A 72,089-nucleotide genomic window follows, 5' to 3' on the forward strand; every position below is an offset into this window, starting at 1 on the left:
ATCCAATAGACACAAAAATATATATGTAGTGAGAAGAATGCAACTGTTGGCCTTTAGTAGAGTGCTCGGCAGTTGACGGATGGTGGATATCGTGATTAAAGAGTTTAGTCAGTTATTCACATACTGTTGAAGCTTCAAGCTACAGGTCCACAAGGTCCCCTTGGTAGCTTAATGGATTCAAGTTGAGAATCAGTTTTTGGGTTAGTTTGAAGCATTCAAATTAACAAGAGGAAATTTGATTATATATGATATAATTAAATTGGTTCAATTATATGCGATATAATTGATTTGATGTTTTAGATACATTGATTGGAGAAAGTTGATATAAATATGATTTATATTAAATAAAGGAGAAAAAAAACTATGGTTTAAATATTACATATGATGTGAAAAAAAACTATGGTTTAAATATTACATATGATGTGATATTAAAACTATAATTTATAAATATAATATGATAAGTTAGTTATTATATTTATTTATAATAAAAACAATTATGAGACAATTGTTTGTTGATTATTTAATTTTCTCCATTAACCATGAAAGTGGGAGGTTATTTTCTGTTTTAATAACTGAAGAAAAAAATGAAAAAAGTTTACATTTTATAAACTATCGCTTCATTATTGATTTTCTAATCGATCACTTATAAGAGACTATACGATAGCCCTCACGAGAGACTAAATAGTTGAGCGAAAGACTAAACGATCGAGCGAGAGATTACTAGACGATTGGCTAGATGATTTGCTAAACGATTGCTCACGAGAGCGAGAGATTACTATATGATCAAGTATCCACTATCTATATGATAGACAAAACCTTTCTCCCACTTACTTGATCATGTAGTTTGATCATATACTTCCTCTTTCCCTCTACCAAATTCACATAGAGCCCACACCTCTTAGATTTTCACTCCGAGAATACCAAGGTTGCCGAGTGGTAGTGTCAAGGGTTGTTGTTCGAGTTTCAAACTGTTCATGATTGTGACGGCAACGGGAAGTTGTTAGAAGATTACTCATGAGAGGGAGATATTGTTGGACGATTGCTCACGAGAGCGAGAGATTTCCAGAAGAAGAGTTCTTCAAAGGTATGTCTCTCAATTCCTTTTGTTTTAATAAGAAAGCATGTTGTAATTTTCTCTATAATGCATAACTATTTTTGTATGTTTGTGAATACGTTTATTCTTTCACAATGGGCTTGGAAAGATCTTGCTTCCGGTTACTGGTTCTCTTGAATAAGAGATCCTTCAATATTTCTGTCTAGTCGATATGGCCATAATCAGTAAGTCAACCCTTCACAAGTTATTCTAAAATTGGTTGGGTCAAAAGCTGTTTTACCCCCGAGATTATATCTTGCTCCTTAAGTCCCACTTATCCTCTAATGAACAATTGGTTTGTGATCCAATCACTAAATTGAGTCTCTCTCAGGCCAATGAAAGGGTGGGACCTTTTGTTCAAGAGCCGGATTTAACACTTAAGGGAACAAACTCTCTACTGACCCTAAAAGCGGGTAGGAGTGAATTCCATCTTGCACCTTATGTCTAGCTATCTACCTGGTCTTACCTCTGAAATGGGAGGCTTATTGAGCCAGTGTTGTTGAGCCAACCCTCCGTAAATCTAAGGATAATCCCGAATAAACAGGAGTTCATAGTTAGCTCAAGATTAAGGTCAAATTACCTAGGTTATCGTTTTGAAATAGTTAGTCTTAAACAGTAAACAACATTATAAAGTAAGAGTGACTTATTTCTCAATTCGATCTTATACAAACTTTTTTCACAGGACGCCTCTACTCGTATGTCTCCACATGAACGATTCAGGATCATATCGTTTGTACTGAATACAAAGTGGACCGCATCCGATAGTGTCCCCAGGATAAAGTATCCAGCCTTATCCATATATTATAGACCGTTTAGACTATTTACTTGAACTTGATCCACTTTTATGTCACTATATAAAGTCAAGTATTCATGTAATAGTCATGGATCTTAGTTTATTGGATTTATGTTCTTTCTAAAACGAAATGAGCAATTGATACATTTAACAACAACTTTATTGAATAAGCCTCAATAACATCTTTATTGATAACAAAATAAGTTTATTGTTTACAAACTACGAGTTTTATGACATAAAATACAATAGTAGGATCACACGAGTGCCACGTGGCACCATTCTAGTCATTCAAGGAGACTCATGTGGTAGCTGAAGACTTAGTTCATGAATAAGGTGGAGATAAAAGAGTCAAAAGAGAAAAACGTGGAAGAAGAGGATGATGGCCTAGAGGCCAATTATATAGGTAATGGAGAGCAAAGTAAGCTCCCAAAATGTGAGAGGCTACTAATTAGTGATCATGACTATATAACTACCCTAAAATAAAGGGGAAGTTAATTAGTCATGGTGAGTGGCCCCATAATTAAGATGAATGGGTGGTTTGCACTCCCACTAGGGCCATTCCCCACAATTCTCTCCTACAATTACTCCCTTTCGCACCTATAAAAAGATATAGTTTGTAACTTGTCCGGGCTCTCCTTGACATTTTAATTTGTCGAAGTTTAGAGGTTATTCTTGTAGAGAGCACTAGCTCCTTTAAGTCTTGTAATTAGTGGTTTTTATCGCCTTCTTAATAAAGACAATTTTCACAAATTGTTCTTCTCTTCTCCTTTCAAGCCATGGTGATGGTACGCGTGTAAAATTCCTTTGGGGTTGAAGGGAATTGAATCCCGACAAAAGCGTGTGTTCGCGTTCTTTGATTTCTTGAATGAAATAAAAATACAAATAATCAAAGCAAGGTCAAGCAACATCTTTGTTGATCCACAATTGCAGCAAAATCTCTTCCTCGAATTGGTAGTCTCCTCCTCGTAGTCTTCCTTTTCACGAGGACTTCCTTGCTATGACCCTGATAAGGATCGAACTTGTAGGAACCGCTTCTTGAAAGAATAGAGGGAATAGGGAAGAAGAATTTTATTAGAATTTTTCTATGAAAATTGGAAGAATCTTTATAGGTTGAATTTCAGAGTAATCGCAGAGATCATTCTTATAGAGAGTGTTTTCTACGAGGGCTCCCAAGGGCCTTATTTATAGAATTCTATGGGTTACTCCTAATCCTATTGGGATAACCTTTCTACAGAGATTTTAAATTAAATACTTAATAATATCTAATATTAATAAATTTCTACCCAAATAATATCTCATATTAAATGGCTTAAAATATTTAAATCATATTTAAATATTTATCTCCGTAGAATCTTTAATTTGAACCTCATCCAAATTAAATAATTAATTATTTGAATCCAATTCAAATTAATTAATTAGTTCTTCCTCCAATTATATAATTCAAAACTTATTTAAGTTAAATAACTTAATTATATGTATCTCCTCCAAATAATTAATTAGTTGAATCATATACAAATAAATCAAATCTCCCACCTATTTCATTCAAATCTTATTCGAATTAACTAATTTATTTATTTATATGTATCTCATCCGAATAAATAATTAATTATTTGAATCATTTTCAAATAAATTAATTCTCCATATTATAAAGTTATAAAATGAATCCCATTGAAAATAAATAATAATAAATCATGTAATTAATTGTGTCAAATATAATTAATATTTTTCCTCATAAATTTGAACATTTTAAATTTTCTTTCGACATAGTTGAGCCTTATTGGTCCGTGATGAGCTAGCAAAGGGACCTTATGGACCTACAAATTATAAACTCCAATGATCCAAGACTAATTAATTAAACTCTTTAATTAAAGGGCAAATCACTATAGATCCATAGTTGAACTCTTATGCACGGTAGGAAAAGTTATGTCCATGGATATAATCAATACAAGCAAGTCGATCCTTCACGTGTTGTCCATAATTACAGCTGGGATAAATGTTCGTTTTACCCATGTAATTACCTCTTTTCCTTAAGTACCCTTATTCATCTAATGAACAATTTGTTTATGATCCAACTGAAAGGATACGTGAGTACCCATTGCGGAAATGATCAAGTCCTAATTTTAATTTTACATAATGTGCGAAGGATATATGTGAGGAAAACATAATACACATGATCAATTAAGCATACATATATATATATATATATATATATATATATATATGTATATATAGAAATTAAGAAGAAGAAAATATTCGGAAAATGTACCCTTGAAGACTAGTCTCTTCATGATTTCCTCTAAAAAAAATCTTCAAATATGTACAATAAAAAACACAGTAACAAGTGTTCAAAAACAACAAACACCACCACGTGGAGACCTCGATATTCTCAAGGTAGAGAACAGTAGAGAGTTTGTGGGCTTCTTTGAATAATTTGGAGAGTGAATGATTTATTTTTTTTAGAGAAAAACACTTTTCCAAGAACTTTCAACAACTTCAATATTTTCAACAACTTACAACTCTAATACATTTTGGAGTATTTATAATAGTGCAAGTGGAAGATGAAAGAACCTTTCTTTTCATCTTCCAAATAATAATGCAAATTTATTGAAGAAAATGAAAAGTTTATAAGTTATTTGAAGAAAATGAAAGGTTTATGTAGTTAAAAAAATATATATCATTAAATAAAACTGATTTCATTTAATTAATATGTACTTTAATTAACAAATACTTAATTAAAAAACATACATGTAATTGAACAAAACTAATTTTTATTTAATTTTTATATATATTTGAATTTAATATTATAAAAAACAAATTCTTTCAATTATTTAATATGAACCAATTCAAATTAATCTGAATTAATTTGATTCTCATTTTTATCCCAATTGAGCTAATGAGGGGACCATATGAACCTATAGTAATAGTACTCCACTAAAGACTGACAGCTGCACTTTTCGCACTACAGATATATTTCTGTGTCCATTGGATATAACCAATGAACGGTGCGTCAACCCTTCACAAATTGCTCGTAAGTATAGCTAGGCCAAATTTTTCATTTTGCCGTTGTAGTTACATCTAACTCCTTAAGTACCACTGATCCCTCTAGTGAACAATAAATTATAGTCCAACTATAACTAAACCCCTCTTGGGCCAGGAGAAGGTATGGTGCCACATTGTTCAATCTCCTTCTCTATAGGTCCATATGGTCCCCTCATTAGCTTAAAGAAGCAATTTATCTATAGTCTCTAACTATAGAGAAGGAGTGAATTCTCTCTTGTATAATTGTGTTCCCAGCTCCCTAATCAGACGAATCCCAAAAATGCTAAGCATATTGAGTTGGCAAAACTGGACACTCTCAACCATACAATCAAAGGACCGCCTTCATAGGCAGGAGTTCACAACTCACTCAAGATTCATGTTAAATCATCTATGGTCATCCTGGTGAAATGCAAGTCTTATTTATCAACAGTGTTATATAGAAACACTATACATTTCTTGGTTCGGTCTTATACAAACTATTTGCATAGAATACCCTTACTCATATGTCTACACATGAATGATCAGGATCAAATCATTTTTAGCACTTTACAACAATTGTAACAACTACAAAGCAGGTCATATTCGTAGTGTCACCAGGATAAGGTACCCAACCTTATCCATCTACTACAGACCATTTAGATGATCACTTAAATATGATTTACTTGTATGTCTCTACATACATGTTTAAGTTTTAGAAAATGACCCTAGATCGTAGTTTATTGGTTTTTGTGGATAAATGCAACTAAATGATAAATAAAATACTTCTTTATTTTATTAGATAAATAAATTGTTTGTACAAAACAATTACAACTACAAGACCTACGAGATTTAGAGCATCAACTCTAACAATCTCTCACTTAAAGCTAGTGAAGTGCACAAAAGAAAGTACAAATAAGTATAATGTACACAAAAACAAGAAACTAAGACATACAATACGCACCCAGTAATATCTCCCACTTGCCTTAAATAAAATAAGGCATGTCTCGTAGACCTAGACTCTCCAGGTGACTCTCGAACACCTTAGCCGTAAAGACCTTTGTAAACAGAGCAGCAACGCTATGCGCTTAATCTATCTGTATGATGATCACGTCTCCTCGATGCATAATATCTCGAATCAAGTGATACTTGCGATCAATATGTTTCCCACATTTGTGACTCATGGGCTCTCTGGAATTTGCCACAGCACCACTATTATCATAGTAAATGGTGCTAAGTCTTGACATGTCAGGAACTACTTCCAGTTGAATCAAGAAATTCTTGAACCAAACAACCTCATTGGCAGCTTTATAAGTCACTACTAAGGTTGGCAAAATTTCCCGTGGGGCCCCAACCTGATCGAGGCGGGGAATCCCCAGTTTGACCGGGGATGGGGTCAAATTGGGGACCCCTTTAGGGTCCCGAACCAAGAACGAGGCGCGGATGGGGAGGGTATCCCTACCCTGTCTCCATCCCGACCCCACCTGATTAGGTTTATATATATATATTAGGTATTTAACTTTAGCCTAGTTTTTAATTTAGCCCAATCTAAGCCCAACTAAAGTGTCCAAGCCCAAACCAAATAGAATTTAAGAGAAAAAAATTAAAAGAAAAAGTCCCCATGGGGAAACACAAGAGAAAATGGGGAATTGGTCCCCGCGGTGACCTGTTTGCCCGACGGGGGCGGGGATGAGGGTAAAGTCCCCCAACGGGGACGGGGATGAGGAATCCTCCCCAACCCTGCCCCAGCCCTATTGGCAACCCTAGCCACTATATATTCTGCCTCCATGGTGGAGTCAGTAATGCACTTCTATTTGGTCTTTCACCAGACTACAACTCCTCTATTTAGAGTAAATGTTGATCTTGAAGTAGATTTCCTAGAATTCTTATCAGTTTGAAAATCAAAGTCGGTGTATCCTGTAAGGATCAAATTCTTAGACTCATACAAGCATGTAGTCCCTTGTTCTCCTAAGATACTTGAGGATGGTTTTAACGACAGTCTAGTGATCTAATCCTGGATTAGATTGATATCTACTGACTATCCCCATTGCATAGCAGATGTCAGGTCTAGTACATAACATCACATACATCAAGTTGCCAACAGTTGATGTATAGGGAATCTGTCTCATTTCCTCAACTTCTTGAGATATCTTAGGACATTGTTTTTTAGATAAAACAAGTTTATGCTTGAAAGGTAGTAAGCCTCTCTTGGATTGAATACTTGATAAGTATTTTGCAATATATGATGCTTGAGATAAAGCTAGCAATTTGTTTTTACGATCTCTAAAGATCTGAACGCCTAGAACAAATTGTGCCTCTCCCAAATATTTCATTTGGAGTTGGGTTGTTAGCCACTGTTTTATGTCAATCAATAGTTCTACATCATTCTCAATGAGAAAGATATCATCTACATATAACACTAAGAAAGCTACTGAACTGTTGATCATTTTCTTGTAAACACAAGGTGTATAAACATTTTGATCAAAACTATAAGATTTGATTGCATAATCAAATCTTATGTTCCAAGATCACGAAACTTGTTTCACTCCATAAATGGATTGATTAATCTTACAAACCTTTTGCTCTTGACCTTAGGATATGAATCCCTCTGGCTGCTGCATATATAGTCTCCTTAAGATTAATCAGTCACCATGGAGCTTGACTGACACCATGGAGCTTGTCACCACAGAGCTTGTCACTGACACCACCCGATCACACGGTTGCTTGTCTTTTTGCTTAATGTTCAACGTGGCATGCTTGCCCACTTATGTTGGCGTGTTGGATGATGTACCATCCTCCTCGGTCGCATCATGACACTTCTCTCTGCCTTTTGTCTTTGCCAGATGTGTCGACACTCACATGTCACCACTACATTATCTACACAAGTGGGGTTACAATCTACTATTTCAAAGTATGGAAAGTGCCACTACGTATGAGCTATCCTACCTGATGGAATACGAGACATACGCAGCGGAATTGGGACCTAATTACACTCTAATTGCTTCTAAATTAAAAGATAATAGCATGCAATTGAAGGAAAAACAGTGAATTAAAAGTGTAGAGATGCTACCTTTGAAGCTCCCGAAAGCCGCTTCTCCTCGTTGAATCTCGACCCGAACTCTTTTGGACCACCACTAGAGTTGACCTACCGTCCTCTGGACTCAAAACCGAGTTGTGGGACCCGGTGGATGAAAAGAACCGAGAGAGAGAAAAGAGATGAAAATAAGGAATGGAATTTTGAGTAGGTTTTTGTGTTTCCTTTTTTCTTCACAAAGTTGTAATTTTCCAGCCCAAATATAAAAAAAACTAATTTTCAAAATGGAAAAAAGTATTTTAACTAAATTGAAAAGCCCAATTTATAGAAAAAAAGGCATGCAACAATTGCATGAAAAAACTTCACAAAAAACCCAACACCTAGAATCCACTCACTTAGTGGGCTTAATGTCTCCACTATAAGCCAACACCTAGTCCACTATTTTGTTAGTGGAATTATCCAACAAAAGTTTGGATTTTCCCACTAATTATAGTCAAAGGGCAAAATAATCATTTGGTCAAAGTCAAACTTTGACCAAAAAGTCAACATTTTGACTTTTTATGATTTTTTCCGTGTTGACTAATTTTGACCTCCCGAGCATGAATCCGCATTCATTTTCTCGAAATTCAAATCACATTTGAATATAAGGTCGTCAAAGTTTTGACTTTTTAAAGTCAAAAGTCAACTCTTTGACTTTTTACAACTTTGACCATTTTCATCATTTTCGAGCTTCTGAATATGAACGTATTCATATTCTTGATATTTAAATCATATTTAAATATTAAAATTCTATCTCTAAGCTAAAAAAAAAATCCGACCACTATATCACATATACTTGTCGGTTTCTCTCTCTCTACCTAGTTCGAACAATTCAAATTATTCTATCATACTATTCTAAGTTTATTCCATATGAGCTAGTAAGGGAACCTAATGGACCTATAGATCATGGTCTCCAACGATCCAAGATTAGCTAGCTAAACTCTTTAGAGGGAGCTAATCAACATTCGTTGACTAACGGGTCATTCCACTAAAGTCCCGTAGTTGCATTCCCCTCATTATAGATATATTTGTGTCCATTTGATATAACCATGATGAGTAAGTTAATCCTTCACAGGTTGTTCGTAATCTCGGCTAGGTCATAAAAACCGTTTTACCCCTAAGATTACATCTTGTTCTTTAAGTTCCACTGATCCTCTAATGAATAATTAGTTTAAGATTCAACCTATAAACCGAATCCCTCTCGGGCCAAGGAGAGGGTGGGGCCCCTTGTTCAAGACCTAGATTCAGTACTAAAGGGAACAACCTATCAATTGTCCCTATAATGGGTAAGAGTTAATTCCGTCTTGCACCCTACGTTCCCAACTATCCACCCGATCTTACCCTTGAAATGGGAGGCTTATTGGGCCAGCGATATTGAGCTGCCCTCACCTATGTAGATCTAAGGATAATTATGAGTGAACAGGAGTTCATAGTTAGCTTAGGATTAAGATTAAGTTACCTAGGTCATCAATTAACGAAATAGTCAGTTTTATACATAAAACGGTATTTAGAACGTAAAAAGTGACTATTTCATGGTTCAGTCTTATGTAAACTCTTTACATAGGATACCCTCATTCACATATCTCTATATGAACAATTCAGGATCACATCGTTTGTACTATCTACAAAGTGAGCCGTATCCATAGTGTTCCCAGAATAAGGCGCCCAATCTTATTCATATACTATAGACCATTTTGGCTATATATTTGAACTTGATCCACATTTATGTCACTACATAAAGTTCAAATTACATTAAATAGCCTCGGAACCTTAGTTTATTGGATTCAAGATTACAGTTTCAATAACAACTTTATCGAAAAACAAAACAGAATATATTTATTAATTTACAAACTACGAGTTTTAGGACATAAAATCCAACACCACCCACGGGCCTCCTCGCACCCACTCTAGGACTTGGCCTCCGAGACTCGTAACATATGCATGGAAAAAGCTTCGACATCCTCTCGCCTTCGCTACCAAGGGATATCTTTTCATCTCACATAACTTGTCGTAACCATAACCATAACACATACTCTCTGAGCACACATCATGATGCACCCCTCGGGATGAGGCTCGCAAGCCTACCATGGAACATTACACATCGTGGAATTTACCCACACCTTTGCGAAGTCGGAAAACAAAACACAACCCCCTTTTTCGCCGACACTACACTTCAGCCGACTCACTGGCCACCTCATGTGGTGATGCTGTGAAAATGCTTCTCTTGCTTTTGATGTAACTTCTATTCTCTTTCTCTGAACTGCCAGACTGTTGGTCATCTCCAACGTGCATTGGCCCTAACAATTGTGAAGCCACCCCACTTAGGCATGTGGAATGACTTAAGGGACACATTGGCTCCACAGAAAGGGAGCATTCTCAATCACTTGGCTCTACTAGCTATGATGTTCGCCCATACAGACTCTTAATGCACAACTGCACTTGACCGACGTGTCTCCCTGACCCTCGGTTCTTCTGCATGCAAACATTAGCACTGCCTCTTTGGTAGTAATGGTTCTTTCGAAGGCACCCTACCTAGTACACCTTCTGTTGCACTTCTTACCAACGAAACACCCAAACTCTTGGCAAACGAGCTTGGTTCTTACTCACTGACGGTATGGATTTCCCTCAATGGGGGAAATCCGGCTTCAACTCACACACTAACTCTGATACTGACTCACACATGTCCTGCCAAACTGGCACTCTTGACGCAACTGTGAAGTCTTCAATTCAACCCTTGGGTTTCTTTCTCTCTGTCTTGTCTGACTCCACTAAAAAAGAGGGAGGGCCTCTAATACCAATTATCATGGTCGTACTTCTCCAATGGTGTGACACCATGATTCACCCATGATCATGGTCAGCCTTAAGGGATGCTCAAGTCTCAATTCACTTTTTTTCTCGACTCTTATTCATTGTGACAGAAACACCATATTCAAAAACAAACAACAAGATATGCATCTAAGAATAAATTATGACATGCTTTTCAAACTTAAACAACAAAGGAGCGAAAGACATACTTCCTGAAGAACTCTTCTTCTCTTTAAATCTTGCTCTCGTCACGGAATAATAACTCTCGTTGTCGCTGAGATCATCAAGTTAGTCGTCCACCAAAACTCGTTGTCGCTCACCATCAAACCGTCTTCTACATGAATAGGCAGCAAGGAGGACACTACCACTCAGTAACCTCGGTATTCTCTGAGTGAGAATCCAAGAAATGTAGGCTCTATTGGATTTGGTAGAGGGGAGGAGGAAACTATGATCGTTTACAACGACTAAGAAAGTGGGATAGATTTAGTGTCTATCATGTAGACGGGTGCTTGATCAATTAGTAAAAGGTGTACGACTGTTTAGTAAATCAGGGTTGATCGTTTAGACAATCATTTAGGTAAATCATTTGCATGCGCGATCGTTTAGGAAAGACTATGCGATCATTTAGGAAAGCTGCGTGTGTACACGATCGTTTATGAAAACTTGAGCTATCGTGTATACTCTCGTTTACTAGACGATGGGCAGTGTACTAATCGTGAAGCGATTGTCCGATATCTTTGCAAAATGAAAACTATTTTCATTTTATCCTTCAGTTACAAAAACTGAATGTAACCTCCCACTATCTCGTTCGGTTATGGAGAAAAACCACCAGCAATTATCTCATAATTGTTTAATTAAAATGAATATAATCATATTATATTTATAATTTATAGTTTAATATCACATCATATGCAACATATAAACTATAGTCTTTTTTCTCCTCTACTAGATATAAATCATATTTATATCATTTTCCTCTAATTAATGTATCTCATACATCATGTCAACTATATCATATATAATTAACCATATAATTAAACTCCCTCTTGTCAATTTGAACACTTCAAACTAACCCCAAAAACTGATTCTCAACTCGAATCTATTGAGCTACCAAGGGAACCTTATGGACCTATGGCTTGAAGCTCCAACGGTACACAAATAGCTGACTAAACTCTTTAGCCACGAGATCCACCATCCGTTAACTGCTAGGCATTTCACTAAAGACTGACAGTTGTACTTTTCTCATCACAAATATATTTTTGTGTCCATCAGATATAACCAATCAACAGTACGATAATCCTTCACAGATGCTCATAAATACAATTGAGCCAATTTACCATTTTGCCCCTGTAGTTACATCTAACTTCTTAAGTACCACGGATCCCTCTAATGAACAATACAACATAGTCCTACTATGTGTGGACACCTCTCGAGCCATGAGAAGGTGTGTGGCACCACATCGTTCAAGCCCTGGAATTAATCCTTAAGGGAGCAATCTATATACTTACCCCTACTTTAGGGAAAGAGTGAATTCCATCTTGTGTAGTTGAGTTCCCAACTCCCAAATCAGACGAATCCCCAAAGTGGTAGGTTTGAGTCGACAATCTGGTCACTCGCACCCATGTAAATCAAAGGACCGCCCTCAAAGGCAGGAGTTCCCAACTCACTCAGGATTGAGGTCATGTTACCTATGGTCATTCTAGTGAAGTGAAGTCTCTGTCATGAACGACGTTATATAACGAGACTATAACACTTCATGGTCCGGTCTTATACAAATTTCATTATATAAGACGCCCCCACTCGCATATCTCCACATGAATGATCAGGATCAGACCATCTGTAACAAGTTATAACACTTGTAACTATTCTACAAAGCGGGCCACATCCGTAGCATCACCAGGATAAAGTTTCCCTCTTATATCCATATACTACAGACCATTTTGGTTATCATTTAGGCATGATCCACCTGAATGTCTTCACATACATGCTTAAGTTACAACGACATCCAGGAATCTTAGTTTATTGGTTTTTGGTAAAGTAAATAAAACATTCCATGTTTCATAGACAACAGCGAAAAAAAATATCATATATTATTACATCATAATCATTTGTTCAATACAATGTTTACAAACTACAGTTCCAACGAGAGTTTAGGGCATCGATCCCAACATTTGAAGCTTCTTCAGACCTTAGGCGAGGTTATTCCATCCTCAACCGAACTGAACTCATGTGGAACTGAACTTCATTCGACCATACACGTCGCATATACGTGTATTTTCCCTCATGTGCGACTCTAGCCGAATTGCCTCTAGTCTAGGCTAAGTCATGATGCTCGACTTTGCCCATATACGAGGCTAAGGTCATCATAATGCAATGTTGCATCCCTCTTCGTAATCTTGGTTCCCAATAACACGTCCCTCACACTTCTACATCGCTTTGGAACTTCACTGGGATGATTTCTGACCCTTCGTTGGGCCAAAACAGATTTATAACCCTCTACCGAGGCTTACCGAGTGATTCAAACACTTATTGAGCCTTTTTAAAACATAACAATGCCTATTGGGCTCTACCGGCCTATTTCGGAGCCTATCGGGCTTCTATCGAGCCATTACACTGCTTACCGGGATAACTTAAGCAAGTATCGGGCCAATCGGAAACTATCGAGTCCCACTGATGCTTTAGGATGTCATTAGCTTTCTCTCTCCTAATCAAGCACGCTTATCGAGAATCGTCATCAACCGACCCATGGACAATAATCCAACTTAGGACGTCCCGAACATCCATCCATCTGGACATAATTGAGACTTAGGCTCTTCTGAGCTCTTGTCGAATCAAAACGACATACCGGGTGTTACATCGAACCTCTGGCCCATGGGAAAGGGCGCAATGCCGACACACCCCTGTTGTCCGACACTGTCCATGAGATCTCATTCTCGATGGAAGACGCCTAAGACACTTGTCTTGTAATGCTCGCCCACACCATGACACACCCATGTGCCATGGGGTAGCTCACTGAGGCCACAAGGCCCAAAAATGGTGGAGAGCTAACACCATGTCTCCCCCTATAGTGCATTATGAACATTTTCCTCTTTGCCACCCATGCATATTAAATGTGGTGAACTGTCACTCACCAACGTAGAACACTCGTTTGAACTCCGATTGGCATGAAATTCGATGTACTTGCATATTTTTATCAATATGCATCTAACTCTAGAGCCACTTGTCCAAACTCGCGGCAAAACCCCATCTTCTGAGGTCGCAGCCCGAGGCCCCATTTGGCCACCATGGAGCTTGTCATTGACACCACTGATCACACGATCGCTTGTCTTTCTGCTTAATGTTCAACATGGCATGTTTGCCCACTTATGTTGGTGTGCTGGATGATGCACCGTCCTCCTCGATCGCATCACGATACTTCTTTTGGCCCTCTGTCTTTGCCAGATATATTGACACTCACGTGTCGCCACTGCACTGTTTGCACAAGTGTGGTCACAATCTACTATCTCAAAGTTAGATTGTGACACTACGCGTAAGAGATCCATTGGTTCTACTGTGAACCTCTCACATTAGCTACCAACTTGCTCTGTTGATTTGACTTCCATGCCCACGCATTTGTCGTTTTTTGTTTGTCATGTCTCACTTCATTGTATGGTACTATGCATTGCAAAAGCTAACGCTGAATTGATATGCACTCGACTACAGCTTATCTTGCAATGTTTTTATTCAACCTATGTTTAAAAGTGACAAATTTCATATTTTTCAAGGATTATTTGTTATGTAAACTCATGATCGCAAGATGTAATTATTCGTATGAATTTTTTTTATCAAGCTATCACATTTTCCTTTGATTTTTCCTAATTGTTTTCAATAAAAATGCATAATAACTTGTATTTCTACAAGTTATCACACAACGACATTACACTCTTTAGATTTTAGAAGATGCTAGTCTTCGTGGTATAGAATTTGTTAATATTCCCATGGATCCTACTATCAAATTAAAGAATTCAAATCAAATTTTACTTGTTGATCCATCATCTTACAGAAGATTAATTGAGAGACTCTTATACTTAACTATTTCAAGAACAAACATTATGTTTGCTATTAACAAGTTAAGTCAATGTGTGGCAAAACCGTGTAAGCATAATTTGGCAGCAACTCATTATTTGTTGAAATATTTGATGTCTCCTCCTGACTTAAGGACTATTATTTCACGAGCAAAATCCTTTCAACTACATGCTTTTGCAGACTCCGATTGGGCTTCTTGCCTTGACACAAAGAAGTATTCTTTGGGATTTTGCATATTCATAGGAGATTCACTTGTTTCATGGAATTCTAAGAAGCAAACCATTGCATCATGATCTTAAGCTAAGGTCGAGTACAAAGCTCTTACCTCCACAACATGTGAACTTGTTTGGTTGACTTCTTTACTTCATTATCTAAGTGTTCCTATTGTTCAACCATCACTTATATACTGTAATAACCAAACTGCAATCCATTTTGCTACCAATCCTATATTCAATGAACGTACCAAGCACATCCAGCTTGACTGTCATTTTATTCGGGATAAGGTTGCTGATGATTCTTTCAAGCTATTGCCTATTCATTCTCATCACCAACTTGTCGATGTCTTCACCAAAGCTTTTCATATTTCTGCTTTTACTTCTATATTATCGAAGTTAGGAACTTTGAATTTGTATAGCCCAACTTGAGGGGGGTACGTATTAATTGTAACAAAAATGGTTAATTTTTCTATTTTTCTTATATTTTGATAATCAGTTATTTTCTAATTGGTGATGAATATATATATATTAGAAGGTCAATAGAAAATTAAGTCACTTTTTCCCTTTCATTTCCAATTTAGTAGGATTTTTGATTTTTTTTTTAAGTCATTCTCAATATGCCTTAAATTATACCATTTGTTATTAGTATTTATATTGAGATCAATGGATGAAAATTTGGAAGGGACTGTTTGGGCGCAGAGTTGAGATAGGATGTTTGGAGTTCATATGTATGTGGAGTTTGTATATCTGTGGAGTTCATAAGTCTTTGGGGTGTAAAATTATTTGGTTTGAGTTCATATGTCTGTGTTTGAGGTGCAGGATTATATATTTGGGTATCTAATGCAGTTTTTAAAACTTTTTTAATTCAATATTATGCTTTTATGATTACAACAATTTTTTGTTTTGAAACTTTTTTATTCAATAATTTTACCAATCTTTGTTTGAATAAAATATGGATTGCAATTTTGTTCTTTTAATTTTTAAAAATTTTCTTTCTTTCTTTCTTTCTTTTTTCTTTTTTGGGCAATGGACAACAATTAACCCATTACATTTATGGTAGAAATAAGTTTAAATAAAAATGAGAAACCAAAGTGAAATCAAAACTTTTTATTCTGGCTATTTTTCTCCATGAATTTCATTATCATCTTCTTCTTTTTCTTCTTCTTCTTCTTATTACTCTATATTTTTACTATGTCATGAATTTTTTTAATTAAATTTCTCTCAAACAGCCAATGGATTGTCACTACATTTCTTCAACAATTTCACATTCATTTCTTCTAAATTTGGAGGATCATCAGAGAACAAATCTCTATTTTTTACTAATTTTTGCTGGAAAATGTTCCAGGAAAAAAAAATTAATCTTACGGTTTTTTTTGTTATATGTTACATACTTTTCAACTACATACATACTTTTCGTCTAAATATTCTTAACACTCATTTGATATGTGAATTTAATTAAATAAAAATTATTTTTTCAATGTTTTACGTATAAATATTGCAATTAATGTAGACAGAATAATATTATTTTTTATATAATCAACAACCCTACAACATACTTTAACCGTCATCAGTCTTACAGTAGTTAGAAGTGGTTGTCGAATTTCGGAGTTGGTCGGACGAAAGTGGTCGTCAAAGTTGATCATCGAAGATGATTTTCGCTGGAGATTATAGTCGGAGGTGACTGTTGGAGCCCAAAGTTAGTAGCGTGAAGGTGGTCGTAAGAGTTGATTCACTAGAGGTGGTTGTCGGAGGCTAGAATTAGTTATTAGAGTTGGTCGCGTGAATGTTGTTGGAGCTCAGAGTTAGTCGCTAAAGCTGTCATTGGAGGTGGTTCGGAGTCCGGATTTCGTCGTCGGAATTGTCATTAGAGGTAGTTGTCAGAGCTCGGAGTTGGTCGTTGGAGTTGTCATCGAAGGTGGTTGTTGGAGTTCGGAGTTAGTTCGTCTGACAGTGGTCGATGGTAGAACCATTGAAAACATGGGAAGAAGGGAGAGTTGGGGTGAGTTATAAAATATACCAATTCAACTCCACCAACATTTAAAGTTGGTAGACTTTACAATGAGTTGGTATATTATACCCATTCAAGACAACTTATGTTGGTGAACCAAACGATGTATATAGTGTATTTACATAAAACATTATCAATTGATCTCGATATCAAATCCACCTTGAACACCATGTTCGATTAAATTCAGGTTTGGGCTGGACTCTATCGAACCCAAGACTGGCAATTTATCCCTATCAGCTGAGAGAGACCATATTGCCTTCGCTTCATGTCTGTTGTTGCTAACACTCTCTTCTTCGCTATAGCCAGTGATGACGTTCCTTAATTTCCCATGACCCAACTGTCTGTCCTTCTTCCCTCTTCAACAATGGCTGCTTCTTCGGTCTTCTTTCACTCCTCAACCAATGTTCGTGGTCTATCTTTGGTCGACAGGCACAAATTTCCATTCAAGCATTTCGACAAACAGGTGAAGTCCCGTTTGGCGTTCCTTAATTCTCCCTTTCATCTAAGGCTTACTCCCTTGATAACTCCTCCAAATGGTTTTACTAATTCGCATGTAACGTCCCTGTTCTCAAGAACGACGAGAACCCTGCTCAAATGCTCATCTTCTGATGCAGTTAGCTCAGAATCCCAGAACCCATTTCTTAAACCCTTTGAATTTGTCTCGTTTGATTCATTGCAAGGTACCCTTTCTCGAATAACCCCTTTTGATGTTGTCAAGTGGTCTGGGGTGTTATCGATTACAATTGCAGCCATGAAATGGTCTTTGAATTTGTTTTTCAACCCCTTTTTCTGGATGTACTTCAGCTGGACTTGGTTGTTTTGGCCCTGGGTTGTGGCTATTACGATGGCTGCCTATGGATTATACTGCTTGAGAAAGCACCTACTTGGGGAAGCTAACATATACGAGCAACTTGCTGTTGTTACTTCCCTATTCACTTGGCTCACCCTTGTCCCGCCTGCCCATTTCAATGGATTCCTTGAAGGATGGCCTTTTGTGTTCTTCTTTGTATACCACTACTTCTTTTTCTTCAATGTTAGCATTCGAAAAAGGTTATATGGAGATTACTTTGCTCGTCCTCATGACCCCAAGTGGGATGTGAACATGCCAAACTTGTATCGGTTACTGTTCTTTGTGGGTGTCATGGCTGGACATTGGCTTGCTGCGTTTGAAGGACCAGAACTTCATCAAGTTCCAGGCGGGTGGAGTAATGTTGGCATTTGGATTTTGATACTGGTAACTCTCCTGACTCATTACAATTCGTCATTGTATCTTGCAAAGTACTCGGAGAAGGTAGTGGTGCCTACTGCTGTTGTGCAGTTTGGACCATATCGGTGGGTTCGCCATCCAATATATGCATCCACAATGCTCCTTTTTGCCGCTTACTGCGCTGCCCTTCGTGCGCCTGTAAGCATGCTTTTTACAGTGGCAGTTTGTTCACTATATTATGGCCAGAAAGCAAAATCAGAGGAGGCTCTGATGGTTGAAACTTTTGCAGAGGGGTATGTAGAATATGCAAACAAAGTTAAGTACAAGTTTATTCCGTTTGTTTATTAGTTTACTTGCCATCATGGCTCATAAGCAGTTATGGTTGAATTTCAAATTTTACATCTGAGCTTGATTTACATTTGCAAAGTGAACATTGTATGAATGAAATTCATCATAGTTTACCCTGCTGGGATACAAATTTGAATTAAATCATCTCATGGTTCCTCCCCCTTCCTCCACCTCAATAATTACATCAACAATGCTATAATTCGATTATGCTCTTGCTAAAGGAATATTGGCTTTCATCGTAGGATATGTCATGGTGGGATCACAATGCTATTGCTAACTTCATCATGTAAAATTAGTTAATTTCTTGATGAAAATTTTGAAAATCTTGTATGCAAGGATTATTTCTCTTAATAGCATCTTATTTTTGTGTACCTATCGTCAATATAAGGTATTAGTTATTTCCTTCCCGTGCTTATCTGACAATGGCCTCATTGATATTTTATATCATTCCGGAAAAAACTAATGCTGCATTTGATTTAAGTTTGGCTTGTTATATTTTCATATTTGCTTGAAATTGGTTGAGAAAAGTTCAACATGTTCAGTTCTTATTAACCTAGAAATGACGGTGAAGAAGCTAGCAAATTGACCTGTTTGCAAGAATTTCTTGTTAGCAGTTGTAGGTATCTAAATTAGCGTACTATTTTATCTATGTACTTGTATTCATGTATTTAGATATATTGTATATATGTACTCAGTAATCTTCCCAGTCCTACAAAGCTATACATGTACCTTTGTAGTTCTCCTAATCCTCAGAGTTGAATTTACTAGAGCAATGTATGTTCACAAATAAACAACAAAGAAAACATAGCAAAGAGCAAGAACTAAAATTTATTACTAAAGTTGCATTCTTAAATGCGTACATAAACCAAAGCCTTCAAATAAGCAATATGAAAATTTGAATAACCAAAAACATTGGAACCATTGGACCATTACAAAACTCACTCAGAAAGCATGATGGAGAAGCTTTTCTGTGACTTTAACTGACTGATATTGACCCAGTAGACTCCTTTGACTACGTTATTAGAAACCAAATATTTCCTTAGAAGATATCTCCAACGACCTCTTCCAAACTGATATTACAACATATAGTTTAATGCATCTTGCTGACTCACTAATGCAATAGTTGTCATTCAAATTTGACTTCTGTGACTTGCATGTTTAATTTATTTGAGTCAAGCATGTCCTTTTGGGTTAAGACTTATCATATAGAACACCCAGTTAGTTAGGCTTCATGATTGAGAGCTATTAGTTCTGGACGACTCTTTTTTTTTCTTCGTAGAATTGCTATAGCAATCCATGTTGTACCTCTTCTTTGAAATCTTGCTTTTCTCAGTTGTTCGGATTATCACTTCTTCCTCATGGTTCGGCTTTTCACCAGTGGGTTAGCGATACTCTTTCCTGAAATATTACATTCCCTTGTTTTCTCAAGGATCAAGAGCTGTTGGATTTTAAGATTTTGCTGGGAATTTTAGTACAAAAGTAGTTGGCTGCATTTCTGTTGGTCTCTTGAACATTCAGGTAGTTTTACTGTGCAGTGTGAGATCTCTCTCAAAGTATTTGCCAGCATCCTCTCCTATGAATAAGGAGTTTTATTCTGCCATTTGGAAGTCCAAGTGTCCCAAGCGCATCAATATTCTTATTTGGGTGATGATCAACAACTCTTTCAATTGAGTCCTTCAAAGAAAAAAGCCTTCTCATTGTATTTCCCCATTAATTTGTCCTCTTTGCTTGGCAGACAGTGATGCTTTGCAACATTTATTCTTTAATTGCTCATTCTCAAGGCGATTCTGGTGGAATTTGTTCTCAATTTTTAATGTCCAGTGGGTATTTTTGAATTTCTTCAAGGACAACTCCTCCATTTCCTGGTTTTCTTTGGCATTGAAATCAAAGCTCCTATGGTCAAACATGGTACACACTCTTCTATCAGAAATTTGGTTTCAAAAGGATCAAATAATCTTTCACAATAAAGCTCTTCCTCCGTTAAATTTGTCAGTTCAGCTCGTCTCAGAGCTTCCGCATGGTGTTCTCTTTCTAAATATTGTGCAAATTTCTTTAAGTCCTTGAAACTAAAGTTTTGTGTAACCTTGTTCCCTTTAGATGCCTCGGCCTTTTCCTCTCTTTGGATGAGTAAAATTTTCAAGGTCAAATTCTTTGGTGGAAGTTTTACATGGGCGAATTAAAACTCTATTTTGAATTTAGAGACAGCCTCCTGTTGTGTTGCGCTTGCAATAGTGCATTCTACAGGAGACATGAGAAGGATTTCAGGATATTGACCATTTGTTGTGGGGATGCCTGTTTTCTCATTCCCTATTGTGCAAATGCTTGAGTTCGTCCAGCTTATGGTTGGGTCTTGGTAGGGAGTACAGCATAATGATTGATGAGGTGTTCTTGAATTTCCTATTTCAAAATAAAGGAAGAGGCTAAAAAAAAAAAAAAAATAAAATAAATAAATAAAGGAAGAGGCTTGTCGTAGTGTTGTTTCTTTCATGTGTTTTAGGGGATTTGGCTTGAGAGAGATCGCAAAATTTTTAGGGAGGTAAAGAGACCTTGGGAGGAGGTTTGGGAGGTTGCTAGGTTTAATGTGTCCTTATTGGCGTCTGTTACTTGACCTTTATGCAATTATAAGCTTGGTTTGGTCCCCTTGGATTGAGGTTCATTTCTTTAGTGAGTGTTTGAACTTCTTTTTCCCGTGAGTTTGTTTTTTCGTATGCTTCCCTCTTGACTTGTTCTATTCTAAACTCATACTGATAATACTCTTAATTGAAGTTGAAGGATACTCCTTGGTATTCTTCATTGTACAAGTAAGATAGAGGGAGGTTTTTAGCAAACTAATACTTCTAGCCCAAAACTTCACCGCTTCCTCGAGATAAAAAGTGGAAAATCGTCGTGCCAATAAGTCAGAGGCTTGCTAAATAGCTTTAGCGGTCATGTATACCTACCATTGGATGAGAGTTGAGAAAATTTGCTCTCGATAGGTTGTATCATGTTTCCTTGGGCAAGCTTCAATTTGGACTCATTAAATATTGTGTGTACGGTTGTTGTAGGGGATTATGTTTAGTCTTTCCACTTCTAATTGATAACTTTGGTCGCACCCCTAGGCACAACTTTTCCAAGGTAGGCATCTTATTCAATGTTTTTTAAAGTTCAAGCCACATTAAAGTACAATAATAGTCTTCTGGAGCTTAAGTAGCAAATGTTGGCTTTTTTTTTTTTTTTTTTTTGGTGAAGCGCACTATGTATAAAAGTACTACATTAACAAGAGAAAGCATAGTTGAAGTGGAAATATGAAAAAAAAAAAAAGAACTCTAAACACAAGAAATTTTGCATTTAGGTTCACTAAATTTGATTTTTTTAGTTAATAAAGGAGGAAAATCTTTAATTATTACTATTAAAAATAATAATAAAAAAAAAGTCCCCAGGCCCTAGACTTGGAGCCTTGGGGCTTCACAAAAGGTGCGCGCCTTATTTTGTGAGCAAGCGAGGCACCAAAATTGTGCCTTGAGCCTAAGCGTGCACCCGAGAAGGCTTTCTAAAACATTGGTCTTATTAGAACGATCAAAGGAAGTTGGTTAGGGGCAGTGGGATCAAGGATGAATCAGGTAGAAGAGGTGGGGCCCACTGTATATAATCAATGTGATTTTTTTTTTTTTTGGGGGGGGGGGGTGGGGGTGGGGGTGGGTGGGTAGTGTATATTATTGGCTAATTGGTAGAAGAGCTACCATTTTTATGGAAAGAGATTCAGCTGGGACAAACAAGAACCTCTACAATGCTTCCCATGGCTATACCCCGTTCATAAATAATATTTGAGTTCATAACTCTTAAAATGAGAATAGACCATAATAACAAGGGAAATTGTATTTCCTATGTTTGAACTCCATATTCCTTGGATTTTGTATGCCTTACTTTTCACTATTTGTTTGGTTTGTATAAATTTGAGCTTGATCAAGGATGGCATCCCTATCTTGGAATGTAGGGGGTGTGAGATGAAAACCCTAGTGAATTGGAATTAGAAACCCTTTTGGTATGAGGACCCCTAGTTCTCAATCTCTAAAACCCCTAAATCAATATGATTTCAACCCTAAGGTTGGGTCCTTGTTGAGGTTTCATGTTTTTCTATGGGCTTCAGTTTTGAAGACTTTTGTAATTATTCCCTAGGAAATATTTCTTTTAGTTGGAGGGTTTCTTCAAGGGCTTTGCTAGCGTGGTTTTTTGTATGCCTTTGTATTCTTTCGTTTTTTTCCTCAATGAAAGCAGTTATTTATATCAAAAAAATGATTTCAACCCTAAGGATTGGGTTAGATACGGATTGCCTTAAGATCAAATATCTTGAGACAAAGAATAAGTTCTTTAGCCCGAGATTCAAACACTCCACAAGATAGAATGATCAATTCCACTTGAATGTTCTTGCTATGCAACTCAACACACGAATTGCAAATTTCAAGAAAGCTCTCCTGGCTAACTTTGAAAGAAAAGGCTAAATTCAATTCATCGTAAGACTTCTCAAAACAACCTAAAGACAATGCTTTAAGGGGCTGTTTGGGAGACTAGAATGTAATCAGGATTACTGGGAATCAGAGGAATGTTCGTGTTGAAAATAGGTTATTAACCTAAGGGCATTTATGTAATTGTGTAAGACCCCTAGGGTTTCCTACTATCTATTTATATAGTGTGTCCCTGTGTACAGTGTATTAGATTTAAAACAGAATAAGAAAAGTCTTTATATCGTGGTTTTTCTCCCTGTACTAGGGTTTCCATGTAACCTTGTTCTTCTCTTCTCTATTCTTTATTTTTTAACATGGTATCAGAGAGTGGTGACGAAACCCTAACCGTTATGGAAGATAATCAACCCCAATCTTCTTCTGCTGATGGATCTTCGAGTTTTGACATGAAAACGGCGATCCGAGCAGCTGTAAAAGAATGTTTTCAGGATGCCCTACTGGAGTTAATTTCTGCTGTCCAGTTGCAATCATCGGAAAGTCGGCATCAGTGGGAACCATCACATCAGATTGTGCCGATCAGGTCTCTCCACGCAGAAATGAGCCGAGGCCGCGAAGAACAGATGACTTTCGATCGAAGCCATCACGATCAGGGCAGAATTGGGAGCATCGGACGCGAGGAGCAGGTTTATCGGTCCGATCTGAACAGGGTTGGTACTGGTCTGAAGCAAATCGGGTCGTTCCGGGTTGAATCAGGGCCGGTGATGGAGCAACTCGCGTTTTTTATTTCCGCTCCGACCCGAGGGTCTTTGCTCGACCCGATAGTTCTTCTGCAGCCCGAGTTTTTGCGCCGTTGTCTCACAATCCTGCTTCCTTCACAGCCCGACCCGAGTTCTTCCTTCACAGCCCGACCCGATGGTCCTTTCATGGTCAACAGCCGAGGTCTTGACCATCTCGAGCGACCAGCACCTGTTCCAACCACTTGTAGTTCAACTCGTTATCCAGACGATGTGAGACAACGGTTGGCTTACCTACAACAGCAGATTTCTGATTTGGATACGATGTTCGGTGCAAATCCTCAACCAGTTTATTCAGAAAATCCGGTAAACTCATTACCTATTGTGTCTAATATTTCCTACTTATCTGGTTCGATGGGTAATTCTGCAGGATTTATCGTAGGGAAAAAATTAAATGGCAAAAACTATTTTTCCTAGTCTTAATCAATCCAGATGGCCTTGGAAGGGCGTCACAAGTTTGGATATTTGACGGGGGAAATTCCAAAGCCGGCCCCAGGTGATCCACAAGAACGAATTTGGAAAGGGGAAGATTCGTTGTTACGGTCTGTTTTGGTGAATAGTATGGAACCCTAGATAGGAAGACCACTACTATATGCTGCAATAGCTAAGGATATCTGGGAGGCAGCGCAAGATCTATATTCTAAAAGACAGAATGCCTCTCGGCTATATACACTCCACAAACAGGTCCATGAATGCAAACAAGGGTCCATGGATGTTACTTCTTATTTTAACAAACTGTTAATGCTGTGGCAGGAAATGGACTTGTGTAGAGAGATTGTCTGGAATTGTCTATAGGATAGGGCCTAATATTTGAAGATTGAGGAAGCAGATCGTGTTTATGTGTTTTTGGCTAGACTAAACCCAAAGTTTGATGGTGTCCGTAGCCGGATATTAGGCCAGCGCCTGACTCCTTCACTTAGAGAAGTCTGTTCTGAAATACGGCTGGAAGAGGATCGGTCGTGTGCCATGAATAATACCATTCCTACTATTGATGCAATCGCCTTCGTCGCCAAGCCGTCCGGTACTGATGGTGATAAAAAACCTCCACCTATTTGTGAACATTGTAAGAAGCTGTGGCATACAAAGGACCAATGTTGGAAATTACACGGGAAGCCCCCCAATAGCAGGCGACGACAGTCTCATGACAAATCTAATACTAGTCGTGCCCTGATAAGTGACTCAGTTGATGAACCAACTCAGAAGCAATCTTCTAGTGACAGTAAACATAGCTCGAGTACAGTTGGGGTGAGTGCAATTGCACAACCAGGTAATTTCCCTTCTTTTGGCCTGATTAGTATAAATGGTAAAAAAACCATGGATTGTGGATTCAGGAGCTATTGATCACCTTACAAGTTCCTCAGACTTATTTATGTCATATAATCGAAGTGTTGGTAATGAGCGTATTCGAATAGCAGACGGGTCTTTTGCCCCTGTTGCAGGAAAGGGCAGTATCTCTCCGTTTAATGGTTTAGTCCTACGTGATACCTTACATGTGCCTAAAATATCGTATAATTTGTTATCTGTCAGTAAAATAACAAGAGATTTGAAGTGTAAGGCGATTTTCTCACCAGATTCCGTTTTGTTTCAGGATCTGAAATCGGGGATGACGATTGGCACTGCTCGGCACGATAGGGGACTATACTTCCTTTCTGACGAAACTTCCTCTAGGAATGATCACCAATCTGGGTTTATGTCTTTAAACTTCTCTGTTTTTGAACATGATGTTATGTTATGGCATTTTCGCTTAGGACATCTGAATTTTCAATATATGAAGTATTTATTTCCTCATTTATTTCGTAATGCTAGTACTTCTTCTTTTAATTGTGATGTGTGTATTCGTGCCAAGCAACATCGGGTTTCTTTTCGTTCTCAGCCTTACAAACCCTCGAGTCCGTTTTCTCTTGTTCATAGTGATGTATGAGGTCCCTCACCGGTTACTACTTCCACTGGTAAACGGTGGTTTGTCACATTTTTAGATGATCACACCTGTCTCACCTGGATTTTCCTTCTTACTGATAAATCTGAAGTGTCCCCTGTTTTCCAACAGTTTTACACAACTGTCGAAACTCAATTTCAAACAAAGATTGGGATTTTAAGAAGTGATAATGGGCGAGAATTTTTTAATGCCTCCTTCAGAGAGTTTCTTGTTTCTAAAGGTATTGTTCACCAGAGTTCGTGTGCTTACACTCTGCAACAAAATGGAGTAGCTGAGCATAAAAATTGGCATCTGGTTGAAGTAGCCCGGTCTCTTATGTTATCCGCCACTCTTCCGTCGTACCTCTGGGGAGATGCAGTTCTCACTGCTGCTCATCTCATTAATCGGATGCCATCTCGTATTCTTAATCTTCATACCCTTTTAGAATTGTTTAAAGAGTCCTTTGCTACTACTTGATTGATTTTTGATGTTTCTCTTCGGGTTTTTGGTTGTGTTGCTTTTGTTCACTCCCATGGTCCAAACCGCACGAAATTTACTCCTCGTGCTCAGAAGTGTGTATTTGTTGGATATCCACTCCATCAACGTGGATATAAATGCTATCACCCGTCATCTCGAAAATACTATGTCTCCATGGATGTCACCTTTCTCGAGGATCAATCGTTTTTTCCTGTTAGTCATCTTCAGGGGGAGAACATAAATGAAGAGACTAACTGGTCATCTTATGCTATTCCTTTAGAGTCAGCATCCATTCAAACCTTGTTTAACCCTAGTCCTGAGCATGATAGTCTGGTCCATTCTACCAATCAAGTTCCTTGGAAAACTTACTCATGAAGGAATCTCAGGAAGGAAGCAGTGTCGCCTGTTGAACCAGAACTACTGGCTCCAGTGCAGGAGTCAGACCCGCCATCAGGTCCAGGTACGTATATTCCTAATGGTGTTGATATATGTATGGAGACTGATGAAGGCATGCAAGACAAAGGGGAAGGAAGTAGTAATACTAAAAGAGTGATAGAAGGGGAAACTGCAGAGGATGAAATGATTGAAGCTGCAGAGGATGAAATGGTCCTTGCTAGTGATGATGTGGAAGATACTACTGAAGTTTCTGATACACAGATGGTCAATCGTGGTGAGGAGCCTGGAAAGGTGAAAGAACGTAATGCATCACTTGATCTTCCTATAGCCTTGAGGAAAGGTACTCGTTCATGTACTAAATACCCTATGCATAGTTACATGACGTATAGTAATCTAGCATCCGAGTTCAAGGCATTTACTACTAGCTTGGACACTGAGGTGGTTCCAGATAACATAAATGTTGCAATGAAAAAACCAGAATGGCGGTTTGTTGTTATGGAAGAAATAAGAGCTCTGGAAAAGAATAGAACCTAGGAACCGGTGACTTTGCTTGAAGGGCACAAGACAGTTGGATGTAACTGGGTGTTTACTATAAAGTACAAGTCAGATGGGACAATTGATCGGTACAAGACTAGACTCGTTGCAAGAGGCTTCACTCAAACCTATGGACTAGATTATTCTGAGACTTTTTCACCTGTGGCTAAACTTAACACGATCCGAGTACTTTTGTCAGTTGTGAATAAAGATTGGCCTCTACACCAACTTGATGTTAAAAATGCGTTTTTAAATAGAGAACTTGAGGAGGAAGTCTATATGAGGCCTCCTCCCGGGTTCGAGAGTCAATTAAAAAGTAAGGTGTGTAGATTGCAGAAGTCACTATACGGATTGAAACAGTCTCCAAGGGCCTGGTTTGATAGGTTCACAACGTTTGTGAAAGCACAGGGGTATGTTCAAGGGCATTCCGATCACATTATTTTTATAAAAAGATCAACATCAGGGAAGATAATTGTTCTTATTGTCTACGTTGATGACATTGTTTTATTTGGGGATGATGATGTAGAGGTCACGAGACTAAAAACAGAGACGGCTAGAGAGTTTGAAATTAAAGACCTCGGGAAGCTAAGATGCTTTCTGGGAATGGAAGTGGCTCGCTCAAAAGAGGGTATATCAATTTCTCAACGAAAATATACTCTAGACTTGCTAAAAGAAACAGGTATGACTGGGTGTAAACCTGTTGACACACCAGTAGAATACAATGCGAAACTCGGTGATAAGAATGATAGAATTCCTATTAATAAAGAAAGGTATCAGCGGTTAGTTGGAAAGTTGTTATACTTGTCTCACACAAGACCAGATATTTCTTATGCAGTAAGTGTTGTGAGTCAGTTTATGCAAGCTCCTTGTGAAGATCATATGATAGCAGTTGAACGTATTCTTCGGTATCTGAAAGGAACTCTTGGTAAAGGCCTAATGTTCAGGAAAACCGATAAACGATCTATTGAAGCTTACACTGATTCTAATTGGGCAGGGTCTGTTGTTGATAGAAAATCTATGTCTGGGTATTGTACGTTTATCTGGGGAAATCTAGTCACCTGGAGAAGTAAAAAAACAAGGAGTTGTTGCTAGAAGTAGTGCTGAAGCTGAGTATCGGACCATGAGTCTAGGGATTTGTGAAGAAATCTGGTTGAAGAAAGTATTATCAGATCTCCAGCAAGATAATGAGCTTCCAATGAAATTATTTTGTGATAATAAAACTGCCATCGGTATTGCAAACAACCCAGTTCAACATGACAGAACTAAAAACGTAGAGATAGACAGACACTACATTAAGGAGGGGTTGGACAGTGGAAACATATGCATCCCTTATATTCCTTCAAACCAACAAGTTGCTGATGTTCTTACAAAAGGGTTACTGAGACAAAATTTTAATTATTGTGTAAGCAAGTTGGGCCTTGTCGATATTTATGCTCCAACTTGAGGGGGAGTGTTGAAAATAGGGTTATTAACCTAGGGGCATTTATGTAATTGTGTAAGACCCCTAGGGTTTCCTACTGTCTATTTATACAGTGTGTCCCTGTGTATTCAGTGTATCAGATTTAAAACAGAATAAGAAAAGTCTTTATATCGTGGTTTTTCTCCCTGTACTAGGGTTTCCATGTAACCTTGTTGTTCTTCTCTTCTCTATTCTTTATTTTTTAATAGTTCGAATACGTGATTTATCGAGGGCGGAACGAGAATGAGATCGTGAAGCGTGAAAACAGTGGGAATGAGTTTGGTATTACAAATTGGACCCAAAACACTCAATCCAAACATGGGGTTTGTGATTACATTCCATTCCAAACCCATCCCATTCCAACAAAACAAATAGGCCTTAATAGCCTCCCAAAGCAAACTCTAATGCCACATCATAGTTTATAATAATAATAAAATAACAAAATACCCCTACTTAAAGTTAAAATATCATAAAAAGAATAAAATTGGAAAATACTAAAATTACATCAAAATTTATAAGTAAAATATAAATAATATTTCGATGCCTTGGATGATTCATATCATCCTTTCCTCCTTTTGTAGGATTCGTCCTCGAATCCCGATCAAAGCCTTGCAAAGGAGTTTTAAAATCATGAGAAGAAAATGATGTCAATTTCCTAGCAATTCTTGTGGATGGTCTCCCTTGTAAAGCGACCTTGTAGTCATTAGATGTCAATGGTTGACACTGTCTTGGATTTCGTCTATTTTGAAAAGAATATTGGTCCTTCCAATCTTCATTCAACTTGTGACCAATCTTTGAGCTTTGCTTCATAATCAATGCTTTAACCTCTTGCAAAAACTCAAAAGAAAAACTAGGCAAACTTGGTTGAAGCTCACCTGTTAGAAAACTAACTCTTTTGTTTAAAAAGTTTTAGAATGTTCTATTTTGAAAACTTTGAAAACAAGAACCTGTTAGAAAACTAACTCTTTTGTTTAAAAAGTTTTAGAATGTTCTATTTTGAAAACTTTGAAAACAAGAATGATTTAACCTCACAAATTTCCTTTTTCTCTTATTTTTGGCGATAGACCGAGTATTACTCACATGCTTTTTGCTCTCGTTGTTTGGACACAAGAAAGAGGGGTTTTATACCATTACTTTGATGTAACTTTGATGGAGAAAAAGAGGTATTATACCATTAGACCCAAGACACTCATTTTGCCCATTTCCTCAATTAATTTAATGCAAAACAACATAGATGTCGTGAGTTTCTATATACTTATTAACTACCTCAAACGTAAGTTGTTATACCTCTTTTATGTCCTTTTTGTTTGATTTAGGAAACCCTCCTTAACATCATCGTCAAGTTGTACAATGCTAACCCTTTTGTGAAACAATTTGTTCCATGGAAACTTGGCTATTGGTAATGCATGCAAGACCTAGACAGGGGCATGGCCAAGTACATTTGGCATTGACAAACATTGCATCTAGCCTTAGATCTTGTCCTATTTTCTCCATTCCCTTCCAATACGAGTCTGCAACCATTCTCTTATAGGTTTTAAGTTCCTGTGCATGACCGGACCACCAATTAGACTACATTGATATTTTTGGAATAGAGAGAAATATTACCTGGAATCTTTTGGGCATGACTAGATGATCCGTGTACCTATAACTATTTATTTTCAACTGTAAACTGGGGATATACATTCTGGCCTTCTATAACAGCCTTCTTGATTCTTGGAGGATTCTCTTCAACTTGCTGTCTGATGACAGTTGGATAGTACTCTTGAACCACAATTATGGATGAATGGGTTTCATTGGATGGAAGGTGTAGAAATGCATCAGTGACCTTGTTTTCTTATCCTGGCAACTGACAAGTATCATATTTTAAAATCGAAGTATGAGAATATGGTTGACCATCTTTGTTTAACCACTTGCACTGTTAGGAGAAACACTTCAAGCTTGTTTGGCCTGCGTGTGTTTAGGAAATTTCTTCCTAACATAGCTTAGTCTTCCCATTTGTACAGGATGGACAATTTCCGTGAGTTCAGTCATAAATGAACTTCTGATGTGCTTGAGTGGATGAGTCTTAATCTAAATTGACCACTTGATAATCTTGCATTGAAGTTGCCCCTAACTCATCCCTGACACATAAGTTTTTACTACATATTTCTTGTGAAAATTCAGTAAAGCTAAAATTAGAACCACAGCCATAGACTCATCGTGGTCCAATGCATTTGAAGGGCTGTTATTGGTACATTTGCAAGATGCATCTTTATCTGGCAATATCCCAATTTCAAGTCAAACTTAGAGAGAATAATTGCACTAGTTCATCTATTCCAAGAATAAGAAACTCATATGGCGCTAACTTGTTCAAAACTTCGTAATTCAAACTAGTTGATCATCACAATCTCACAATTTTCATAGCAAGAATGGATTGGAGAAAGAACTATGGCTTGGTTATATGATGCCTGGAGGTAACGTTTGATCCAAAAAATTGCTCTAATGTGGGTACATGTATGGTCGTGTATTGAGTCTATTGACCAAAGAGCATTCTTAGTCATCAGGGCATTTGAGGGGAAATCTAGATTACATGAAAAATCCCATGGATGTCTTCAAGTAACCTCACTGACTAAGAAGCATGAACATAGACACAAAAGACAGGGATACAATAATAACACGACAACATGTCAATTTCTAAAAAAGTAAGATATAGACATATCATTTTTTTTCAATATGTAGTGATATACTTAATTCTTAAAAATATATAGGTTAAAATGTCATTTTGGTCTCTATACTTTGAGACTTGTTCTCTTTTAGTTCTTATACTCTTAAAGGTTTAAACTTAGTCATTGTAGTTTCAATACATTTTAAAATTAGTTCCAATCGTGAGTTTATGGTTAACTTTTCCAAAATAATAATAATAATAAAAAAAGTCTCTTATTAGCCTTCTCTCTGTTAATTTTGAAAATATATTCACATTATATATATATATATATATTTGAAACGGAAACAAGACTTTTTCATTGATATAATGAAAAGAGTCAAAAGCTCAAAGTACAAAGAAACAAATACAAAAGGAAGACAAAAAAAGAAATCGGAATAACAAAAACGAAAGAGAAAAGCAGCACCAATCGGGTTCTCCAAGCTAAAATTTTCTGGGACTTAATGATACCTCACGAACTCAACACAAACTCAACTTTAACCAGAGAATAAAAACATGATGCGGCAACCAAAAATCAAAACAAAGCCCTTCAAACAAACTACAAAACTTTAGAAATGCCACCAAACCTTATGTGAGCAACATTAGGAACTTAAATGGCGAAAGAGCAAAATAACTTTCTCCAAAAAGCACAATCAACAATATCTCACCCAAGAACAATACCACAAGCATCAAATATCGAATGCAAATGCTGTGGAGTGTTACTCTTGTCAAGAGGAGTAAATAAAGATCTTTCAGCCTTACAATCGAATGAGCTTCCTCTGAATGAAATAACTGACAAATGTCAATACCAAACCCATCAACTGCCTCTTCTTTAGTGCATAATTCCTCTGCTTCATACTTTTGAAGCTCTTCACTACTAACACTTGCTACTGAATCTCCATTTGAATCCCCATTTGAGTCTTGTTTTTTATGGCAAAAGTTGCTTGAAATATTAGCCGGTAGGCCTTTCACAAACTTAACTTTTGAGTCAGGAATATTAAAATTCAAATGAGAAAAGGATGGTTCGAAGAAGAAGTATCAGACCTTTCAGGTATTAGACCAGGGAGTTGAACCTTGACACAACGTTCCTCAAGCAAATTCGGGTTCACAATCGTAGTCCAAGAGTTTAGGAATGAAGTCTTCTTCCTTGCAAAATGCTGGAAATGGCTTGTGCAAGTGTGAACGCTTCTTCGGTTTCAATGAATGAAAGTCGCGTACTGGGGAAGAAGAAACAAATTTCCTTTTGCAGTCAATCATTGGAGAAGGAACAACTGATTGAAGAGGGTTGCTGTCGCTTGAATTTCCAGGAGAGAGAATATCTATTACTTCTTTTTCAGTGGGGAGGGAACCGGCAGCTTCATCCTTTAAGAGTGAGACTTCATTGGGTCGGAAAACGAACGGACTTGAAACAACAACTGGCGTGGGGCCTTCCAACATCTGAGTCAGCCAGAAGCTAATTGAATTTCTTTCAAAGAGATTTAAAGGGACTTTTTTTGGCAAACTTTTCCCCCAACGTCTTTCTCACTTTTCAATAAATAATTCTCTACGATCACTTCAGACTTTGAAGAATTCCCCATTGTCTTCTCTAACGGCAATGGAATGGGGTCTGATTCGTAAGAAACCAAAGGACCAACTTCTAATGGATTTTGCATAGAGAACTTTCTCCCCTTTAAGCTGGAAGCTAATGAATTTCTTGAATAATTTGAGGTTAGTCGAGATGGTAACAAAAACTCCAACTCAGCATCTAAAGAATCAATTTCTAATCCTTCATCATGTAAAACTTGATTCAATCAGACTAAATCAATTCGGCTAGTAAAATCCTTAACAAACAAGTCACCTTTCACCCTAGAGGGGTGAAGTAAAATCCTTAACAAACAAGTTGCCTTTCACCCCGATGCTTTTCTTAAAGATGGGGTGAAGTAATCTTATCTTCTAAATTGAAAAAGATCTCTACAACTTCCAGCCACTCTTCCATTCTCACATATTCTTGCTCCAACTGTCTCCTCTTTTTCAATTAATTAACTGTTGCACCAAATATCATCAACTCCTATTCTTAAATTCTCTTTGGCTTTAGTATAACGAATACAACTGCTCAATTTTATTTAGATAGTCAAATTAGAATCCAAGAATGTTAGGTATCCAAACGCAAGAAACACAAGTAAAACTATATTGAAATATCAAAAGAAAGTACAGTATCTAAGCCTTTTGAAAAGGTTGTCTCTCCTACAATCCACCCACTATAGATTGACTTACCAAAATATGATTCTAGTGCCTTTATTATTATTATTATTATTATTATTTATTTATTTTGGTATTACTTGTGATTAACTCTCACTTAGAGGCCTTGTTTGGCTTATTTTGCGTTCAAGTAATGTAAAATAGTAGTGATGACATATAGGAGTTGAGGCTGAAAATATTTTTGACATGAGAGCTCCGCTGAGTATTCCAGTTGGCGGGATGACTCTCGGCCGAAATTTTGACGTGCTTGGATAGATCATGCAAATGGTAACCGCCTATGTTGAGCATCCATGAACTACTATCTTTTCCTAAAATGAGGGCTCAATCCGTAGGTCAATTAATTGCAAATGAATTTTACTTTAATATACATATTTAATTAAAAGTTGGTCCCTAAACTTTTAGGATTGCTTAGTCTTATGCTTGAACTAATAAGATTGTGTCTACTTAATACTGATACTTTTAAAAGATTTTCATAAGCCATTGAACTTTCAATTTTGTGTCTAATAGGTCAACTACATTAGTTTAACTTTTACACCATCAAATGTCTAAAGTTGCTGGATTTCAACTCACACTTTATAATCCTTAAATTATAGTACCAACATGCTATTACTTTATATATATATATACATTTTTTTTTCTTCTTCATTTTAGTTTTGTTTCGTTATTAATTTTTTAAGAAGCATTGTAAATTTTTACATTGAATAATAGTGTTGACATGCTATTTAACATGCTACTATAGAAGTAACTTTGGAAATTTAGTGGGCTATTATAGACCTATGTTACAGGATTTGATCAACACAATGTTTAGTGGCCTGCTAAAAAACTTTTAAAATTCAAGGTCTAAATAAGCACAATCTCGAGAGTTTAAGTTATCAAACTTACAATTCAACCTAATGTACTTCAATCCATTGACAAAGGCATCGAAGATTATTATACCGGTACTGTATGTATATATATATGTATGTATGTATGTATATGTATATTTTACTTCAAGAATGAAGAGTTCAAAGCGATTATGGATTTTAAAATGTAACTATGAAAGAGTTTTCAAACCCACACGCAACAGAATGCCAGAGGAACATTTAAGGATGGCTATCAAATAAACCCCCTTTCATCCAGTTAACCACAACTGTATCAGGACTGCACACTTTTTGATATTTGGAAACATTTAAAATTTTGCGTGTTCTATATTGATTTTCTCCATGGAAATGTGTCGTACAGAGTGTATGTTAGATTTTGAATCATCATGTTTCGTACAATGAATTTTCAATTCTAGATTTATCATTGTATGCTGTATGATGACTTGCATAGACATATATACGTGCGTCTCTGAGCTTTATTAGCAACAAGGGAGGAGGGGGGCTGAGGAATCTCTTATGTCACATTTTGATGTGGAAAAAATTAAAATCATTACTCCTATTGACTTTACTTTTGTTGCCTCTGCTAAAGAATCTAGTATATGTTCTGCGCATAATATTTTTACTTGTGATTGTGTTCCTTGTGATATCATGTTTAGACGCAGGCATGTGTATGTTTGAACTTAACTAGAATACTGGACTGTCTGGAACGACTTTTTAATCACTTTGAAAATGCATCTTTACTATCTCTCCTTGGTATAAATCTCATTCTTTATCCTGCAATTTTGTCATTGTATCTTACTAGGAGAATGGAAAGAACCAACTAGTTTTCAATTTTCGATCTTGTCTAAATGGTTCGAAGTCCTTTTGTCTACTGTTTAATCAAATAGGCCTTGAGATCCCTCAATAAGTCTAATTAAGGAGAATAGAAAGAGCCAATTAGTTATGAACTTCCAATCCTTGCCTAAATAGTTGCTCATCCTTTTGCATGTTGTCTAATCAATAGTCCTTGGAATCCTTTAACGAGTCTAATTCAATTCTATTTTGCCGCCTAGTTATCCTAAGCTCTAGCTGCTTGTGCCGGCAAAGACTAGTGGATAATGCTTGCAAACGACCCCCATGACAAGCAGAAAATATTCTCTGTGATTTACTGCTTTGAGCAGGTTGATTTTTTCATGAATGACTTTCTACTCTTTCCCACAAGACAATGTCCTACCATTTCAGAAAATGCTTTGAAATCTATCACAGGTAAAACTTCCTTCAAAAAGGCCTCATGACCTTTGCTTTATTAAAGCACATATAGCATGTGTGATTTTCATGTTCTGCACTCTGGAGCAGTAGGGCCTAACACTATAATGGCAGAGAAAAGATAGGCTATTCGAATGCTGACTTTTTATCCACCTCACCTTTGCTTTTGAAGGCCAATCCTTTTGGGAGTAAAGGAAAATATCAGTTCATCTTTGATTTGCTCCACATATTTGCAATGTCGAAGTCATTGTGAGCTTTTCATACTATTCAGGACTCGACTTGGTGTTTAAATTACAACCTAGCAAAATCGCCATTGTTTGTATTTCAATCCTGGCTCAAATTCATAGCATATCGACATTGATGATTGGTTATACTTTTTTCTGGCTATTGTTCATTGTTAGGTGATATCCTCATTATCTCATTATCGCCCTCTTACCCTGCCGTTTGGTTTCTAGCATTAAATCAAATCAAAGATTTTGTTTCTGTGCTTCCTATTCTTGTCATTTAGGAAAATTATGCCCAAACAAAGGGTCTTTAGATGCTTTCTAAAGTAAATGTCAATCTGGGGTTTCAATCTTTTGGGTATTGAAATGATTTCGAATCTTCAGCGTCGTAAAAGGTTAAAACTTTGTACAATGAAAATTCATGCTTCTGCTAGATTCACTATTGTCAAGCATCAGATGTTCAATCATTTCAGGATGGCTGTGGGCTGTCTATGGTAAATCCAAAAGTTTGTTGCTGCCGCCTGCCATTGCCTTCTACCTTTTCAATGAATGAATGATGCACTAAGTCACATGGAATTTTCAAAATTTCCTTCAGGTTATAATTTCTTTGTAGGGGCCATTGCAACTCAGCCTTCATTTCTTGACCCCTACATTAGATTATTGTACTCGTCTAACATATCAGCAAATTATACATTCTGTAATCTACTCGACATAGATCAATCACCCGATTCAGAGTTCGAACCAACAGCGTAATACCTTTCATATGATTTAAGCTAATGTATGTCATTTGTCTTTGAACTTCATAACCCTTTTTTTGGCCATATTTTACCATTACATCATTATTCGTTTAATAATAATAGACTTATTTTGCAGGATTGATATTACTAGAGGTTTACCTATAAAACCAATTAAAGTTCCTCATCATTTGCCATCTTTGACATGTACCGAGTTTTCTATGTTTTGAGACAATTGATCCAACTTCTCAACTCTTTTAACAAGTCAATATCGAAAAGGAAAAATAATAATAAAAATATTGGAAAGGAAAAAACTATCGATTTTTTTAATTATTTAAATTGTGCAGTAAATTGAAAATGAAGTTTGGAAGTACAATGATTTAACTATGAAAAAAATATAGTAAATACCAAAAAGAAAAAAGAAATCTGAAATAGAGGCATATGCACTCATTTAACAAGTGTGTATAATGATTTAACTGGATATGAATGGACTAAACTAAACAACAAATGAAGAAAAAAAATGCAAACAATTCAAAAATATGATGAAAATTTTTAGTTTGGACCGAGTTGAAATAAAATTAAAAAGTATAAATAAGATTTAATGAAAAATTGGTAACATTTGGTAGACATTAATTGAATAAATTTTTTTTTTGGTTTAAGTACTACTTTGATCCATGTGATTTTAGTTCATTTTGATTCATGTACTTTTAAAATATTCATATTAATCCTTATGTTTTCAATTTTGGTTTATTTTGGTCCTTGAACTTTAAAATAGTTACTACCTTCAAAATGAAATAAAAATGAAGGTTAAGGAACCAAAATCGTCACTTTTTAAGAGTGTAAGACCCACATGAATCAAGTTGAAAGTATAAAGACCAAAATAAATATTTTGAAAGTAAAGAGACCAAAATGAATCAAAGTTGAAAGTATAAAGACCAAAATAAATTTTTGGAAAATATAGAGATCAAAATGAACCAAAACAAAAAATACACAAACTAATATAATATTTAAATTATATTCTTTCATCCAGCCAGGCAATTGTTTTAACAATAATTTGAAATTTCCTACCTGGAAATTAGATAAATAACTTTCCTGCATTTGCCAAATCAAATAATAATAATAATTAAACCTACAAAAAATAAATAATAAATAATAAAAAGGCCGAAACTTCTAAATTTATAACGAAAGACGAATGCTAATTTTACTTTTAAAAACCAATGATTAATTGTGATAAAAATGTTTCGATAAATTCAGATTATAAAATTCCAACCATAAAAAGCCAACCATAAAAAGATTCACTAATAGACCATATAAGCATTATGGTCTATGTGGTCTATTTACTGATAGATTTCAAAACAAAATCTAGATTTTGATATATCTGTGAATTCTTTTACATTACGTTATATCTACCATGCTCTAAAGTTGAGTCCATTTGACTTTGAAGCTTTAATTCAGTATATAGAATTGGATTAAATATCTAAAAAAGAACAATGGTACAAAATGAATGGTGGTAAAAGAAACAGAACCTTATCAGAAGAGAAGAAACTTGGGAGGGCCGAAATTAAACATGTTAAAACAAAGTTGATAGACAAATGTTGTCTCCTTTCAAATACAATTGACATAATGATTGAACTTCCAAAAATCCCTCCACCAGTGCCCCTTAAGCTGAATGGTAATTAGCATATCAGGCCTACAATCTTGGTGCCCTGACACAGCACAACGTGGAATCCTAGGGAGCACACCGTACTGTGATGTTATATGTCTCGAAACAAAGACACCATTTTGCGTATTAATTATCAATATTATTATTACCTCCTCGTGGGTCTGCCTTACAGCAAGGCCAAGCTTTGTCCTTTGCCCTTTCACACTTCAAAGAGGGAGCGGAAGGGCCTGTCTTTGGGGGGCTCAGTCAAGACATCCATTAACCAAAATGAAAGCAACCTTATCCATGATTCTGACCACTCACATTTCATTCTCAAAGCCCTCGAAACTTTCTTTCACATTATACACAAGATTAGAAGAGGGGTTTGTTTCTCTCTTTCTTCATTGAATATAAACAAATTGAAGTTTGAAGCTCAATGAACATAGACTGCTTTGACAATTATGGCAAACCCGACAAAAAAGACTTAGTACAATAAGTAATATAGAAGGATATTACTATTGGGAAATTGGAAAATGGTGTTAAAGATGGAAAAAACAGGAGTTGTGGTTTTCAGCTTTCAGCTTTGTCCAATGAGAACTCTTAATATTCTTCATCAATTGTAAGAAGTTATCTTCCTCTTCCTTGGAAATACTTTTATGGGTAAGCCATCTTTAGGTACAGGAAATGGACCGTATTGTATTCCAGATTCCTCTCCCACTACTTTCCATCTGATTACCCAAACAAAAACAAAGCCAAGATTAGCCCACATAACTAATTCTCTCCTTATAGACTCACTCAGACATTTTCACAAACACCTGACGAGCACCACTCGGAGACATCACAATTCAATGAGACATTTTCACAAACACTTCGTATGCAGATTAGGCAAACAACTAATTAACCCACCATCGTAATTCAGTCAAATATTTCCAAGCCCACATCTTAAATTCAATAGTGACATTTTCACAAACACTTCATAGGCATTACTCAAAACCCCCATAATTCAATTTCGACGTTTTCACAATCACTTCATAGGCAGCTTAGGCTAACAACTAATTAACCCACTATCATAAATCATAATTCAATCAGATATTTCGAAGCCCACATAATAAATTAAACAGTGACATTTTCACAAACATTTCACAGGCATTACCCAAAAGCCACATAATTCAATTGCGACATTTCCACAAACAGTCATGTGTACAAAGAAACATCATAATCTGATTAACGTAAAACCCAGATGAAAGAATCAAAATTCCTACCACTCTTGACGGCTGGATCAGCAAAAGAAAAACATAAGGTGTAAAACGTTCAAACGTGGAGATGGAAGAAATAGGTTCGGTGAGTGGTGATAGAGAGAATTATGATTGTTCCTTACAGCTGGCTATAGCGGCTTGTTTTGTCGCCATGGGCATAATCCTTGACAGGCCAATTCTTCGCCATTTGTGTGTTATTTTGACAGAGAAAAGTATGAGAGAGAGAGGAAGAAATAGATTAGGGTTGGGATATTTTGAGACCAAATGATTGGGATTTTGCGAAATGGACTCTTAGGGATGTAAACCATCCTTTTTATACGTGAGGATTCGACTTAGCTTATACCAAAGTAGAAGTTTTTTTTTTTTTTTTTAATATACAACAACTAGATAGTAATCAAATCTTTGACCTCTACGAAAAAAGTCATGTCAACTACTGTTGAATCAACTATCATTGAACTAAATTCAGTTTGACAATAAAAATTACTCCTTACATTCATAATTCTCACATTATTTTTAAATATTTATTGTCATAGTAAACCATCAATAGAAATTTATTCAATCTTACTATAAATGACTTCCAAAAAGCTCACCCTAAATTGAGTGTTCGCCCTGAACTTTCAATTTATTCTCTAGAGCCCCAATACTTTTTTCATATTTAATTTTATGCCCCAACTAGGTATCTTACAATTTCTCTATATTGCATACTAAAAGGGGGGAGAGAGAGAGAGAGAGAGATCAAGTCTATCCCATTATTTTTAATCCAACACACCCCTAAAATATACTTCTAAAAACAAGTAATAATTTAAACAAAAATCTGATTTATTAAGTTTCTTTTTTTAAAGAAATATCACATAATGAAATGATTTTGAGTCACACATAAAGGACATATATTTATTAAATTTAATGATATGACCTAGAAAAATAGAAATAACAAATCAAAAAAGCTCATAATGGTTAGTCAGGTATATATGAGGCATGTCACTTCAATTTAATAAATTATTTCTAGATAAGCTTAGGTATAAATCAATCAACAAAATAGAACACTATTTAAAAGAATTGTAAGAATGACCTTTTTATCATATTAGGAGATATATCAAACATATTAATCCTAATTGACTCATATTTAACCACAAAATTAATTCAAAAAGATATATATGATGAAGAAAACATTAATTATTCATAATATTGAAACATGCTTAACTACCAAAATTTAAAATTATATACTATAATTCATTATTACTCATGAAAGTCAATGTGAATAGGAGGTGACAAGCAACAAAGGAGTTATTGGGAATGTAATGTTATGTGTGTTATTTTTTTCACTATATACTAAGATTTGATGCATGCATGCCACGTGTACTAATGCATGCAACAAAAAATCCTACCTTGTTTCCTTCCAAAAATTTAAAATAGAAAAATAAATAATTTCGATTAAATCCTAAATTTCATCTGTCTAGTTTGGGAAGTTAAAATTTTAGAGAGTATTATTTGTGACTTCATCAAATGATAAAGACTGTTTATGAAGTTTCACCAAATATAAGAACAAAATTGTATTTTTTATTTTTTAGAAAAAAACTTAAATCCAAACGTTCTCAAAACTATAAACGCCACGTTCATAATCTAACCAATAATTTTTTTTTATTAGATTCATGGCTCAAATGAGTTACCAAATATTTAAAGTCTCGTTTGACAATCCTTTTGATTTCAATTTTTTTTTAATTAAGCCTATCAACACTATTCCCACCTCCAAATTTCTTCTTTTATTATCTATTTTTTATCAATAGTTTAAAAAACCATGCCGAATTTTGAAAACTAAAAAAAAATAGTTTTTAAAAAGTAGTTTTTATTTTTAGAATTTAGCTAAGAATTCAACTATTGTAGCTGAGAAAGATGCAAATTATTATAAAAAATATGGATGAAATAAGTTTAATTAAAAAAAACGAAAACAAAAAACCAAATGGTTATCAAACAGGACATAAGGAGTTACTAATTTTTAAAATAATTAAAAATTTATTCAAAACATGTCATACATCGGAAACTTTCTTTTTTTTTTTTTTTTTTTTTTTTTTTTTTTATCAAAGCGACTATAAATTCTACTAACATATGAATGTATTAGCAACTTTAAGATACGTAATTTGAATCTCCTCACCCCTATTTGTTCTTAAAGATAGCCTTTTTAACTTTTTTAAGGTTTCAAAATAATTTGTAAACTTCGAGGAAGAAAAATAAAACATAGTAAACCCATATGAGATGGTAAAGGGGTCCTTTAATATTAAGGGTAATTAAAAAGGTGGCATCTTGCAGAGAGAAAGGAGGACCCTTTTGATAATATTTTAATGGTCTTCGCCGACTTTGCGGGTGTTTGTGGAAGACAGAAGGACAAAAAAAACCCTCGTAAATTCATGTAATGGTAAATAAGAGACATGATGTTAATAAATGACTAAGAGGTTATGAATTCAATTCATAGTGGTCACCTACTTAAGATTTAATATCTTATAGATTTTTTTGACACCAAATATTATAGGATTAGACGGACTATATCGAAAGATTAGTTGAATTGCGTGCAAAGTTTTGAGAGAAAAGAGAGGGACAAAGAAGCCTTTTAGTTCCAAGGGTTGGGGTATTTCCCTTTATGCATATTCAGATAAGAGAAAGGAGAAGGAGTGGAGAGCCTTATATTTTAAGGGTAAGGTGCCCTTAGATGAGAAAGGAAAAAAGGACCACAGTTCCACAGCTTAAGGAACGATACTAAAGGAGAGGACCACAGCCAATGGAAAGATTAGTTGACCTTGTAGTCAATAAAACACCCAAACCAGAAAAAAAAATGGGAAAAAAAAAAAAGAAAAATCTTTCTTAAACCTGTTTTTAAAAATTACATATATTTTTTTATTAATTTCGAAAATTTGGCTTGATTTTGAAAAAGAAAAAAAAATGATTTTCAAACGGAAGACAAAATTCTAATTAACAGCCATATATATATGATCAAATTTCAAGAGTTTCATAGCCATGCATTAAACTTCTATATACCTAAAGAAAAAGACTAACAAAACAATCCAAAATTAGGGTTTTACACCTATCAAGATAATCATTTGAAAGAGATGGCCAAGTATAATTCAATGAATAAATAAAATATGAAATTTCTCTCTCGTACTAAAAAACAGAAAGAAATGATATTTACACGGATAAAAATAGAATTTTCAGAGAGAAATAGATATTAAAAGTATTTCAAATCTACAATAAAATTTAAATTACATGTAATAGATTAAAGATGTGTTTGAAATACATTTTCAAGTGTTTAATTAAAAAATAAGTTATTTTGAAAAAATTGAAATATTTTGACAACCATTCGAAATAATTTTTTAAGTATATTTTAAACGATTTTTATCTAATTTTTTTTTAAAAAATAATTTTTTTTCAAAAATACTTTTTTATCAAATGAATGACGCCTCATTCAATAAATTTTGTTTTAATCACAGAAAAAGTTGTGGGAAAGGGGAGAGAGAAAAACCTGTAAGTGGTGGTGAGGTGGTGAAGAAGAACAAGCATTTCAAGCTTAGCCATCTCACTGCCTGGACACGAGTGCACTCCATTTCCAAATGGCATGTACGTGTTTGGTCTAGGTGGCACCTTTAACCCCCAAAATAAAGAAATTATATCTTAATCAATTTATCTCGAAACATCGGATTTCAGATACAAAGTCTAAGAAATTTGGATTCAAAAGATCAGATTATCATGTCAAATAAATTTTGATTGATAAACTATTATTTAAATCTCATTTCATAATAATTTTATTTTTAATTTTTTTAAAAAGGATTACTACAAATATCATCAATTAAATCCAACCCAAGCACAATACAAAAGAATATGAAAATATATAACAAAATTTATATTTTACATTCAAACTCTATCAGTTGACAATCGTATCGTTAGTAAGATCTATCAATGGTAGACTATATCACTTATAAGAGTCTGTCAACGATTTAGTTTATCATTGATAGATTTTATTATATTTATAATTTTTTTAAATATTACTATATATTTAATTATTATCCCTAAGTTTGTTATCCTATATAATTACCCTTTTAAAAATAAAAATTCATGTTGGTTTCTTCTCTGTTTTCTTATTATAGTTTTTTAAAGTAATATTTGTACTTTTAATCTCAATCTAAAAATAAAAATAAAAATTTTTAATTTTTTTTTTATTTTTCAAAACTTATTTCTCTTTTTTATAGAGTAAGAACTTGTTGACCAACATAAGAGTCAAAATAGTGTGTATCAACTTAATTTTCAAAAAAAAAAAAAATAATAATAAATAAGACCTTAAGTTATGTCAATCCTATAATGTGATCGATTTGCCTTATAATAATCATTGATTGTGGATTAAATCTATACATGTTTTTAAGAGTTTAAATATATAAATTCGAGATACTTTTATAATTTTCCTTGTATTGTTCCATCAAATCATATAAAATTACTGACCGCCTCCTCGAATAATTAATTTTCAGATATACCCTACAAAAGTAAGTACCTCACGTGATCTGACACTTAGAAAGATTTGAAGTAAGAGAGATATATAAAGAAAAAAAGAAAAGAAAAAGAAAAAAGAACAGAAAATTGATATAAATATATATTTGCTTATACACATCGAAAACGACATAGGGATGTGTTTAGATAATAGCGGCATTGATGACCTTATATTTGGATGACCCACTTTACAATTTCTCTTTATTTTAATTACTTGTTAATATTATTATTACTATTATAGAATAAAAATGATTTAAAATATAATTAAAAAAATTACTTCTAAGAATCTTTTAAATAATTTAGGTTTAAATATTATTTAAAACTCATAATTCTCTCTAATACTTTTTTGATATATTTAAATGAAGTTGGGATAGGATGAGGGTGCTAATTCAATATTTTATCTTTTTTTAAAAATAATAATAATAAATTATTTTGATTTAAATATTTTTTGCTTTAATTCATTTTAGTCTCTATACTTTCAATAAATTCATTTTTATTTTTAAGGGACTAAAACAGTTTTTCAAAATAAACAAAAATTTAGAGTATATGGACTAAAATGAATATTTAAAAAATTAAGGACCAAAATACATAACTAAATCTAAAAGTACAAAGACAAAATAGTGTTTAAATTTAAAAAACTTAGGAATGACGAAACAAACGCCGAGACTAAAGAGATCAATTTTGAAAATATATTGGAGGACTAAATATATATATTTCTCAAAATTCGAGGACTAAAAAGAAAAGGGAAAAAAGAAGAGGGGGTAATTAATAAATAAAAACATATAGGTACCTCGAATCTTGAAGGATCAAAGTTGTCGGGGTGTGGGAAGAAATCAGGAGAGTGATGAATGGTTCTGAAGAGTGGAAGAACTTTCCATCCTCTTGGGATTAAATAACCTTCAAATTCAACTTCTTCTACTGCTTCTCTGAATGTGAATGACACTACACTTGCTCTTCTTAGGGTTTCTAGGATCACCTATCCAAAATATAATACCAACTTTATTTTTTATTTAAATCAACTTAGTATATTGGTTGAGACATAAATTTAAATCTTAATTTCCACATGTTCTAAACAAAAGGAGTTGGTTTGAATTTTTAACTTCTTAGGTTTGAAAAGCAAACATCTTGTCTAACTCACAAATATAGAAATCAAACTCTAACAGATATAATATAATAAAAAAAATACAAATTTAGATAGCCTATTATTAATAGATCATACTGTTGGTAAGAATCTATCAGTGATAGACTATATCAAAGGTAACAGTCTATCAACGATAAAGTTGCGATTTTTAAAAAAATGATGTTATACACTTGGTTATTATCTAAAAAAAAATACTATCAATTGCAATTATTCTAGTTTGGATTTTGATCTTTAATTTTTTTAAAATGAAAACCTTAAAGAAAAAAATAATTGCAAAGAAAATAATGAAAAATAAAAATAAATTTATTTAGTTCATGACCGAAATAATTATTAAATAAAATGGTTATTTTTAAATAAAGAAAAATATGTCAACTTATTTATAGATATAGCAAAATGTCACTATCTATGAGTGATAAACCACGATAGACTGTGATAATCACGGTTTATTAGTTAGTGATAGAAGTCTATTGCAATTTATCATCCATAGAGAATGACATTTTGTTATATTAAAAAATACTTGAAACAATTAAAATAATTATAAAAAAAAAAAAAGAAAAGCTTGAAGTGAGCATAAAAATGAAAAGTATACCCGGCTAGTGAAGGGCATGCACCTAGTATCATCCCACGAAAGGCCACGGTTCCCTTCGCACACTTTACTTTGTAAAATTGCCTCTTGCTCCTTCTGAATAATTATTAATTAATTTTCTCAAAATTTCAATTTTATTTACCCCAAAAATAAAAAATAAAAATAAAAAAGGTAAATTTGGTTTTACATTAACAGCTTCTAGAAGATGGTGATTGTCGTGTAAGTACTTGAGAATCCATGTTAAAACACTAGCTGTCGTGTCTTGAGCCGCAAATATTACTCCTATTATATTATCTGCTATTTGTGAATCACTCAGCTTCTTTTTCTCCTCTTCCTCCACGCCCCCGCCGCCGCCGCCTCCGCCGCCCAGTAGCACCGCCAGCAACCCACCTCCATACTCTTTCCTCCGCCGTCTCTTCTCTATCAATTTCACCAATGTCTCACTCAACACCTTCCTTGCCTAATTATATTAAACCCATTTCAATATTAATGTCGCCAAAACGAACATAGTTTCAATGACACTCGTCCTTGGTTTAGATGACTGATATTATATTAAAAAAAATACCTTCATTGCTTTGCGAAAAGGGGTTCCGGGAAGATCAAGAGGCATAGAATTGTAGCCTTTTTCAAGGCATTGGTACAAATGTTTGATTCTCTCAATTTCCAAGTCTTGTTGGTCCCCAAAAGCTGAGATCATTGCCACATCAAAAGCAAACTACAACACACAAAAACCAAACCCAAAAAGAATATAAAATAAAACACACACAAATATCCAATTAAAAAACAACACCACTTCATTCATGTAAATTAAACGTAGCAAAAATCTTTCCTATCATGCAAAACCATTATTCCTCTCTTTCTCTACCTTTTTTTTCTTGTTTAGATATTCAAGATTTATTTTAATTTTTTCAAGAAATAAATATAGTGGTAGGTAGTAGAAGATTCCTAGGAATAGTACAATTTTCAAAATAGAAAACATTAGAAAAAAAGAAATTACCCTTTTCATTTGTTGCAAGGTGTTGATTTGGGAGTTATTCCAAGAGGGGAGAAGGTGGAGAACAATGTTCTCAATTTGAGAGATGGAGCCTTTAATAGCTGAAGGCAAAAAGGAAGCTTGAATGAGCTTCTTAAGATGAGAATGGTAAGGACCTTGATGAAAGAACAAAGCTTGAGGACCAATCATTCTCTCTTTGCTTGGTGGATAAGTTGGCTTGAACAAATGAGCTTTACTCACAAGCACAACTCTTGCAGCCTTTGGACTTGAAATCATCACACAAGGACAACCCAATATATGCGTCTTAAAAACATCCCCATATCTATATAACAAACAAAAACAATCAAAAACCAGGAACAGACCGAAGACACGGATTCAGTATGTCGTAATTCAAAAAGTATATATATATAAAAAACAATCTCGTAGTTTTAAGATCGGAGAAATATATATTAAAAGTTATTGGAAAAAATTTGTTGGGAATCAGGGTTTTGTAATTTGTACCTTTTCTGCCTAATGGAAAAGAAGGAGTTTGGGTTTTGGGTGTAGAGTTTGAAGGTCTCGCCGATGTAAGGCCAACCCATGGAACCGGGGGGAAGAAGTTTGTGTTTGGGGTGGCGCCATTGGAGGCATAAGAGGAAGACACAGAGACCAAAGAAACAAAGAAGAAGAAGCATTCTTATTATTTGTATGAAAATGGACAAACAAATAAAGGAAAGTTTTAATTCATGGAGAGCAAAAGGAGTGTGCAAAATTGGGGTTTTTATAGAGTTTGGAAGATGAGGAAGGGAGTGGGGGAGAGTCTTTGGTTTGAAGACAAGTGTCACTAATATTACACAATAACACTTTATTATTATTTATTTGTCAGGCCCTTTTTGAGGAAAAAATATTTAGCAGAAATTATTCATAAAGCTGCAATAATGTGATTTACAGTACCAATTGCTTCAAATTTTATTTAGTAGTATAAAAAAGAAAAACAGGTAGATTTTTTAATCTACGTCTAATAATTATTATAAAGTCAGTCACGTTGTAATGATTTTATTGAATAATTTGACCACATCAATCTGAAGAAGAAAATTTCAATTCAATTTTGTGCTTATGTTTTTTTTTATTCTAAAATTGTTGTTGTGACAAAAAGAAAAAAAAGCTAGAAGTTAATTCGTCTTGGTTTATTATATAGGTTTTGATTTTTTTTTAGATTTATGGTGTTTATATTAATGGATTGAGTTTGTTTAGGTTTGTTTGAGAACAATTTGATTTTGATATTTTATTGTAAATTTCGGCCTATGTATGTTACTTGCAGCTTTTGGTTTGATTTATTTGGTTGTTTTCAAAATCTAAGTCGAGATTTGAAAATTAAAGAAAAAAAAATTAATTTTTTTTTTTTTTTTTTTGAATTTGACTTAAAATTTAATTATTTATTTAGAAAAGATGAAAATATAATATTAAAAAATTAAATAGTTTTCAAACCCACCTTAATTTTTATTGTTTAAAATTGTAATTTTTGTTTGTAACTGAGACTTCTTTGATTTGTTTCTTTACTCTTACCAGAGTAAAAAAAAAAAAATCTTGAAGTTTAACTATTTGAATACAATTAATATACCGGTTAGGTGTTAATCTAAAAAATTAGAAATATCAACTTGTCCGAAAAGTAAAATTTTATAATCCTAATAAATGAAGTAATTTAGAATATGGAGGCTAATGGGTATATATATATTTCTCAACTTTATATAAAGATAGAAAAATATGTCAAACTATTTACAGAAATAACAAAAGAAAATACTGATAAACACGGATAGATTTCTATCAACATCTATTAATGATAGATTTCTATCAATTTTTATAACTGATAAACACTGATAGACTTCTATCATCATCTATCAACTAATATCAAAGAAGATAAAATTTTGATATTTTATGTAAATAATTTTCTTTATTTTTCTATTTTTGAAAATCTCCTTAAAAATTATACCATCTCTAGATTTAATATTTAACAATTTATTTAGGTAAATTATTTCAAATGGTAAAACTGTTGAAAATATTTACAAGATATATCAAAATTTTAGAATTATCAATGATAGACGTTGATAGATACTGAAGTTTATCATTAATAATTCTAAAATTTTGCTATATCTTATAAATATTTTAATTTATTTTTTTATATATAAAAACAGCTCATTTATTTATATATGTGGCCTAAAATATATACATCCACGTGATGCTATGTAAGATCTTCTGAATGAAAAATATGAGGAAAAAATAGGAAAAATTTATAAAAGTATTTTTTTTTTCTAAAAAAGAGCAAATTCAAACATTAATGTCTTTTCCCAATTGGATTGGATAAGTTTAAATAATTCCATCTTTATATTTGTAATATAATTTGCAAAAAAGAAAAGTCAAAACAGTCAAAACAGAATGAATTTATGAGTGCAAAATAGAATTGACCTCTTTCACAAAGAAAATAGCACCACACATTTTGACATTTTGTAATTTTCTTTTAACTATATATCCTTAAATATTCTATAAATAAAAAAAATCCTTAAATGTACTAAAACATTAATCATATTATTGCAATCTTATCACATAATTTAATTGGTTATTAGAATATCATTATCTACTCTTTTTTTTTTTTCTATTTTCCTTTTTATTCTTTATCCTAAGATGAAATCTCCTACTCTCTCGTTGTGACACTCAAGAAAAAAAAAAAATTAATTATCTAGAAAATATTTAGGTGTAGCTAGTTGCACCCAATAAAAAATGTGTCACGTGTCATATGATATATATATATTTTTTATTTTTTAAAATATCTTTTTATTTTTATTTTTCTATGTATATAAAATAGATGAGAACATGAATTAGGTACCGTCTAGGTTGCATCTAATCACTCTCCTAATTATCTAACTTTAAATGTATATTCACGTGCTCTTTTATTCTTATACATTGAATTTTACTATTTTAGGGTATGTTTGGTATGTAGTATTGATTATGCAGTATGATAAAATTATGTGATTCAAATAGTGAAAATATTAAAATTAATATCTTTTATATTTTTCGTATAACCAAATTTTGAATTTGAAATTTTAGAATGTAAAATTATATTAAACAAAATTCTTGGTAAATATATATTTTATATTATGAACTCATTTTATTCTTGTTAAATTAAAATAAGTATAATATAATATGTTATAAACTATATGATATTGTAAAATAATAAAAATATAGAATTTATAATATAAACCAACTTTTTCAAAAACTAATTAATAATAGTTAAGATTCAACTTGATATTTATCTGATAACTAGACCTATTTTTTTTAGATTATCAATATAATATCAAACACACATTTAAAAACACTGAAAACATGGAATATATACTGTATTTATTGGATCCATTATTTTCAATTATATGTTTAGATCAATACTCAAATGGACGTTTATAACCTCTATTGATTGTTCAAGATTATATGTTTGGTAATTATTTTATTTTTAAAAAAAAATTAATTATATTTACGGTTAAGTTTGCATATTTCTCAAATAAAAGAATTCAAATTCTTAGTTAAATTTTAAAAAGAAAAAAAAGAATGTAACCGTTTAAATTATAAAATAAAATGAATTATCAAATTAAAAAAAATATTCATTAAAAGATTGGCATACATATTCATGAAATAAATCGGTTTTCTATTTGACCAAAAAAAGAAAAAAAAAAAAAATAATAATAATAATCTTTGCTTAACAATTATATATATGTTTATTCATAGGCAATGCAAGGTACATCTTATACTGAATAGTTTACTGTTTTACCATGAAATTTGAAAAGATTAAAAAATATTTTTTATTATAAGATTTATATCTATCCGTTAAGAAACACCCACGTATGTAAGTGAGATCTTGTAGTCTTTATTGAAAAACAAATTAAACAGTGCTTTTTTTAGTCTGATAATTTTTTTTATTGTAATTACCATATTTTAAGAGTTAGAAAATGTAATAAATAATTTTTTTTTTCACATTTAACATATTTTATTATAAGTAACTACTTGAAGAGGATGACAAAAGAGAATTTTATGCAAAAAAAGAATTAAATAATAAGACAAATACTATGCTCTAGAGCCCCGTAAAATTTTGTAGTTTTAATTTAAAAGTAACTAAAAAAGGTTTAGTTTTTGTTTAAAGGTCATTTTATCATAACTAAATAGTATTTGAAGTTGTTTTTAATCTCCATAAAATTTATGAAAAATTTTGATGCAGTATAAATTAAAAAATCAAGATTATATTTTAATTCTAAAAGACCAATACAATACATGTAAAATTTTAATTTGAAAATTAATAATTTCTTTTGGAATTGAGCAATCTCAGTTTTCTTAACTACCTCGGAATCTTTATTCTAATTTTTAAGTAAAAATTTAAAATTCTAAACTAATTTATGCATGTGCGTATATTTAAATCTCTCATCTTTTATATATAAATTTACTTTATTTACTTTCCTACTTGTCTTTTTAAAAGATCTTGTATTTTTTTTTTTTTTTAAATTTTAGCTATATGAAATATATTTTTAAAATTTTTTATTTTATATATGCATTCCACACCTACATGAAAAGAAGCATATGTTTGATGGACCGCCACCCTCTCAATAGTCACATTCTATTTGCATCATTTGCATCAATTGGTGCTCATCAAACACACATACTCTCAAAGATTTGCATCCCGCTAACACCAATTGCACCCATTCTACATAAAACTTTAATTTTGAAATATATAAACATATTTTGTGAATTAAAAATTAGAAATGTCACATCTATTTTCTTCTGAATGGACACCTATACTCAAAGAGACTCATTTTGTCGATAAAAGGTAACATGAGAATTTACTAAAAATAAAAGTGCAAAATAGATATATAAAAATTATCCCATTGTAGCCCCTTTTATAAATAGAATATCTGAAAGAAAAAAAAAGCAAATATGAATCTTAACAAATCAATGCAAATAACTTATCGCTTGTAATGTGCTAAAAAATCCTATCAAATATATTGATTATTCATCTTTCTACCAAGAATCAATTGAAAATGAAAACCATTTCTCAAAAAATATAATCAAATGAAAAATGCTAAACAAAAAATACAAAAATGTGCATCTAAAAGAAAGACATAACGACCAATTTGTTACTCCAACACTATTTAAAAAATTCACAATGTTGTAGATTGTTTCCTCTCAACACCTACACAACATAAGTCATGAAAATTCGTCCAATTGATCAAAGTAAAAATTTCACGACCGTTAATTTTCTCAAGAAATTAAGTAATTCAAATAAAAATAAAATAGAGGAAAAAAGAACCTGGAATTATTGTTTTGAAATTCAACCTTAATTTTTCATTTTGAAATTGCTATTCGGTTGTATCAATGCTTAGATTTTAGAGTCATGTGCGCACATGTCCCATTTCGATCTCTAGTAAAATAGTTACTAGGGTGGTTATTGTAAAAGGAATGAAGTCTTTTCGTATTAGGATACTTCAATAAAAGAGTTTGATCGATGAGGTATCCATCAAGAAGGTTTTAAACGAAGAGATATAATAAAAACATACTAGAAATTATAAAAGAATTGTAAGGATAAAAAGGGAAGCGAAAAATTCTCCCTCTAATGCCCTTTTTAATATAGTATTGATGGATTATTACAATAAATATTTGAAAGAAAAAAGAGAAATAATTATAATGATATATTTATGTAAATAATAAATAAAACCTCAAGTTTATTGAAAATTCAAATTTTATGTAATCACCACTATTATTATTTGTCAACAATATATTGAGAATTAAAAACCTCAAGTTTAATAATTTTTTTTTCTTTTACTCTTTAGAAAGAATCCTAAAGTTAATATTTCATGCTTAGTTGAACCATGATTAAAATATCGATATCGAAATCGACATTTCAAATTCATGGATATATAGATATATCAACAATATATCGATATTCATGAATTTTTATAAATCACGAATTTTATAAATTTGTTTAGATTAAAAATTATGTTGTTTTTACTCTCAAACTAAGTTGTGAAAATTGTTATTAGTATCGAACTAAATAGATGACATTTTTTATGTTTTACAAACATTGACAAAAGATGTTAGAGATATTCATAGATATTTAATATTGATATAAACCTTTTGATTTACGGATATACCAACATACCAACGTATATTTTCATTATAGCATCTTTAATTATTAAGCAATGGAGTCTTGAAAATAATAAATTTATAAGGGCAATGTAGAGTATAAAGGTACCAAATACGTCACAGCTGGCATGAGAACCAAACACTTGTACGCCACACGTGCGCACGTGTTCCGAATACTGTCTGCTCCCAGTTTTTTGCTTTTCAAGAGGGTTTGGATCCGGTGCGGGCGGTTACAACTTAGAAGAATACGTCATTAATTTAATTATCACTTACGTAATTTAACGGACACCGTGGACAGTTGAGATTCTTCCACGATAACTTTTACCAATGGATCGGTGCTAGTTAGTGTATACGTGGAGGCAAATGATTGGGTTTAAATTAATTTTACGAAACAAATAACTGCATTTGACGGTGGTGATTGTGGTGAAATTGATGAAGTGGCCGTCTTTCACAACATCATCATACGTTAGGATCTCAGATATTATTATAATAATTTGATCTTTATTTTTCTTTTTGGGTTAAAAACACTTTTAATAATTTAGTTCCTAAATTTTGGCTCGTAAAAATTTAATCACTAATATTTTCAATTTTGTAACAATTTAGTTCCTACATTTTAGTAAGTAACAATTTAGTTATTGTACTTTCGACATTACTATAATTTAGTTCCTAACATAAAAAAAAATTATCAAAATTAGATGTCAACTTTTAATACTTTATGATGTAAACTTTGTATTTTGTGAAAATATTAAGTCTCTAGTTAATTTAACGGTTTATTTATGCATGAAGTCTCATTAACATTGATTTCTACAATGGGGACTAAATCTTTATAAATTTTTAAGTTCAAGAACTAGATTGTTTCATAGTAAAGTTCAAAATTAAATTGCTACAAAACCGAAAGTATAGGGACTAAATCGTTACAAATCAAACCTTAATGACTAAATTGTTACTTATATGAAAGTTTGTATACTAAAAATGATTTTTAACCTTATTTTTTAATTAAAAAAATTGAATATATATAAAAAAAAACAATCAACTTTTAAAGGGGTGCTTGGCCCATCAATTTCATAAGTCAATGTTAAATAATTCAACTTCAATAGTGTTTATATTGAAGTTTGCATATCAATCGAAAAACTTCATTTTCTTATCTTACAAATCTGCACCTTAAACTCACACTTCCTAATTCTAACAAATTAGCTTCATATTTTATAACTCAATTCAGCGCCCTAACACTTCCTAAAAGCTATATTAATCAAAACCATAAGCTAACACCAGCATTAATTTAAACTATAAACTTTCATAAGTGTATTAATTTGGTTTCTGAACATTTGTTTATGTTTGATTTTTGAACTTTTAATAAGTTTAGTACATGAACTTTTGAATTTTTAAGATGTATGGATCTACCAAACATGCGAATAAGAGTTTAGAGTTTTTTCATTAAACATAAAATTTCAAATTTATATTTGATAAATCATTTTTTTTAAAAATTACCATGGATAAATGAGACACAAAAGTGAAACTTAAAAAACTTATTAGATACAAAATTAAAAATTTAAGAGTAGAGATGTTAATTTTTTTTGCAGGTTGGATCCCAAAGAATTTTTGTTTAGGCAGGGAATGAGGGAGGGAGGGAGTAAGGAAAGAAAATTTTCCCTATCCCCTTTCTTGTTCTCCACCTTTTTTTATTTTCATTATTATATATACATAGACACACATATATATGTCCTAAAAAAAAGATACACATATATATACATAAAAAGATAGGTATATATGTTCAAATCATTTTAAATTTCTATACCATGAATAAATAATATTGTATGAATAATTTGATATGTTTGAACCATTTGTGTGGATAACAAATTTAATGTAAGTTAAGAAGCATAAGAATTTTTCATTAGGAGTTAACCATTTAAGGGACAACTTAAAAGGAATTAATAATTTAAATGGGATTCGTATTGACTTTTAAAAAATTAAATGGGAAATAATTTTGGGGGATCGAACCCTAGCAAATTCCCTCAGGGAATCCCCAAATTAAACAAAAAATTTTGCGATGATGAGATTGAAATGGAGTGTGAGCTATCCCGTCCTGGTCCACATCGTGGATATCTCTATTTAGGAGGATATTAGGCCCTTTTAGTAATTCAAACCAACACAAATCTCAATTTTATGAACTATATTTGCTTTTAGCTTTTTTGTGGGGAATTCAACCCTTGCAAATTTTCCGTAGGGATTCTCCACAAAATCAAACAAAAAATTTTGCAATGATGAGATTGAATGGAATGAGTCATCTCGTCCTAGTCCCGCACCGTGGACATCTCTATTTAGGAGAATATTAGACACTTTTAATAATTCAGGGATCAAATAAATACAAATCTCAATTTTACGGACTATATTTGCATTTATTTTTTTCTCCACTAATGATTCCTTAGTTTTTAAAAGAGACCAAACAATGAAAAATCCAAAACTCCATGTCAAGAGCACAAATTCATACAAGGTTAGAAGTAATTTTAACTTGAAAACTTCTAGATTTTTGCGTATATAAGATATACGAACTTTTAAAATGTCCAATATGTTTATAAAGTTTTAACGTTATCTTATAGATCTCTAGCATTTGGGATAAATAGTGGAGTTATGAACTCAATAGAGTTATGAAGTCTTGAGAGTCGTGAATTCATGGGATTCACAGTATAAAGAGTTAATAAGGTATAAAATTGATGTTCTTTAGGAGACCTATAAACTCGGCGTTGGCCAAACAAAGAGTGAAATTTACAACTTCTTACTTTCAGACTCTCTAGTTTTCAACTCATTGGCCTAAACATTTTCTAATTTCAATTTTTAAAGTCGAGTTGCATGTATTCAAATATCGTCTCTGAGACGTATCCATATTTCTCAAAAGGAGTTAATAAAGTAATAAATAATTAATAGTTAGAAAAGCCTTTTTACGTATAGGCTTCATTAATCATAATTTCTCTTTTACTTTACTTTCCATCTCTTTGAGCGATCATGTTACTTATTATTGTTGTCGTGGTAGATTAAAAAACATATCTTTTGAAAAGATAAAAGATTTAGAGCTAAAAGAAGTAAGGTTGATAATGATATTTAAATGCAAAGACAATGATATTTGTTTTTGATATACAAGAAAAGAAAGGAGGGCTTCAAGTGTTGACACATCTCAAAGTACTTTATAAAAGGAACATTATGTACATGCAATCACCAAATTTATATGTCCTCCTTTTCACTAGTGGAAAGTAACAATAAAAAAGAAAAGAAAAATCTACCCAACGTTTAAAAACATTTATTTTAATCTCTAAACTTATATAAAAGATATAATTTTTTTTGTTCGATATCTACATCTCACGTATTGTCAAATAATAATAATAATAATAATACATACCTTTGGACTAATATTTATTATACACACTGGTGTGGTATCAATTGATTCGGCCGCTCTTCATTGGCATTTCTTATAAATCTATTTCATGTCTATCTTGAATCCATTTGGGACGAGACAACTTTCTATGATTTATCCTATTTATTAACTTCCTCTCTTAGGTTTTCTTACAATACATACATACATGTCAATGAATAGAAGTAATCATACTAGAAGAATTATTCATGTTATTATTATTTTTTCGATAATATGTGGAGTAAGGAGATTGAACTTCTGACTTCGAGGTTGATAATACATACTTGATCCCAGTTGAACTATATTCTCTTTCGTTATTATACATGTTATTTGAACATTTAAAGATGAAATATGGGTATCTTCACTATTTGACACACATTACTCTAACATTTGATTGCTTTTGGATGATGTTCTAATGAACGTTTTAACACTAACAAAATTTTAGGTCCCATTTTTCTAATGTTTTTTTCTCGTAGTTTGTCTTTTTTCTATAAAAATTAGGCTAGTTAATTAAATAATAATCTGTTTTTAGTTTAGCCCGTCTAATGACCTAGTTTTACGTGTTTAGATCTTAAAAATCATGGTTCCATTTTATAATTATTTTGTTTTTTATTGTGTAGTTTTTAAAAATTGTGATTGTTTTCTTACAATTTTTATACCATGAGGTTCTTATTTATTTATTTATTTTCAAATTAACCATTTGAATTCTTAGACAAATTTAAAAAGAAAAAAACGATTTTTTTTTTAAAAAATTGACCTGGTTTTTAAAAAACACTCCTAAAAAGTAGATAACAAAGAAAAATTATGGGTAGAGATAGTGGGTATTCATAAGCTAAATTCTTAAAAAAAAATAAAAAATTTAATTAAAGCCAAATGGTTAATCAAACAAGACGTAACAGATACTACTTTTTAACTTATTGTTCTCTTTGATTCATTGCTTAAGAATTCAAATGTGCACTTGAAGATGAAAACACAATTAAGAAATTGTAATAAAATAAGTACAATTTTCAAAAAAAAAAAAAAAAAAAAAAAAGATCAATCCTATTTAGTAATCATTTTGTTTTTGTTTTTGTTTTTGAAAATTAAGTTTATGGACACTACTTCCACCTCCAAATTTCTTCCCTTCTTATCTATTTTTCCCCAATGGTTTAAAAAACAAGCTAAATTTTGAGAACTAGAAAAAAAAAATTTTCAAAAAGTTTTTTTTTTTTTTTTGTTTTTTTTTTTTTTGTTTTGTTGACTAAAAATTCAACCATTGTACTCGAGAAAGTTGCAAATCATTGTAAGGAATGTAGATAAAATAGACTTAATTTTCAAAAACAAAAACAAAAAATGAAATTGGTTACCAAATGGGACCAAAATGATTATCAAGTGAGACTAATTTTTCAATTACTAAAAATTAACTTTTAAAAACTACTCTTGTTTCTTGGACCCTATTTGGTTTTAGTTTTCAAAACTCGACATAGTTTTTGAAAATATTGGTAAAAATTAAATAACAAAGTAAAAAATTTAAAGGTAGAAGGAATTTTTATAGCCTTAATTTTAAAAATTAAGAAAATAATAATCAAATGGTTAGCAAATGAGACCTTAATTTTTATAATTTAGGATTTACAAATGAACTATACAAATTATTTCAATTATAACAAATATATGTTTTAAGCTAAAATAAGCAGAGCTCAATTAACATAAGATTTGTAATATCGATTTTTAGGTCAGAGGTTCGATTCTCCATCCCTGATATTGTCGAGGAAAAAAAAAAAGAAAAAAAAGGAGAGAGAGATCAAACTAAAAATTAGGTTACAAGTAAAGATATTTATGTGGATCATAGTGCAAGTACATATCCTCTCATTATCTTATAGTGGTTGCTTTGAGTATCCAAATTGATCTTGACATATATAAGTTATACAAATGGAAATGTGTTTCTTGTGGAGCATGTTATGATGATAATGCAAATAGGGAGAGAATAAGTAGGCCTATATCATATATGATAATAAAATCTTAAGATTTTAATGGGTTAAAGCTCATAGACAAAGGACAAGTGTAAAGATAAATAATTAAATAACAAAAGATATATATAATAAAAAGTGTAGCTAGTGTGTGACAAAGTCATTGATGTGTGTGGAAGAATAATCGTAGAATTAATGTATTGCTCAATTGATTTTTTTTTCGTCCACCTAAATCGATTGAGATAGATATTATCGAATAAGAAAGATTTGAATCTCTACCCTTACATAAGTTAGTTTGAGAGTGAGAAAATATAATTTTTCAAACCCAACAAAACTCGGATTAAGATTTAAATTTTAGATTCGATATCTAAAAGTCTTGTATTTGTTGGATATCTTGATAGAATAACCCGGGTCTTTTTTTGATCCTCTATTGTCTTGGTCTATTTAGTTGGAAAGAAACAATCACACTTTCAACAACTTCTACTTGACTGACTGCTGGTCTCATCAATCAAAGCTTTTCAAAGATTACAGCCCCACTACCACCATCTCCCTCAATCTTTCAGTTTTTATGTAATCTTCGTTTTTTATTTTGCTGTCAGATTTCTCTCTAGCCCTCTTTCTCAGCTTTGTTTTGACTTGAGTTTTGCCCTTTGTACTTAATATATATTAATACGATTGGGAGTGATATATGATAAAAAGTGTTAAGAATTTATCAACCTAATTGAGATATTTTAGTATACCAATTAATCCACGTAGGTATATTTTTTTAAAAAAATCAAGAGTCTTTTTAACATGCTTTCTGATCTTAAATTTTAATTCCTTCACTTTTTTTTTTTAAAGAAAAACTTTAGAAAGTAACAATATATATTTGTTTCAAAACAAACACACATTTACTATTGAAATTTTTTAATATTTGAGCCAATTTGATCCAATTTTTATTAATAAATCTTATGCATAAATCAGGTTTAAATTTCCTTTTGTGTTTTCAAAAATTATATTTGGGTTGTTTTGGTCCTAAAATTTTAAATATAGCCTCCTAACCCTCTTGATTATTTATTATTATTATTATTTTTAAATATCATAGCTTTGTATGAATAAAAATATTTTGATTTTGTTGCTAATTCTTAAAATGAAGTGATAAAGATAAAGATTAGATGAAGTTTGAATTTGATTCAAAACTCGACACTTAAATGTGCTTAAAAGATTAGGAGATGTGCATTATTGATATAATAAGTTAAAAAAAGGGTAATTAATGGTGAGTACTAAAATAGTTGATTAAAACTTTTGGTCTGTTGAGGAACACAACGGGAACACCAATGTCAGTAAAATATAATATTAAAATAAATAAATATAATGTAATAATAAAATAAATAAATATTAAAATAAATTAAACATAATATATAAATGAACAAAATAAAATAAATTAGCAAAATATAAAATAAGAAATTTCTCTAAATTTTCCACTTTCTCCAATTTTCATGAAATTTGCCTAATATGTGTATTCCAAAACCCACTAAGTGCCACTATTTATAGGCAATTAGGTGGATTATATGGACACTAATAATGTGTAATTTTGAGATACATGGACAACACTTTTGGAAATAAAGGCATGACACGTGGTCAATGGACACAAAACACGAGCTTCTAATGGACATCTATTATCATAGTATATATAATACTCCCACTTAGATGCCCATTATCACTACTAGAAAAACTCATTATCATAATATTTATAATACTCCCCCTTAGATGCCAGTTAATATATATATATATATATATGAAATATGCCTCATTAAAACCTTACAAGAAAAACCCGATGCGAAAAAAATCTCGGTGAAGGAAAAATGGTACATATTTCATATAATATATACTCCTAAAAGAATACAATAATTTACTCACCCTCGTGAAAACATCACTTAAGATCTCTGAGTCGCCGTATTCTATTATTGTGCATTGAATTGTTAAAGTTTATGCTTATGGTTGGTAATGATTTTGTAAAGAAGTCTACTAGGTTATCTTTCGAATAAATTTGTTGTACAGTGATATCGCTATTTTCTTCAAGATCATGAGTGTAGAAAGATGGAGTTAACGATTAACGAGCAGAAGCAATAAATGATCTAAAGCACTCTAATTATATTAATTCCATGAAATAAACATGCAATTTAACATAAATTAAAGGGATAAGAGTATACAATCTTTGTAGCCCAAATTCTTCTCCGGTTATAAACAATCCTTCTCATGAATAGTTCTGTAACACCCCGCATTTTCTTTATTAATGTAATTTCAGTAATTTTTATTATTTGAGGGTATTTTTGGAATTTTGGACTTCAAGTGTAATTGCGGGAATTTAATTATTGACGTTGAAACTATTCAATTTGGAAATTAATGGCAGGAATTAATTTCATTTTTGGGAAAGAAAGGAAGTTAATAAAATAAAGTGGGTTAAGGAAAAGAATAAAATAAAGTTATTTTATTTCTTTTTTAGTTTTATTATTCTTATTATTTTTTTATAAAAACAAATATCCCTTATCTTTCTTCATTGTCGCGCGCCTCCTCCCTCAAATTTCTCCTCCCACCGTCAAGCCTTAAGCAACCCAGTCGTTCGTCCGTCGCGCCCTGCAAGACTAGCGAGCCGACCATTCACTGTTCGTGGGTTTTAGGCCGACTAGATCCTGCCGCCAGCCAAACCGCGTTCACTCATGACTGAGTGCCGCTGTCTCTCCTCGCATCTCAGCTGCGCCGCCCAGTGTTCCCTCACCGTCCGCCTCCATCTCCCTCGTGAAACCAGTCGAAGCTCATCCGCCGCCACAGATCTCCTCCATCGCACACCCCTCTGCCCGGGACCTCAGCAGATCCGTCGTCATCTTCCACGCCCTCTGTTCGTCGTTCGTCGCCACCGTCGTCGTTGGGTTTCGTCAGATCTGGTAGTTTTGGGTAAGATCGGTTGAGTTTTGAAGGTTCTTGTTTGCCTATTAAATTTTGGATTCCTTTTTGGTTGATGTCGGTTATATTTGGAATTTAGATCCAAGATTGGGGTACTTTGGAGTGCGCAACGTGCTGCCCAGCGGATTCGAGTTTGTTCGGCAAGTAGTATGGTAAGCATTGTGATCCTTGTTATTGGTTGTTGGGCACCTATCTATTATTGAACTCAATGATGGTTTAATTTTAAGTATTTTGAAGGTTCCAAGTCGACGTCCATTGAGTTTTAAAATCTTCTAAGAGGATATTTTGGAGTCGAAATCTTGCGAGTGTTTGTTGATCAAGTTTCATTTGGGTAAGTTAATTGGTGATCGTTGGATTAAATTTTATGTTTGGGTCTTGATTCCAAAGACTGAAATTTAGTATTATGTCTGTATTAGGGGACTTAATTCAGGATTTATTTTATTGGAGATCATTAGCTTGGAATTTGACTTTGAGGTAAGTAATCTTACTACTGGAACTGCTACAGGCCAGACACTAGATATATGCTAGCATAATAGATAAATATCAGGACAAAACGATAACATGATAAATGGATAGTATAGTAGGACCGATATATGTTCTTATATGAGAATCTGAAAGATTTATTTGTGCACGTAGATACTTGCATGCTAGTAAGGGATGATACTTGATTCATTGAGGTTGTATTTAATATGAGGATATTGAGGTGTATATGCATGTTATATAGTCATGATATTGAGGTATATATGTATGTTATAAAACCATATTGTGATAATTGTGATGTTGAGACTGTGATAGTGCCTTTACTGATTAGTTAGATGCCCACTAGGTATTGTGTTTTATATGGGATTCACCAGATTGTGTTCCTTCGGAATTCACCAGATTGTGTTTCCTTCGAGATTCACTAGATATTATGTTTCCTTTAGGATTCACCAGATATTGTGTTTCCTTCGGGATTCACCAGGGGTTGTGTTTCCTTCGAGATTCACCAGAGGTCGTGGACATACTTAACTACAGTAGGATAGAAACTAGTTTGTCATGTATGTATATGTCCCATGAGAACTAGAGCAGTTTTTTATGTTATGCCAGAGGTAGGCATCTAGAGGACATAGATGCCTAGCCCGATCCCAGTAGTGGGGTTGCTTACTGAGTATTTCATACTCATTCTTTCTCATGTTGTTGTTTCAGGTAAAGGTAGAGATGCACCGTCGATTGACAACAGAATCCGTGATCAAGCCACTGGGACCAGTTTTATGCTTCCGCTCATGAAATTTAGATTTCTTTTTCATATTTTTCTTAGCTTTCAGTTTTGATGTTTGAAACTTACTATTAAGAATTATTTTCAGACTTATTTATTATCATTTATGATTTATGGGTACCATATTGCTGTTTTTAATATTTGAATTTAATGAAGAGCTTTTGAACTTACCTTATTTATTTAGCATTTATTTCACCATAAAAGGGCGTCGTTTTAAGTTCCATGCATGTACGTATTTAGTAACGGCCTAACTTGAGTCCTAAGGGGTCGGGTCGTTACAGTTGGTATCAGATCCCATGTTTTAAGTTCTATAGACTTACTTACTATGTAAGTCTAGGTAGTCCCTGTGACCCAATAACGAATTCTTCGTTATCGCCAGGTATGTCGTACTAATGAAAGTTTTTAGTGCATATATGAGATTAGTGATGTAATATTTTAATAGCATGATTTTTGAGAAAGACCTAGCGGTAGATAGCTAATTTATGAGCTCATGACAGGACATGACACCTAAACCTAGAACAAGAAAGACTGTTAGAGGAGGGGTGCAGGAAAAGGGATCTGAAAGTAGCCAGATTGTCTCGATAGCTCCAAATCCACCTATGGCCCAAGTCGATGAGAAGGTAATGGAAGCCAGAATTAGTGAAGCTGTTGCATCCTCCATAATGGAAAAACTGCAAGAGTTGATCCGTAACACGATGGCAGGATAGACTGCCCAGAACCAGGCTCAAGAGGAACCGGTGCCACCCGAATAGTTACAGCAGACTCGACTGTAGGATAGAGACATGCAGGGCCTGTCTCTTGAGGCTAAAAATACGAGGGATTTCAGAAAGTTTTACCCTCGCTCCTTTGATTGATCGTTGAGGGACCCACCAAAGCATAAATGTGGTTGTCATCTATCGAGACGATTTTCCATTTTATGAGGTGCCCAGAAGAGCACAAGCTCCAATGTACAGTTTTCATGTTGACTGGCAACACAGAAATCTGGTGGCGTTTAGTAGAGAAAATGATTGATACTGGTGGAAAACTTACAACTTGGGAGCAATTCAATAAGCATTTCTTTGAGAAGTATTTTTTGCCAACACCCGGTACAACAAGCAGGTAGAATTCTTGAACTTGAAACAGGGAGTTATGTCGATGGAGGAGTATGAGCAGGAATTTGATAAGCTGTCCCACTTTGCTCTTAAACTAGTAGCCACCGAGGCAGTGAGGACAGAGAGGTTCATTCAAGGTCTGAGAAGCAGACTGCGAGGTTTGGTACATGCCTTGGACCTCAAGATGTATGTTGTGGCACTATGGGCCGCTGTGAAGATTGATGTCAACTCCTAGGCGGGAGAAGAGTACAGGAGATTGCTCGGAGTTGGGACCTCTACAGGTCAGAAGGAAGATTGAGCCCAGGGCTCCTAAGCATCAACAGAGGAACTAGAACATAGGGAATGCTCCACGTCCGTGGGGACAACAGGGCTCCCAATTTGTGATTGTCAAGGAGGATAGACCGATATGTACTACTTGTGGTAGGTGACACTAGGGACGTTGCCTAGTCGGCTCTGGGGTCTGTTTTCGATGTGGCCAGAAGGGGCATATGTCAGAGAAATGCCCAAGGAGGAATGCGCTTGAACTTAGGGGCCAGCTCGTAAGCTCGTTTCAGGGAGGCTCGAGTCGTTAGCAGTAGCAGAGTAGGGTGTTTTCTACCATTCGACGTGAGGCCGAGAAGTCAGGCACGGTAGTGACAGGTACGCTTCCCATTTTGGGACACCATGCTTTAGTTTTGTTTGACTCTGGCTCTTCGCACTCGTTTATATCTTCTGTATTTGTAAGGCATGCCATGTTAGAGTCAGAACCTTTGTCTTTTTCACTGTCTATTTCCACTCCATCAGGAAAGATCATGTTAGCTACAAAAAAGATAAAAGCATGTCAGGTAGAGATAACAAATCACGCATTAGATGTGACCTTGATAATTTTAGATATGCGTGATTTTGATGTGATATTGGGCATGGATTGGTTAGTTGCTAATCATGCCAACATAGATTGCTCCCGTAAGGAGGTCATCTTTAACCCCCCCTACAGGAGCCAGTTTTAAGTTTAAAGTTGGGTATGTCCTAGAACTCGCAGTTTGTGTTAAACATTCTATTTTATCAATAATAATGACTTGTTGATTTTGCATCTTATTATGAAAATCCAATAAATACATCCTTGGCTATAGTTTGAATGTTGTAACTTTATATAATGACATAAACAGGATCAAGTTGACAGTATATACCCTAAATAGTCTAATAAGTATATGGATGAAATTGGATATCTCATCCTGGTAACACTATTGGATGCAACCCACTTTTTAGTTGTTACAAGATGTTGTAAGGTACTACAAACGATGTGATCCACAAATCGTTCATGTTAAGACATGAGAGTGGTGGCATCCTATGCAATGAGTTTGCATATAGATTGGACCACGAAAATAGTCATTTTTTTTTTATAACGGCCGTTTACTGTTAAAACTGATTATTTCATTTATTATATAACCTAGGTTAACTCGTTCTTAATCCCGAGCTAGCTATGAACTCTTATTTTTTTGGGATTATCCTTTGATCTGCAAACGGTGAGAGTAGTCCAACAACACTACTCAATAAGCTTACCATTTTGGGGATAAGACTAGATGAATAGCTGGGGACATAGCTTTACAAGATTGAATTCACTCCTGCCCTGTTAGATGATAGGTTGTTCTCTTAAGTATTGACTCCCGGTCTTGAACAATCGGGGCCCTCCTTCTCATGATAGAGAAAGGATTTTATTCATAGAGATTATGAATCAGAATTGTTCATTAGAGGATCAGTAGAAACTTAAGGAACACGATGTAGTCACAGGGGTAAAATGGTATTTTTGACCTGGCTGTGATTACGAACAACCTGTGAAGGATCGACTTACTGATTATGGTTATTAAATGGACATAATATATCTACAGTGAGGGGAGTTCAACTATGGGCTATAGTGGAGTATCCCATTAGTTAATGAACGGGGATTAGATTGGACTAATGAGTTTAGTCGATTAATCTCGAATTGTTGGAGCCCATGATCTGTAGGTCCACGAGGTCCCTCTATTAGCTTGTAAATGGATAAGCTTTAGGGTAGGTTGAGAAATTAATTTGAAACGTTCAAATTAAACAGAATAAGAGAATATATATTTAAATATGATTTAAATATATGAAGATGATTATTATGCAAAAATTAATTTAATATTTGATATTAAATTAATTTAAGACAATCATTTTTGTATTAAAATGGTTTTAAAACCATTTTTTGTTTTAAAAAAAAATGGAAAAATAGTTTTGCATGGTTGCACAAAATGAGGATTCAATTTTCTCCATTACCTTCATCTTCATGCTCACACAAAGGCCATTATCCTTTCTACATTGATTCTCCAAGCATGAGCTGCAAGCCATGCACTCCATTTCTTTGCATGTTCATCTACTATATATAAAGAAGAATGTAATCCCTATCTTCTTCTACTCTTTCTTGGGATATTAGGAAGCACATAGTTGAGATTGAACTCGAGGACTTGAGATAAAGTTTGATGTGGATCTCTTGTTAAGATTTATAATTAAAAATAAAAATATTTGGATTGACGTTTGTTTCATTTAGGAAGAGGAAATAAGGATTGGAGGAATAATTTAAGGTAACAAACCTAGTTAAGCATGTAAAGTAAATTCGATGATGAATTTGACATGCCCGTGATAGGTCAAAGTCCATTGTAAAAGTCAAATGTCAAATGGTCAAAGTCAAAGTAAAAAAAAAGTCAACATCTTGAAATGTGGGGAAATTTTGGTAATTTATGAATTTTAAAAGTAAATTTGGCTTGTTTAAGACTTATTGGGAAAAGCTAGTTGAAAATCAAAGGAAATTTAAGGGAAAGTCGAGCTAAGACTGAATTTCGGATAGTCTGAGTAGGGTTCAGTGTTTTGAAATTTTCGAGCTATAGAAATCGAATTTGAAAATGAAATTTTGAGGTTAGTAAGCTAAGAGGTTTATTAACATTTTTCTTTAAGGACGTTACAACTAATTTTGGCTGGAATTTTGTGAATTAATAGGAATACCGAGAGGAAGAGGAAAAAAAGAGAATTTGAGATATTTTGGAAGAATTAAGGTGCTTTCTATTGAAATTGCTTATTGGATGGCTTTGAGGTTAAGTATTAATCATCTGGGTACATGTTAAACTAGAAATTGAAGCTGGAAAACGAAGAGAAAAAGGGAATTTTGAATTTTTTTGAGTTTGGCCGACCGAAGAAGAGGAAAAAGTTGTTTTCGAATTAGGGCCGTTCTTGTGAAGGAAAATTGGGAAAAATGAAAAAAAAATTAAAGAGTAAGTAAATCAGAAGCTCGTAGGATACTTGATTTGAAGAAATTTGGCTAGAGAAGTAAGGAAAACGAAGAAAAACAGTAGCGCTAGAGTTATCTCGAAAACAGAGGATGCTCGGATTTTTAGCAAATTCATGGAGTTAAAGACTAATTCGAACTCCAAATTTAAAGGTAAGTTAAATATAAGGTCCTTCTAGAGTTATATGGTCTTTTATTTTATATTTATTGGCTGGAATTTCTGATTTTAAGTTCTGAAAATTATGCTTTTCCTCGCTTGAAAAACAGGGGTACTGTGGAGAGTTTGGTCGATTCTGGGAGTTCTAGGGAAATTCGGACGTCCAAACTTTGCGGTAAGTTAACTAAGAGGATGGGTAAAAGGTTTGTATAGGCTAATTAATCTTTAAATGGCCGAAAAATGATGAATTTAAGTCTGAAACGCCTAGCGCAAAAACAGAGGTCAAATCTGGAAATTTCTGGGTTGGAGGTTGAAAAAAGAGTTGACTTTCCTTTTGACTTCTGTCTGTCATCTATTATCCGTCATTAAAAGCTGGAAAATCGATTTTAAGGTTAATTAAGGTGTTCTCAAGCATAATTATTGATCCAATTGGTATTGTTATGATACCTTAAACCTGAAATTAGAATAAATTGGGATCCTAAGTCAACTTTGAAGTTGATTAAAGGGTTAATTTAAAGTAATTAGGTTAATGAGAAAAATTAAGGAAAATTGGAATAGAATTAGTTTTTATTGAAGATTAATTTTAAGGTCTTGAGTTAATTTTAGAGCAATTGAGTGAACAAATTACAAAGCAAACTCTACCTTAGATCAAATTAGGGATTTGGCAAAAGTTTAAGTGAAATTGGTTATACTTGAAGATTAATTTTCAAATAATTGGATTATGGTCATATGAAGGATAACTAGAGGATTATCAATATAATTTTAGGATAAACAGGAGATGGAGAAACCGAAATTATGAGGAGGAGCCGATTAACAGTGAGTGGTTTACTTTCGAATGTTTTGATATAGAAACTAATTATATATTATAGTATGTTATGATTTATGAAATGTGATGATATGATCTGTTTTACTTGATTGATATTTCAAAAATGTTTAAATCATGATTTCTAAACTCTCGATGATTTTATACGATCTTGATTTATCAAAATGTAGTTTGGAACCAGAGTTTACACAATTGTGACTTGTATTGTTTTATATGAAAACCTCTTGATGTTGAATTTAAAAATGCTGAATGTTTGTGAAAGTGGTTTCAAACTACTAATTCTTACCCGAGAGATGGTTATTTTCCTGTGCTACTTGAATGTGTTTTAGTAGCATCGCTCAGGCGATCAGGGGGCTACCGGGGTTAGATGTGGCCAGAGATACTGGGAAGTCCAGAGGAACCTGCGCCTGTAGCGCCACCCAGGCTATCAAGGGGCTACCACCGGGGTCAGATGTGGCCAGAGTATACCGGGGAGTCCAGAGTAACCTTGGCCAGTGGTGTGTATTTATGCTTAGCCTTGAGGCAGCTCTGCGTGCACGTATGACTTTGTGATTTGGTTTATACCGCGGGGGGGGGGGGGGGGGGCATTCTTTGTCCAGAATAACCCGCTGTTGTAAACGAGTATTTAGGTACAGAGTTGGTATGGTTTTCTGATAACAACTGAATGCTTTATAATGTGTTTATGAGAGTTGATCATGCCACTTTTTTTTTACCAGCAAGTGTTTGAGATGCTGTTGAATCTTTTATACTTTGTTCAATGGTATACTGAATGATTTGATAGACTTTATTGATGATTTAGAAAGTGATAGCTTATGTTTATATTAAACTACCACTCACTGGGCTTTAGCTTATGTTTTCCATGTTTTATGTTTTTCCCCACCCTAGGTAGCGACAAGTTCCTGGTGCTTGCTGAGCCGTCAAACGCCACTAGTGTTGTTAAACTTCTATTGTATTGTTTGTGCATGTATTTGAGAGTATTTCAGAACCGCTAGAATTTGTGAGTTACATGTCATGGGAGGTTTTGTTCAAAATAACCCTTACTGTTGGTCTGTAAATCCATTTAAACAGTATGTGATTTAAATTGAATCAAATTCCTAAACTCTGTCAAGGAACATAGATATTTTTTTAAAATGGGTTTGGAAGTTTGGGTTTGATCAAGTACAGGATATTTTAAGAGTTGGGACGTTAGATGTCATAGAGAGAAGTGATGTTTAACGTCTTCATGCTTCGTTCTAGGTTAGAAGGGAAATCTGGAACGGGGTGTGACATTGGAGTTGTTGGAAATTAATTAATGCAGAATTTTGAGAGAAAATTTTATGTGAAGAAGAAACTGTCTTCTACAATCGGTTGCTATAGGATCTTCTTGCTTCTTCACATTTTCAAGCTGTTCTTGAGTCCCACAACTCTGCCTAAAGCTCCAAGAGCATAGTAGGGAAGGCTTTGAGGTGGTCACGGTGATATCAAGTGAAGACAGCCGCTGTACACATGTTTTCTTGGAGAATTCATCAAAGGTATGTTCTGAAAACCCACTTTTTAGAAGAGCATGCTTTAGTTTTTGCCAAAATTAGTGAATTAGAATGCTTATAGATCCTTGATACTTCCGCTGCATGTTATTTAACTCTTTCATAAAGGGATTGGGATTGTGGTCCTTCCCGAAGTGATTTCAGCATTAAAGGCCAGTAGACTTTTTGTCCAAGGAGCCTGGGGCTTTATGGCCAGTGTGGTTAACACTAAAGAGGCTGAAGTCACCTTGACTTCAGAGCTAGTAGTGAGATATTTTCTAGACGTTTTTCCAGAGGATCTTCCCGAACTGCCCCCACAGCGGGAGATAGATTTTGCTACTGAGTTGGAGCCAGGCACAACCCCTATTTTGAAGGATCCATACAGGATGGCACCAGTAGAGTTGAGGGAACTAAAGGTCCAATTGCAGGAGTTATTGGACAAGGGTTTCATACGCCTTAGTGTGTCACCATAGGGTGCACCTGTTTTGTTTGTGAAAAAGAGGGATGGATCGTTACATCTGTGCATTGATTACAGAGAGCTGAACAAGGTGACCGTAAAAAATAAGTATCCCCTCCCCAGGATTGATGACTTGTTCGACCAGTTGTAAGGAGCTACGATATTCTCAAAGATTGATCTTCGGTCAGGATACCATCAACTGAGAATAAAGGACAGTGACATACCCAAGTCAACTTTTCGTTCGAGGTATAGGCATTATGAGTTCATAGTGATGTCGTTCGGCCTAACGAATGCCTCAGCAATGCTCATGGATTTGATGAATAGGGTGTTCAAGGAATTCCTCGACACCTTTGTGATTGTTTTTATTGATGACATCTTGGTTTATTCCAAGACAGAGGTCAAACATGGAGAGCATTTGCAGAAAGTTTTGGCGATGTTGAGGGCCAATAAATTGTATGCTAAGTTTTCTAAATTCGAGTTTTGGTTGAAGGGTGTCTTTTCTAGGGCATGTAGTATCGAAAGAAGGTGTCTCTATGGATCCTGCAAAGATTGAGGCAGTTACGAGTTGGGCTCGTCCAACCACAGTCAGTGAAGTGCGCAGTTTCCTGGGATTAGCAGGCTACTATAAAAAATTTGTAAAGGACTTCTCTCGCATAGCTGCCCCATTGATTCAATTGACTCGAAAGGGAGCAACTTTTGTTTGGAATGAGGCTTGTGAGAAAAGTTTGCAAGATCTCAAGCATAGGTTGGTTTTAGCCTCAGTTCTTATAGTACCAGATGGATCAGGTGGTTTTGTCTTTACAGTGACGCGTCCAAGAAGGGGTTGGGATGCATACTAATGTAGCAGGGCAGAGTAGTTGCTTACGCTTCACGCCAGCTAAAGAAGCATGAACAGAATTATCCCACACATAACTTGGAATTAGCAGCAGTTCGTTCTCAAGATCTAGAGACGCCATTTATATGGAGAGAAGATACAGATCTTCACCGACCACAATAGTTTAAAGTACTTTTTCACTTAGAAGGAATTGAACATGAGGCAAAGGAGATGGCTAGAGCCAGTGAAGGATTATGACTGCGAAAGTTTGTACCACCCAGGGATGGTGAATGTAATGGCAGATGGCCTAAGTAGAAAGGTGACTCATTCAGCAGCCCTCATTATTAGACAGAGTCATTTGTGCAAGGAGCTAGAGCGGGCAGAAATTGCAGTGGCAGTGGGGAAGGTCATGGCATAGTTAGCACAGTTGTCAGTGCGACCGAGTCTAAGGTAGAGAATTTTTGATGCGCAATGTTTTGACCCTTATCTGGAAGAGAGAGTTCGTAGGGTGGAGTCAGGACAGGATGGTGAATTCTCGATATCAGCTGGAGGTGGTCTCCTTTATCAGGGACCTTTGTGTGTTCCAACAGATAATGATATTAAGAACGAGTTATTGTCAGAGGCTCACAGTTCCTTATTTTCGATTCACTCCGGTAGCACCAAGATGTATCAGGACTTGAAATGTTATTACTGGTGGAATGATATGAAAAGAGAATTTACAGTGTTCGTCAGTAAATGCTTAGTATGCCAGCAGGTGAAAGCCCCGAGGTAGAAGCCAGCAGGCTTGTTACAGCCATTGAATGTGCCAGAATGAAAGTGGGAGCATGTGTCTATGGACTTCATCGTGGGGTTTCCATGGAAAGTCAAAGGTTTCACGGTAATTTGGATTGTTGTAGACAAACTTACAAAATTAGCACATTTCTGAAGGAAATTGGACTCAAGATTTCGTTGAGCAGCAGAAAAACGATTATTCCAAATCACAATCATGAATGAACATTACATTTTTAGTCGATTTCAGAAACAAGCGGTTATACAATTAGTATAGAAATTACAGCATGAAAACTCAAATGAACAAAGAGAATACTCTACGAACATTTGAAGATGCGTCTCCATGCTCATTTGCGTATAAACGCTCGAACAATAGCAACCTCGAATGCTCGATCTACACGACCGCAACACAGCACAAACACTTAGCACTCGTTCTCAACGATTGCCTCGGTCACGAACTCCTCAGCAACACGAACGACCTCGTTAGCACCTTGACGGTGTCAAGTTGAGTATGACAGCACCAACAAGGCTACCTTGGTATTCTCGGTGTGAGAATTCAGCGGGGGGGCTCTGTTCGAACTTGGAATGAGGCAGACAAAGGAGGAAACACCAATCGTGTACACGACTAGACAAGTGGGAGATGGCAGAGACCTATCGTATAGGTCGATGCCCAATCGTTTAGCTAAAGCTAAGCGATCATCTAGCAAAAGCTGTGCGATCATTTAGCTCATCGCTTAGCT

General features: G+C 34.0%; 3 protein-coding genes across 6 annotated transcripts; 2 read left to right on the forward strand and 1 right to left on the reverse strand.

Annotated features, from left to right (window-relative positions):
- The first annotated feature begins 17,211 nt into the window (after positions 1-17,211).
- Positions 17,212-36,088, forward strand: LOC120083036 (protein C-terminal S-isoprenylcysteine carboxyl O-methyltransferase). Of its 3 annotated transcripts, none has more exons than XR_016531276.1 (3): positions 17,255-18,567; positions 35,467-35,659; positions 35,750-36,088. XR_016531276.1 is itself a non-coding variant. In XM_039038534.2 (2 exons), exons 1-2 carry the CDS (start codon positions 17,396-17,398, stop codon positions 25,448-25,450), a joined length of 1,179 nt encoding a protein of 392 aa, XP_038894462.1. In that variant the 5' UTR covers positions 17,212-17,395; the 3' UTR covers positions 25,451-25,643. The 3 variants fall into 3 exon arrangements, 1 of the variants encoding a protein (XP_038894462.1); XR_016531277.1 differs by having other exon boundaries at positions 35,832-36,088; XM_039038534.2 differs by lacking the exons at positions 35,467-35,659; positions 35,750-36,088 and adding an exon at positions 25,444-25,643 and having other exon boundaries at positions 17,212-18,567.
- A 2,075-nt stretch (positions 36,089-38,163) lies between these two features.
- On the reverse strand, positions 38,164-47,511 carry CYP707A2 (cytochrome P450, family 707, subfamily A, polypeptide 2). 2 transcript variants are annotated; one of them, XR_005483379.2, is made up of 9 exons: positions 47,262-47,511; positions 46,764-47,082; positions 46,332-46,481; positions 45,954-46,226; positions 45,770-45,862; positions 44,830-45,015; positions 43,024-43,142; positions 38,430-38,987; positions 38,164-38,346 (listed from the first exon to the last, which is right to left on the reverse strand). XR_005483379.2 is itself a non-coding variant. In XM_039038780.2 (8 exons), the coding sequence occupies exons 1-8, from the start codon at positions 47,432-47,434 to the stop codon at positions 38,873-38,875; spliced, it is 1,428 nt and encodes a 475-aa protein (XP_038894708.1). In that variant the 5' UTR covers positions 47,435-47,511; the 3' UTR covers positions 38,164-38,872. The 2 variants fall into 2 exon arrangements, 1 of the variants encoding a protein (XP_038894708.1); XM_039038780.2 differs by having other exon boundaries at positions 38,164-38,987.
- Positions 47,512-70,798: 23,287 nt separating this feature from the next.
- LOC150034415 (uncharacterized) lies at positions 70,799-71,353 on the forward strand. The gene is made up of 2 exons (XM_090316718.1): positions 70,799-70,987; positions 71,078-71,353. The coding sequence occupies exons 1-2, from the start codon at positions 70,799-70,801 to the stop codon at positions 71,351-71,353; spliced, it is 465 nt and encodes a 154-aa protein (XP_090172844.1).
- The last annotated feature ends 736 nt before the right edge of the window (positions 71,354-72,089 follow it).

Source organism: Benincasa hispida, chromosome 8 (genome assembly GCF_027475165.1).
Source record: "Benincasa hispida cultivar pf3 chromosome 8, pf3_genome.v1.1, whole genome shotgun sequence".
NCBI lineage: Eukaryota > Viridiplantae > Streptophyta > Magnoliopsida > Cucurbitales > Cucurbitaceae > Benincasa > Benincasa hispida.

Bases quoted from the DNA above. Each gene is read 5' to 3' on its own strand.
- LOC150034415 (XM_090316718.1), top strand. From the start codon at position 70,799: ATGAGGCAAAGGAGATGGCTAGAGCCAGTGAAGGATTATGACTGCGAA. The intron at 70,988-71,077 runs GTCATGGCATAG...TATCTGGAAGAG, and splicing joins TTGCAGTGGCAGTGGGGAAG to AGAGTTCGTAGGGTGGAGTC.
- CYP707A2 (XM_039038780.2), bottom strand. From the start codon at position 47,434: ATGCTTCTTCTTCTTTGTTTCTTTGGTCTCTGTGTCTTCCTCTTATGC. The intron at 47,083-47,261 runs GTACAAATTACA...TTTGTTATATAG, and splicing joins TTTTCCATTAGGCAGAAAAG to ATATGGGGATGTTTTTAAGA. The intron at 45,863-45,953 runs GTAAAACCAAAT...ATAATTATTCAG, and splicing joins ATCTTCTAGAAGCTGTTAAT to AAGGAGCAAGAGGCAATTTT.
- LOC120083036 (XM_039038534.2), top strand. From the start codon at position 17,396: ATGACCCAACTGTCTGTCCTTCTTCCCTCTTCAACAATGGCTGCTTCT.